The sequence below is a fragment of the Hibiscus syriacus genome, unplaced genomic scaffold (genome assembly GCF_006381635.1).
Source record: "Hibiscus syriacus cultivar Baekdansim isolate YM2019G1 unplaced genomic scaffold, ASM638163v2 tig00112925_pilon, whole genome shotgun sequence".
NCBI classification, from domain to species: Eukaryota; Viridiplantae; Streptophyta; class Magnoliopsida; order Malvales; family Malvaceae; genus Hibiscus; species Hibiscus syriacus.
The window spans coordinates 1025648-1095941 of NW_024063420.1; the positions used below are offsets into that span (position 1 = coordinate 1025648).

General features: G+C 31.9%; 3 protein-coding genes and 1 pseudogene across 4 annotated transcripts; 3 read left to right on the plus strand and 1 right to left on the minus strand.

Moving 5' to 3' along the window:
• The first annotated feature begins 22061 nt into the window (after nucleotides 1-22061).
• Nucleotides 22062-24501, plus strand: LOC120184613 (probable WRKY transcription factor 51). The gene is made up of 3 exons (XM_039189028.1): nucleotides 22062-22332; nucleotides 22420-22566; nucleotides 24279-24501. The coding sequence occupies exons 1-3, from the start codon at nucleotides 22124-22126 to the stop codon at nucleotides 24475-24477; spliced, it is 555 nt and encodes a 184-aa protein (XP_039044959.1). The 5' UTR covers nucleotides 22062-22123; the 3' UTR covers nucleotides 24478-24501.
• Nucleotides 24502-29121: 4620 nt separating this feature from the next.
• On the minus strand, nucleotides 29122-33466 carry LOC120184606 (annotated as a pseudogene).
• A 5477-nt stretch (nucleotides 33467-38943) lies between these two features.
• Nucleotides 38944-40990, plus strand: LOC120184607. Its single transcript, XM_039189025.1, has 3 exons — nucleotides 38944-39080; nucleotides 39914-40150; nucleotides 40672-40990. Exons 1-3 carry the CDS (start codon nucleotides 39063-39065, stop codon nucleotides 40717-40719), a joined length of 303 nt encoding a protein of 100 aa, XP_039044956.1. The 5' UTR covers nucleotides 38944-39062; the 3' UTR covers nucleotides 40720-40990.
• An 11059-nt stretch (nucleotides 40991-52049) lies between these two features.
• Nucleotides 52050-53148, plus strand: LOC120184628. Of its 2 annotated transcripts, XM_039189042.1 has the most exons (3): nucleotides 52050-52306; nucleotides 52339-52466; nucleotides 52554-53148. In XM_039189042.1, coding segments are annotated over exons 1-3 (366 nt in total). In that variant the 5' UTR covers nucleotides 52050-52305; the 3' UTR covers nucleotides 52791-53148. The 2 variants fall into 2 exon arrangements, with proteins under 2 accessions (XP_039044973.1, XP_039044972.1); XM_039189041.1 differs by lacking the exon at nucleotides 52050-52306 and having other exon boundaries at nucleotides 52314-52466.
• The last annotated feature ends 17146 nt before the right edge of the window (nucleotides 53149-70294 follow it).

Sequence of the window (70294 nt, forward strand, 5' to 3'; positions counted from 1 at the left end):
GTCCAACGTAAACGATCAAACGCTTTTTCCAAGTCCACCTTAATAGTCATCCATCCATCTTTATCTTTCTTGTGTTTCATGGAGTGAATGACCTTCTGGTTAATGATGATATTCTCTGAGATGCTACGACCTTGAATGAAACTTGTTTGGTTAGGAGCAACAAGTCTAGGCATAATATGCTGAAGGCGCCTGACAATGATCTTGGTGATCAGCTTATATAAAACAGTGCAAAGGGTGATGGGTCCAAAGTCTTTGAAACTGGAAGGGCTTGGTATTTTAGGAAAGAAAGCAAATATTGTTTTGTTCAAGGAAGGCTCAATGTTGTTTCCGGAGAAAATATCTTGGATTGTAGAGCAAATCAAAGTGCCAACAATGTCCCAATGTTTTTTTTATAGAAATGTGCATGTAACCCATCTGCTCCCGGGGATTTGAGAGGAGCCATAGAAAATAAGGCTTCCTTTATTTCCATGGGATTTGAAATAGAGTCTAGATTTTGCTTATCTTCAGGATGAAGGATTGGAAATAGACCAGAAATGGGAAAAGTGTCATTCACCTCATCATCAAGGGAAAATAGTTTCTGGAAGTAAGCATTGGCTTCTTGCCGAAGAACATTTGTGTCTAAACACCAATCACCAGTGGAAATTTGGAGAGAGTAAATCCGGTTAATCCTTCTATTAAGAATGGCTTTTTTATGGAAATAAGTTGTATTTCTATCGCCAAAGTTAATCCAATCCGATCGGGATTTTTGTTTCCACAGGATTTCTTCCTGGTTGAGGATTAATTCTAACTCAGTTTGAAGTTTAGTCTCGAGCCTAGACAGGTAGGAGCTTCGATTTTTATCGAGATAGCGTTGGATGCCCTTGAGCCGAGCCATAACATTGCGCTTGTGATGGGAGAGCTGACAAAAAATAGAGCGATTCCAATTATTTGCAGTGACACTAAACTTGGAGATAGAATTTGTTATTAAGAGAGAAGAGTCCCAATTATCAATCATAAACTTATGAAAGTCTTTGTAAAGGGTCCAACCAGCAAAGTAACGGAAGAGACGCTGTTGCGATTTATTAGGATTCTTACCAATAGCTAGCAAGAGAGGCCTGTGATCAGACTTCATCTGAAGAAGATGATAAACTAGTGTATCAGGATAGGATACAAGCCATTTATCATTGCATAAACAGCGATAAAGACAAACTGCACAGGTTCTTCAATACCAGGTGAAGTATGGTCCTTGGTATCCCATATCATGTAGTCCTGAGTTGAAAACTGCTTTACTGAAATCTTGATCCGAGGAATGGATGGTGGCACATCCTTTATGGTCATTTGGGGAAAAAACAGCGTTGAAATCACCTAAGACAACCCAAGGCTCATTAATATGACCAGAGAGTAGTTGAAGATACGACTAGAGCGCCTTTCTTTTAGCAGGATTCGGACTTAGATAAACAAAAGTAACAAGAGCAGAATGGTTGTTGGACTTACTTTGGATCCGGCAGTGAACGAATTGAAAATGGTTGAAGAGAACATCAACCTGAATATGATCATACCAACATACCCAAATACCTCCGGAAAATCCATCAGTTTCAACTCTGAAAGAGTTAGGAAAATTGAGCTTAGTAATAACTTTATCAGCAGTATGATTACTTATTCGGGTTTCAACAAAGCTCACAACGTCTGGAGAATGGTCGCATACGTACTGACGTGCAACGCGAATAAAATTTTGGTTACCATAGCCTTGGGTATTGCATATAAATATTTTGAGATACATAAATAAAATAATTTAAGAAAGATAGGCAGGACAACCCATTATTCGACCATAGCATCACTACCCTTTCTAGCTATAGAGGGAGCTAGAGCTTCAGCTGGAATACTTGGATTATCCCCATCTGTTAATTTCATAGCTTGGTGCTTGTTCGGATCAAGGTTTTCACCAAAGCACGATAATGGCATTTTGGAGGAAGAAGCTTCACTCACTGTGGTATGTAAACCATGTATGGGTTTTTTTACTAATACATGAGGTTTAGTTGCTTTGACTCCAATGTTGGCCTAATTCTTTGTAACATGTGGGATAACTGTCACCTTTTTTTAGTGGACTAAGGTCTTTCCCTTATAGTTGTTTTTTTTTCTGGAAGAGTATTCTTTGAGGCAGGCACTATAGAATATGACTGTAATTCCTTATTGTTAGGAACTGCTTCAAATATGGGATTGGATTTGGCAATAATGGGGCCAGAATCCTGAGTAGTTTGTTTTGCATATTTTTGGTTCCTGGAATTACGTTTTTTCCATTCCACCAGCATCCAAGGTCCGAACGCTTTATCCGAAGCTGGGTTTTCGTTAGCCAGGGGCGGGGCGGAGGAGCCTGATTCACTGATTGATCATTTCTCTACACTTGAAGCTTCAAACACAGATCTTTATGATGACCATATATGCCGCAGTGAAAGCAAACAGTAGGTAGCAATTCATATTCAATGATTTGGAGTCAACCATTGATGAGAAGTTTGGATACCAATGGCCGATGAAGATTGAGGCTAATAGCTAGTTGAGCAAAACGTCCCCTGTAACCATTATCCGTTTGGAAATCAATTTTAACAACAGAACCAACCTGGTTTCCAATAGCTTCGATGATACTTCTTTTATAAAGAGTGATGGGGAGTCCAAGTAATCAGATCCATGCCATTAAGAGACTAGGATAAGCTTGAGTCGGTTGAAAGTCTATAGACCATGGTTCCACAGTGATGTAGTGGCCAAAAATGGTCCAAGGTCCTTCTGTGAGCACCTTAAGATAATCTCCATGATCGCTAAATTTCACAAGGAAAAAAATCATTCTCAATATCAATTAATTTTAGAGGGTGAGAGGGTTTCCAAATACCGTATATGCGATTATGGAAGGTGTTATATCCAACTCTTCGTCCAAGGACTTTGAGGACGAGCGTTATATCCATGCTTTTGACAGCAAGAAATTGAACTCGATCTGAAAATTCTATGGTTGGAATGCCATTGGAGGAGCCAAGAGCGATGTCGTCTTCAAGAAGTTCGATATCATCATCCTCTAAGTCAATGGCTTTTGATTCAGATTGAGAATCAGTGGCCTTTGACACAATGTCCTTGTAGGATAAAGCGGGTGGGGAGCCATCAGAGAAGGAGGACCCTCACGAGCCATGGCAGATGGATAAGGCGGTTCTTCATCTCTTCTCCTTTGCTTTTTGGGTACTCTAGGATCTACACTCGAAATTTCATAGGGTTTTTCCATCGTGAAGATTAGTGTGTTTTAATAAAATATTGAATTACAATCGAAAGATTAAAATCAACACTTTAAAAAATATTCAAATATTACTTTAAGTTCGAGTATAATTATTCTCATACTATAAAATAGATGAAAATACTTACAATGTATAAAAAAATTAAACTATAGACGTATGTTTATATACATGTATTATGATATTGTACGGAGGGTGGGTGGGTGGGTGCAGTAACACAAATTCGAGGAAAGTTATTTCTTGGTGGGGGAGTCCAACAATCATTGTATTCCCACTTAAATAAATATGTTGTATGATAGGCTATTTTGATTCCATTACTGACTTTTCAATGACTTTCCTTTTGATGAAATTCCAAGCAATTCTTCCAAATCTATCTCTACTCATGCAACTATATACTTTTAAGCTTTTTAGTAGCTTTTCCCTGGGGGGGGGGGGGGGAAGGATCCATGGGATAAGATTGATAAGATAAAACAAAGGGTAAACTGTCTAAACATTTTTTATTTTTTGAAAAACCAAAAATTTAAATTTTTTATTTTTAAATTAAAGAGTGTGATTAAAAAAATCTCGTTTTGAAAATTTTGGGGTTTCTTTTTAAGAATAAAATAAAATATGGTTCGAGGAGTCGCCACCAATCTTTGATTAGGGTGTGATTAGGCACCAAAAAAATGTTTTGTTATTTTAATAAGATTTAATTCTTAAAAATTATTAAAACAACATTTTCAGGTCTGCGTACCAGAAAATTGAGTTCGGGAATCGATTACGCGTGGAAAATGATTAGCACACCCACAAAGCCCTAAATTAGTACCTAATCGATTAATTAATTATCTTTGCAATGAAATCTACAAGTTCAAATTTAATTTAATTTAAAATCTCTTAAAACAATATTCTTTGAATTTTAAAACGAAACCTAATAATATTTAATTATTTCCTATCGAGAAGAAATAACCTATCATACCTTGAGACAGTCAATTCTTACTACAATCAAAATAAATAAATATTATGATTCCATTGTAACGTTCGAATGCATGAAATGAAGTAAACAAATTAAATTAAAAATTACCAATTTTTTTAAAAAGAAGAAGGGTGTTCGATTATTTAAAGACATTGAGATCGAACCTTTTATAAGTTCTAACGAACTTTTCTATGTGAATTTAAATAGACGGACATTTTTTTCTTTTGGTCCCCAATTTTAGGCGTGGTCAGTTTTTTACGGTTCTCACTTAATAGGATACAATTTCATTTTTAAAATTGTCGAAAGTGACTTTATTATACCTTAAGACAGTCACTTCACAACAATCGTAAAATGAAATGGCATAGCCTTTATTCCAATTATTCGATCGGGTGAGGTTATGCTCATGAGGATATCATACATATTATGCAAAAGTGACGTCATGTGTTCCATAAATTGCCCACTTACATGCATATTAAACTGATTAATAATATTCTGATTTAGGTTAAGTAATATATATGTATGCATGTCACAACAGTTCGGGTGCAAAAATGGCCACAACAAAAATTAAACAGTTTAATGAGTAGGTGACCAAATCAGCATCAATCGAAATTAAACCACTTTAAGAAATAAAACATAGGATTAGTGACTAAACACTAAAACACGTTAAATTGGTGAGGACCATAACATAATATTCCATTTTTCAAAGTATACTAACACACAAATGGTTAAATCACTAAACCATATCATCAAACTTGAATAACAAAGCAAACAATCATTTACAGGTGACCATAACATAAATAAGCAGTAAAAATAGAGGGGCCAAATAATAGTTTTACCCTAAAGTTTCAGTGGCTAAAAGATAATTTGCCCAAACGAAGTGACCCTTTGTAATACCCCAAACATCGGGACAGTGACTATAGTGTAAGAATTTAATATTTGGTGGTTTAATTTAAATTAATTGTATAGTTCAAGGTCTGATTTTGAAAATTTTGTTTAGGATTTTTTTACCAAAGATGGAAGAATGAAAGGACATATTGGACTTTTTGCAAAAAAATGAATTTAAAACTAAAATTTTAAAGTATTTAAGGCATGTCGAAAATAGAGATAAGGAAGGAAAAATCTGGAGCATTGGATTTTTCTCTTTTTCTTCTTCCTTTTGCCCGTAAACCTCCATTTCCAAGGTGAGTTCCTTTCAGGTTGATTATTTCTTTTATTTTTAAAGTTGTTTTTTGGTCTTTGGGGGATATAAAAGATTAAGGAAAGCTTAAAGATGATTAAAAGCTAAGAGATTGAGAAATTATGATGATTTAGGAAAAGAGGTTTTTAAGGCAATTTATGATATCTGGTTAGTAATTGGATTCTAAAAGCATATTCGACTTGTCAAATGTCCAATTAAGGTGTTTGAAGCATTAGAACTGATTGAAAACATGTTTAAATATTTGGTGTGATTTTTAGTTTTATGTGTTCTTTGGAGAAATTTGGATGTTATAAGGGAATTAATGAATATAAGTTAGCTGGGATAAGTGGTATTGAGTTTGATGGCATGATTGGAGATACGAGTAAGAGATTTAGGTGAAATTTGGGTAAAATTCGAAGTTAAATAAGAAAAATCTGGGTAAGGGTATCGGTACTAGAATAACAGTAGTGATACTATAAAGTTAAATTGAAGGATAGTATATGAACCAGATGAACAATATCAATACTTATTAAAGAAGTATCGATACTGATGTGGAGGTATCAATACTAAGAGGAAGATATCGATACCATAATCGAAAATGGAATTCCAGAATACCAAAATGGTATCGATACCAAAATGGGTATCGGTACCATAGAAGAGAAGTATAAGTACTGTATGAGGGGTACCGATACTATTCAGGTTGAAATATTGAATTAGATATTTCATTTCGTTTATATAAGTGCAAATTGGTTATTCATTAATGGAAAGTTGGTATTGATCTTAGATATATTGATGTGTAGATTGGTAACGACAGTGTATTGATCGAAGCGATTTAACAAAGAGACTGAACAAAAGTTAAAAAAGATTTCGTTTAGAACTTACGTGAGGCAAAAGTGAGTGCAACTTATTTTTTTATATTAGAATTGAGGACGGCTTACGATAAGTCAACCTCGAAGTTTTCGATTAAAAATTACTTATTTATTTTATGTAATATTTTATGCAATATTTTACAATATTTTGTTATACTCCTATTTGTCTCACTAATTCAATGACTTAGCGTGTGATTGTTTCACACATAGGTTCAAAGAGATTAAGAGATTAAGGAAAAGAAGGAACATCATACACGGAAAGAATATCAGATCAGAACAATTTCAACTGTAGGTTTTCTTGTTATTTTGTAAATTGTTGGCATGTAGTACAATGTTTAAATTGCAATGCTCTGATCTTTTTTGTAATCATACTATTTTATATTTATGTAAATTATTAATTATTTACTTTTACTGTGAATTTAAATTTTTATTAGTAAATTTGAATTAAGGGTTCACCACTTTAATATAAATAAAAGTTTTGAATTTTTTTTCAACAAGTCAAAGTTTTATAAAGTTAATGTGACACCTCGGATTCGTATCCGGGTCGGGTATGGGTTGATGTGTTACATTTATTGGTATCAGATCTAAGATTTAACTAATTTTAAATTTGAATTGAAGTAGTTTTTGTTTTAAAAAGTGCACATGCCAACTAAAATTTAAAAATCTCTTATCTGATAAGTTAATTAGTATAATATCCTTACTTATAGAATAGTGATCTTATCTTAATAGATGTCGTACTACGAGGGCTCCCGAAATGAAGCGGGAGATGGTCAAGAGGGAAGTAGTATTTCACCTACCCCAGTTAGGCAATGTGAGGAACATGCGCCTCAAGGAGTACGTGTACAAGATCAGGGAGTCTTTTTTTGGACGTTGGATACTATTCTGACGCATTTTCAACTGTATTCTCCCTCGGCTCTTGAGATGAATGTGGTTAAGGAGCTAAGAAGTTTAGATGCACCTGAATTTAAGGGAGAAGCAGAGCAAGGTCCTATTTTTGTGGACCTTTGGTTGAACGATGTATAGATAATGCTAGACGAACTCCATTGTTCTGAAATGGAGAAGATGGATGGAGTAATCCCATTGCTATGAGGACAAGCATGAATATAGTGGACTAATGTGACAATGAGAGAATTTAGAGATCAAGTGATGTGGTAGTTCTTTCTGGAAGAATTCAAGAACAAGTATATCGATGATCAGTTCATTAGGAAAATGAAACAAGAATTCATGAGTTTGAAGCAAATGAATCACATTGTGTATAAGTACGAGTGCGAGTTTAAAAAATGAGTACATTTGAAGCTTAATTGGTTTCAACGGAAAAAGATTTATGTGATTGGTTCGTGGAGGGTTTACGCCCTAGATTAAATGAGTTGCTATTAGTGTTGAACCTTTCTACCTTTCAAGAGGTGGTAAATCGAGCTAAAGCCTTGGAGCGAGCTCATAATGAAAGATTTGGGGAGCAAAAGACCCAGTGGAACAAGAGAGCTGGTGCCTCGTCTAGTGCATCATAATCGAAGAAAACCTGAGGTTCAGGTTTTAAACCTCAGTGTAAATCGGAGTCAGCTGCATCCTCAAGTAGAGGTTTCAATCCTATAAGAGCTAATCAGACTCGATTAGCTAAATCAAGAGCGAGAAATTCAAGTAGATGTCAGTATTGTGGAAAACATCATAGTGGCATATGTCGGATGGTCTCTGCAGTATGTTTCAGATGTGGAGACACTGGACATTTTATCCGAGACTGCCCATTGATGACTGGAGAGACTGCACAATATAAGAGATCTAATATTGTACCTCAGAGAGGTAGAGGATGAGGCAGAGGAAGGAATCAATCTGAATTGGCCAGTTAACCTGAAATATGCTCGACTGCTCGGGTCTACAATCTTAAGACTAATGAAGATCGTGATGATCCGGAGATCATTGTAGGTACTTTCCGGTTATTCAATAAACTTGTTTTGGTTTTGATTGACCCATGATCAACCTATTCTTATATTAGTAGTAAATTGGTGAAATATTTTAGAATTCAACTATAAACTATTAGTAGTGAGGTGATTGTAACTAACCCTTTAGGGCATAATGCTCGGGTGAAACAGATTTGTTAAGGGTGTCTTATAAGGATTCGGGGAATTGAATTCCCTGCTAATCTAATGGAATTACCCTTTGACGAGTTTGAGGTTACCTTAGGAATGGATTGGTTGAATCATTATCATGCCAATGTAGATTGTCGATTGAAGTGAGTAGTTTTGATAAGTCCTGATGTATCAGAAGTAATTATGGTGAGTGAAAGATTTAACCCATTCACTAATGTAATATCGGTGATGTCAGATAGAAAGATAATGTTGCAAGGATGTCAAGCTTTCATAGCCAATGTGATCAATATTCGAGTTAATGATAGAAGACTCGAGGATATTCCGACGGTCATAGAATTTCCAGACGTATTTCCAGCTGAGTTGCCAGGATTACCTCCAGATAGGGAGGTCAAGTTTCAAATTGAGGTAATGACTGGAACGGCACCAATTTCGATGGCTTCTTACAGAATGGTCACAAAGGAACTAAGTGAGTTAAAGACTCAGTTGCAAGAATTATTAGATAAATGATTTATCAGACCTAGTGTGTCACCTTGGGGTGCTCCAGTACTATTTGTAAAGAAGAAAAGATGGTTCGATGTGTCTTTGTATTAATTATCGACAGCTTAACAAGGTGACACTAAAGAACAAGTATCATCTCCCAAGAATTGATGATTTGTTTGATCAACTCAATGGAGCTTTGGTGTTCTCCAAGATTGACTTGCGTTCTGGCTATCACCATTTGAATATTCAAGAAAGAGGCGTTCCAAAAATGGCTTTTAGGACTCGGTATGGTCATTTTGAATTCGTAGTAATGTTATTTGGGTTAACTAATGCACCGACATCATTTATGGACCTTATGAACCGAGTATTTCAACCGTACCTTGATCAATTTATGGTTGTATTCATTAATGATATTTTGGTTGACAATTGCGGAGCATGACTCCCATCTGTAGGTGATTCTTCAAACACTACGAGACAAGAAGCTTTATGCTAAGTTGTCTAAGTGCGAGTTTTGGTTAACCAAAGTGGCATTCATTAGACATGTCATTTATGCAGAAGGGATTTGGGTAGATCCTCAGAAGATAAAAACTATATTAGATTGGGAAGTACCAAGAAATGTTTATGAAGTACAGAGTTTCTTGGGATTGGCGAGATATTATTGAAGATTCGTAAAGGACTTTTTGATGATTTCCTCCCCTTTGATCAAACTACTTAAGAAAGATATGCCTTTTATATGGAAGGATAAATGTAAATATAGTTTTGAATCCTTAAATAAGGTATTAACGGAAACTCCAGTGTTAGTGCAACCAAAATCGGGCAAGGACTACATGATTTATAGTGACACTTCCCATAATGGTATGGGATGTGTCTTGATGCAAGATGGAAAAGTAGTAGCGTATAATTCTAGACAACTTAAGCCACATGAGAAGAACTATCCAACGCATGATCTTGAGTTAGCAGCGGTGGTGTTTGCACTAAAGATATGGCGCCACTATTTATATGGTGAGTGTTGTTACATTTATACGGATCACAAAAGTTTAAATTATTTATTGACTCAAAAGGAGCTAAACTTGAGGCAAAGGAGATGGATTGAGGTACTTAAATATTATGATGCAATCATAGATTATTACCCCGGAAAAGCCAATATGGTCGCTGATGTACTTAGTCAAAATACTTTTGCAGTTTTACGCATGTTAAATGCCCAACTTGCATTAAATGATAACGGTGCCTTGATGGTTGAATTAAAGTTAAAACCGCTATTTTTGGAGCGAATAAAGGAGTTTCACATGAGGGATGATAAGTGTTTAGCAAGGATAGAACAAGTAGAAAAAGGTGAAATCAAGGACTTTGAAGTAAAGTCAAATGGATGCTTATACTATATAGACAGAGTTTGTATTCCAAATGATGAGGAATTGACAGAGTTTGTATTCCAAATGATGAGGAATTGAAAAGAGATATACTTTTTGAAGCTCATTGTTGTCCGCTGACTATGCATCCTAGAGGGAACAAGATGTACCAAGACTTAAAAGGAAGATATTGGTAGCCATGTATGAAAAAATCCATTTCAGAGTTTGTTTCAAAGTGTCTAACTTGTTCACAAGTGAAAGCTGAACATCAAGTGCCTTCAAGACTTTTACAGTCGATCTCTATTCCTCAATGTAAATGGGAAAGAGTTACGATGGATTTCTAATTGGGTTACCTTTGATACCGAATAAAAATGATTCAATTTGGGTAATTGTGGATAGATTGATGAAAATCGCACACTTCATTCTTGTTCGAATTGATTTTTTAATGGGTATGCGGAACTATACGTCAAGGAGATAGTTCAACTACATGGAGTACCAGTTTCAATTGTATCTGACAGAGATCCCATATTCACTTCAAGGTTTTGAAACTTTTTACATAGAGCTTTGGGTACCCAATTGAACTTTAGTACGGTTTTTCACTCACAGACCGATGGTCAATCAGAGCGGACGATTCACGTTCTAGAAGATATGTTAAGAGCATGTGTTATTGATTTCCATGGATCGTGGGAAAAGTATCTGCCACTCGCAGAGTTTGCTTACAATAATAGTTATCAATCAAGTATCAAAATGGCGCCCTATGAAGCTTTATATGGAAGAAAGTGCATAACGCCATTGAATTGGTTTGAATTGAAATATCGAGACTTAATGGGGCTAGAGTTGATCAAAGATGTCGAAGACAAAGTGAAGATTATTCAAGATAATCTTAAGATAGTTGCTGATAGACAGAAGTCTTATGCGAATTTAAAAAAAAGGGAATTGAATTCCAAGTGGGAGATAAGGTATTTTTAAAAGTCTCTCATTGGAAGAAGGAGCTTCGTTTTGGTCGAAAAGGAAAGCTCGGTCCTAGGTTCATTGGACCCTATGAGATATTAAAAAGAGTTGGATCAGTGGCATATCAGTTGGCATTGCCAACAGAAATGGATAAGATCCACAATGTCTTTCACGTGCCTATGCTCAGGAGATATCGATCAAATCCTTCTTACATCATAGCACTGGAAGAAATAAAAGTTCAACATAACCTGACCTACGAGGAAGAACCAGTACATATTTTGGCATATGAAGTCAAACAACTAAGGAATAAGATGATTCCACTAGTTAAAGTTCTCTGTAGAAATCACAAAGTGGAAGAGGCGACTTGGGAACGTGAAGAGGATATGGGAAGATAATTTCCTCATCTCTTTGTACAGTTAAAATTTGAGGACGAATTTTCTTAAGGGGATAATTGTAATACCCCAAACATCGGATCAGTGACTATAATATAAGAATTTAATATTTGGTGGTTTAATTTGAATTAATTGAATAATTTAAGAACTGATTTTAGAAATTTTATTTAGGATTTTTTACCAAAGATGGAAGAATGTAAAGGCGTATTAGTTTTTTTTTTCAAGAAATGAATTTAAAACTAAATTTTTTAAGGATTTAAGGCATGTGGGAAATAGAGGTAAGGAATGAAAAATCTGGAACATTGGATATTTCCTCTTCTTCTTCTTCTTCTTCCTTTTTCCCGTAAACCTACATTTCCAAGGTAGGTTACTTTCAAGTTGATTGTTTCTTGAATTTTTAAGTTGATTTTTGGTCTTTGGGGGATATAAAAGCTTAAGGAAAGCTTAAAGATGATTAAAAGCTAAGAGATTGAGAAATTATGGTGATTTAGGAAAATGGGTTTTTAAGGGATTGTATGATATGTGGTTAGTAATTGAAGTCTAAATGCATATTCGACTTGTCAAATGTCCAATTAAGGTGTTTGAATCATTAGAAGTGATTGAAAACATGTTCAAATATTTGGTGTGATTTTTAGTTTTAAGTGTTCTTTGGACAAATTAGGATGTTATAAGGGAATTAACTAATATAAGTTAGCTAGGATAAGTGGTATTGAGTTTGATGGCATGATTGGATATACGAGTAAGAGATTTAGGTGAAATTTGGGTAAAATTCAAAGTTAAATAAGTAAAATCTGGGTAAGGGTGTCGGTACTAGAATAATAGTACCGATACTATAAGGTTAATTTGAAGGATATTATATGAACCAGATGAACAATATCAATATTTATTAAAGAAGTATCGATACTGATGTGGAGGTATCAATACCAAGATGAAGGTATCGATACCATAATCAAAAATGGAATTCATAATGCCAAAATGGTATCGATACCAAAATGGGTATCGGTACCATAGAATAGAAGTATTGGTACTGTAGGAGGGGTACTGATACTATTCAGGTTGAAATGTTGAATTAGATATTTCATTTCGTTTATATAATTGCAAATTGGTTATTCATTAATGGAAAGTTGGTATTGATCTTAGATATATTGATGTGTAGATTGGTAACGACAGTGTATTGATCAAAGCAATTTAGCAAAGAGACTGAACAAAAGTTAAAAAGAGTTTCGTTTAGAACTTACATGAAGCAAAAGTGAGTGCAACTTATTTGTTTTATATTAGAATTGAGGACGGCTTGCGATAAGCTAACCTCAAAGTTTTCGATCAAAATTTGTTTATTTATTTTATGCAATATTTTATTATGTGTTATACCAAGTGTATTTTCAGAGTAATGTTTTGATTTTATATGTATATGATTATTTTTTATATAAAAATGTTATGTGTTAACAAGTGTTAAGTAAAAGTGTTCTATGTGGAAGTGTCTATGTGAATGTACTCTTTGCAAATAAGACACATTTTAAATAATGAAATGAGAAATAATTATATGGTTAAAGCTCAAGGTATATGTATGAGAACTAGAGGTATAGTTGGCATCCCAAGAGTTGAGGGTTCTACACGGTCCTTCAAGACAATTCTACATGGTCCTTCGGGACAAATTCTATGCAGTCATTCGGGACAAATTCTACGTGGCACTTCGGTGCAATTTATATGAGCAGTGGTGACTACATTAGTGCACAACCTCAATGTACTCAAATATCTAGAGTTCTCAGTAATTTACATTGGGCTATTAAAACAAAGTGTTATAAACTGAACAATGTGTAAAAGTATAGCTTCTTTTCATAAAAGGTAAATTGAGTTTTGTATGAAATGTTTTCAATGAGATGAATAAGAAAATATTTTACAATGTTTTATTATACTCCTATTTGTCTCACTAATTCAACGACTTAGCGTGTGATTATTTCATACATAGGTTCACAGAGATTAAGAGATTAAGGCAAAGAAGTAACATCATACACGGAAAGAAGATCAGATCAAAACAATTTCAACTGTAGGTTTTCTTGTTATTTTGTAAATTGTTGGCATGTAGTACAATGTTTAAATTGCAATGCTCTGATCTTTTTTGTAATCGTACTATTTTATATTTATGTAAATTATTAATTATTTACTTTCACTGTGAATTTAAATTTTCATTAGTAAATTTGAATTAAGGGTTCACCACTTTAATATAAATAAAAGTTTTGAAATTTTTTTCAACAAGTCAAAGTTTTATAAAGTTAATGTGACACCTCGGATTCGTATTCGGGTCGGGTACGGGTTGATGTGTTACATTTATTGGTATCAGAGCTAAGGTTTAACTGATTTTAAATTCGAATTGAAGTAGTTTTTTTTTTAAAAAGTGCACATGCCAACTAAAATTTGAAAATCTCTTATCTGATAAAGTAATTAGTATAATGTCCTTACTGATAGAATAATTATCTAATCATAATAGATGTCGGACTACAAGAGCTCCCGAAATGAAGCGGGAGATGGTCAAGAGGGAAGTAGTATTTCACCTGCCCCGGTTAGGCAATGTGAGGAACATGCGCCTCAAGGTGTGCGTGTACAAGATCAGGGAGTCTTTTTCTGGATGTTGGACACTATTCTGACGCATTTCCAACTGTAATCTCCCTCAGCTCCTAAGATGAATGTGGATAAGGAGCTAAGAAGTTTAGATGCACCTGAATTTAAGGGAGAAGCAGAGCAAGGTCCTATTTTTCTGGACCTTTGATTGAACGATGTATAGATAATGCTAGACGATCTCCATTTTTCTGAAATAGAGAAGATGGATGGAGTAATCTCATTGCTATGAGGACAAGCACGAATATGGTGGACCAATGTGATAATGATAGCATTTAGAGATCAAGTGATATGGTCGTTCTTTCTAGAAGAATTCAAGAACAAGTATATATGGTTATTCAAAGTGATGTGGACCATTGTGACAATAAGAGAATTAATGAATATAAGTTACTTGGGATAAGTGGTATTGATTTTGATGGAATGATTGGAGATAAAAGTAAGAGATTTAGGTGAAATTTGGGTAAAATTCAAAGTTAAATAAGTAAACTCTGGGTAAGGGTATCGATACTGGAATAACAGTACTGATACTATAAGGTTAAACTGGAGGATAATATATGAACCAGATGAACAATATCGATACTTATTAAAGAAGTATCGATACTGATATAGAGGTATCGATACCAAGAGAAAGGTATTGATACTGTAATCGAAAATGGAATTTCGGAATGCTAAAATGGTATCGATACCAAAGTGGGTATTGGTACCATAGAAGAGAAGTATTGGTACTGTAGGAGGGGTACCGATACTATTCAGCCTGAAATTTTGAATTAGATATTTCATTTCGTTTATGTAAGTGCAAATTGGTTATTCATTAATGGAGAGTTGGTATTTTTCTTAGATATATTGATGTATAGATTGGGAATGACAGTGTACTGATCAAAGCGATTTAGCAAATAGACTGAACGAAAGTTAAAAAGGATTTCGTTTAGAACTTACGTGAGGCAAATATGAGTGCAACTTATTTGTTTTATATTAGAATTGAGGACAGCTTGCGATAAGCCAACCTAAAAGTTTTCAATCGAAAATTGTTTATTTATTTTATGCAATATTTTATTATGTTTTATACCAAGTGTATTTTCAAAGTAATGTTTTGATTTTATATGTATGTGATTATGTTTTATATGAAAATGTTATGTGTTAACAAGTGCTAAGTAAAAATGTTCTATGTGGAAGTGTCTATGTGAATGTACTCTATGTGAATAAAACACACTTTACATAATGAAATGAGAAATAATTATATGGTTAAAGCCCAAGGTATACTGTATGAGAATTAGAGGTATAGTTGGCGTGTCAAGAGTCGAGGGTTTTACGCGGTCCTTCGGGATAATTCTATGTGGTACTTTGGTGCAATTTATATGAGCATTGGTGACTGCATTAGTGCATAACCTCAATGTACTTAAATACCTAGAGTTCTTAGTAATATGCATTGGGCTATTAAAACAAAGTGTTATAAACTGAACAATGTGTAAAAGTATATATTCTTTTCATGAAAGGTAAATTGAGATTTGTATAAAATGTTTTCAATGAGATGAATAAGCAAATATTTTACAATGTTTGTTATACTCTTATTTGCCTCACTAAGTCAACGACTTAGCGTGTGATTGTTTCACACGTAAGTTCAAAGAGATCATGAGATTAAGGCTAGGAAGGAGAAACATACACGGAAAAAAGATCAGATCAGAACAATTTCAACTGTAGGTTTTCTTGTTATTATGTAAATTGTTGGCATGTAGTACAATGTTTAAATTGTAATTCTCTAATCTTTTTGTAATCATACTATATTATATTTATGTAAATTATTAAGTTTTTTCATTGTGAATTTAAATTTGAATTAAGGGTTTTACCACTTTAATATAAATAAATATTTTGGAAAAAACTTCAACAAGTCAAAGTTTTAAAAAGTTAATGTGACACCTCGGATTCGTATTCGGGTTGGGTACGGGTTAAGGTGTTACACCCTTCCCGAGAAAATAACCCCTTGTGAGAAAACATGAAACCCTAACCCATTTACCCCAAAACAATATTGTTTAGCACCCCCATATAAAACCCTCAATTAAACTTTATAAAAACCCTAGCCCCCTATTTGTGAAATCCTCTTCTCAGCCGCTTTCCCTATCAACTCTCTCTTTTTTCTTCAAACCCAGGCGAGAGAAAACCATGCAGGGCACCTCCTCTGCCTTTTTCCAGTTCTGACGAGCCCTTGAACAACCCTCTCACTCCTAAATCTCGATTTCAAACCTTAAAAACTCAAAACCCTCAAAATCAAAGCCCTCAACTCCCAAAAAAAATCTTTGCAAGCCTAGATCTAAGAAAAGGAGGGTTACCTCCGAGGGTTAGAAGGCCTACACGGTTCCGAAGAAGCAAACAATGACGCCTCTGATGCAAAGGTTCTGTTTTTGGTTATGGGTTGTTCTCTCTTTTTTTATTTTCAAAGCTCTCTGTATTTTTTGGTTGCTTTGTTACTGAGAGAGCCCCCCTTTCCTTTGAATGATTTTTCAAGTTCTCTTTCTCTGTTTTTTCCAGAACCCTCTTTCGAACTCCCTCTCTGACCGATCTCTTTTTCCTTTTTTCAGTCAAAACCCGAATGATTTTTTCTCCTCCATTTTATTTCTTTCCCCATCTTTTTATTACTTCTTTGTGTGCTTGGGGAGGCTTTGCAGAGGTTATCATAACGAGTTCGGCCGAGTCACGGGTGAGGGTTAACAGGTGAGAGAAATTGTTTTATTTTCTGTTATTTTGTTGTTTGTTTTTAGTTTCCCCTTATTGCGTGTTTGGTGAAGCTTGGCTGAGAGATGCTGATGTTGGTGGTTGAAACGGCAGCTGTCGGGTGGCCGGAGTGATGGCAGAAACGGTTGTGATAGGGGTATTCTCCTACTGGCGGCGGCGGATGGAAACCCTAGATGTTTAGTCGGACTTGGGTTTTGATTTTTCTGTTGGGCTTTGATATTGGTCCGGTTGTAAAGGGATTGGGTCAGTTAGGCCTTGAGCTGTAATTCGGGCCCATTTGGGTTTTGTTGTAACCTAAAAACAAAATAATAATAATAAAATAAATAAATAAATAAATAATAATCCGGACAAAATGGGTGTCTCCATAAACTCTATTGGTGGCACTGAAATTTTAAGACTTTTTAGTTTTAGTTATTTGGAATCTTTGTTGTTAAAAAAAATCATTTTAGTCGATAGATGGTTATATTATTAACGATAATTGACATGATATGTTTACATGTTATTAACACTTGAAATAATAGATTATTGGTGCATGTATCTTTTATCGAGTCTTGATTATTCTGGGTGGTTAGTTTTTCATTTGAAATAATAGAATATCGTAAATCTATTCTTTTGCTATCTTTTTAAAAAAAATCAATCTTACTTTCTGGGAAAAAAAAACTACATATATTTTGTCATTAAAGAGTGGTTTGTCCAAAGCAAAAGCCAAAAATCCTAATCTCAATTCTCGAAAGTAAAATCATTAAGCAACAACAAAATTGTAAAATCTTTTTTTAAATAATCCTATCAAATTGTGGTAGTGCTGTCAAATGAATCTTCCTTCTATCCTTCGTTGACAGTTCAAATCTCTCAATCGGTTCAAATACAAAAAAAACCTAATATTTTTGGAAAAAGACAAGATATAATAATATAAAGAATGAATCAAACGACACATAGAAGGTTAAAATGTTGCATTTCCTTGAACTTTCTCTCACCCCTTCACTTCCAATTAAATATATTCAAAGCCAAAAGGCATGCAAATTGAAAATGGTGGCATTAATTTAATTTCATAGTATTTCCTCGTTGCTGCCTCCTCATGTGATGGCTTGGTGTGACCCATGAGAAACTCATGCTCCATTAACCTTATAATCTGATTTTAACTTTTTTTTTAATAGTATGTGATGATTATAAGATAATATCTATTAAGAATCTTTTATAGTTATTGATAAAGTGCACACACCCTACAGATGCAGTTGCTTGAACTTAAAATCTTTAAGAAAAATAACATTCTCTTCTACCACTGAAACAACTCAATAAATTGCTATGTTTATTGTTTTATTGTTGTTTGATAGAAAAAGTTTTTGAATACTCTAAGATGATTACAATGTAGTATCTATTCAGAATCTTTCTTAATCATTAATAACATGCATACACTGCAGACGTAGCTGCTCGAACTCAATATCTTAAAAGAAAACAACACTCCATTTAACCACTGATATCACTTATTGGATTCTATTCTAACCACTAAAATCATTTAACGATTTTTTTTATTCAAGTGGTAAGCAACTTGATATCGCTTAAGCAGGTCTCGAGTTCGAGTTCTTGTGTATGCAAAAAATCCCCAGGGAGACTCACTCACCAAAGTCAAATGTTTGATCGAATCAATTCGGCTTAATCAGTATGAAGCCTTGAAAACTGGGAACACAACAAGAAAAATCACTTAATGAATTCAAGAATAGATTTATAGTATACTTACACATTTGTGATTTATGATATGCTTAAAATTACATACCACAACAAATGTACATATAATTTGATAGTGTTTTTTTTAACTGAAACGTGAACAATAGTAACTGAGATCACTCCGTCTAATCAATAAAGAAACAATTAAATGAGCAAATTTACTTTTTGATAACGAGATAGTGTAGAGTGAAAATGCCTTCATTATTATTATAATGGTAAAATGGTTAATACTCATATTTTTTTTAAAAACGGAATTTAATAAATTTGGTTATATATGATCTTCATTTGAATATAATTAATTAAGAATATATGATTTATAACTTAAAAGCTTTGTAACTTTAAAAGCTTGTAATATTAAATAAATATATAAGTTCTTACTGTGACCGTTATCTTAATAATGAAACTTAATGTATTATTGGAATTAAATAATCCAACAGTTGGTACTTTTCTAGACAAATTTTCATTGTCATGTGGGATCTGTAATGAATTGATTCAGCTCTAATTTTGTTCAGCGGTGATCCGTTTTAAATATTATTGACATGTCATTCATACATTCTACCGTTCAACTCTTAGACCAAAAAGTCACAATCATTAATATTTTTACATAAAAATTAGAAGTACAATAGATATAACAATAAAATTTAGAAATATTGTGGGTAGGGAACAAAATTTTTAAAATACATGTGTTGAAAAATTATTATAAGATATTAAACTATTTATTATAATATACATGAAACTCTTTATATCTATACGATAAGTTTTATAAAATATATTAAGAAAATATAATTGGTCATGTGGACTGGATAAAAATTACATGAAACTTCAATTATTTATTATATTTTATGAAACTCGTCATTTTCACATGCCTAGACATTGCAGTAAATATCCTAAATCTCAAATTAATTTTTTAACACTTACAGTTCCCAAAAATATAATTCCGTCTATATTATTTGACCAACGAAGTCATAAATATAAACTATATTTGATCATATTTGTTTACGTATGATATTTTTAAGTTTCTTTTTTTCTATATTTAGTCTGTATGAATATAAATATAAATATTTAAATGTATTAAAATTTTAAACATTAATTAAATTTAATTAGATCATGTTTATTATATTTGTTTATTAAATCTACTAATAGAATTGTCTATTTTCATATAAAAATATCAGTTTTGATATAAAATTATTATAACTATCTTCCATTTTTACAATTATATATTTTTTTTCACATGACCATTTTTCTATTGCTTTACACCTAAATATATATATTTATATATTAAATTATAAGAATTGACGTATTCCCATTTTACTTGGTAAAGTGGTCAAATAGCTTACCCACGTTCTGATTAGCATTTTCTTAATATCCATATCATTATTTCATATCTTCTTCTCGTATAATTTTATGTATTCCCATTTTACACCTAAAAATTATTTTAAATTATAAGGATTAACGTATTCTCATTCTACACTTAAAAAATTATAATTCATATCTTTATTTTATATAATTTAAAATGGGAATACGTCAATTCTTATAATTTAAAATAATTTCTCCACATATCCATGTTTGAATACAATTACTTACTGATTTTAATGCACATTTTAATATTCATATAATTACTTGTCAAGTACACATATGTACTTTAAAACATGATTCTAGATATTTCATCATGTCAAGTTCATTTTCATGTGTAAGAACCAACTAATCATCATATCATATCTTAATATAAAATGTCACAAATCATGTTATCAACTACTATATCAAAAAGTCTTCCTTATATAAATACATATATCTGCTCAAATACTTGACATTGTATGTAGGGGTGCTTATCGAGTGAATCGATTGTGAGTTGGACAGTATTTGATTCTTGCTCGTTAAAAGAACTTATTGTTCGACTCGATTAATTGCTCATTAAGTTTGTCAAAATTTTACTTAACTTGACTCATTGCTCGTTAAACTCACTAGAATTTTTACCATATTTTTTTAACTATAGGTAAAACCTACTTATACAATATAGAGCTTAATATAAACATATATTAATAAATTTAACTAAAAAATTATCAAACTAATGTATGAAGAATTAAAGTCTAAACTCTAAAGTAACAATCCACGAATACACCAAACTAGTAAATTAATATATTAATAAATTAATTTTAATTAGTGATTTATCATTTTTCTTATATCTATTAGCAAATTAGCAATTATTATTTAGACTGCCTTTTTTTAATAGAATAATTTTTAAGGTAACTACTAAGAAGATATATAAAAAAATTAACGAACAACTCGCAAACCTATTAAGTCAGGTTAGACCTTGCTCGACTCAATTTGCTTATGTCTCGAGTCAAGTTTGAGTCCAACCCGAATCAATCCGAGTCAAGCATTCACATAGTTTTGATCAAATCGAGTACGAATAACTCATGAGCTACTTAGGGATGGCAGAATGACCCGAACCCGACGGGGAAACCCGAAACCCGGTCAAGTTTTGGTCGGATCGGGTTTGAATGATATCGGGTCGGGTCGGGTATCGGGAATTTTTTCGAAGATTTTTTCGGGTCGGGTTAGGGGACGGGGCAAGGTATCCCCGCCCCGCCCCGATTATATATATATATATATATATATAATATTTTTTATTTTTTATATTAATTATATATATAATATTTTATATTTTTTATATTAATTATATATATAATATTTTTGGGTTCGGGTTTGAGTATAATATTTCGTGTCGGGGACGGGGGAAAAATTTTCGATGGGGATCAGGTCGGGGATGAGGATTCATTTCAGGTTCGAGGACGGGGCGAGCAAAACCCGCCCCGAACTCGCCCGGTTGCCATTCCTAGAGCTACTCAACCCATTAAACACCCCCTGATTGTATGAATGTCACTAAAAACTTGTAAATGAAACTATAATTTGCTACCGATTTAAAAAATTTATCATTATTAAGAGAAGAGATCTTTTTGGTGGATAAATCTGAGATAAATTCAAGATAATATTTATTTAAAAAATTTTAATTATTTAATAATGAATGTTCATACTCTTGTATATATAATATTTGAACTCGCAATTTTAAGAAATAACCACAAATTCCTTAATTACTTAATCGTTTAATTCATGCAAGAAAAAAAATTAAAATTTTTTATAATTCAATTAGCCAATTATTCAAACGAGATAAATGCTCATAAAATCTTGGGCTAAATTACCCCACTTCATTGCATTATAAGTGTAGTCAGGCCAAGATCAATTTAATCCAATCAAGAAGCGCCACGCAAAATGCAATACAGTACAAGTGGTTCCATATTGTAACGCAATAAAGTTAAGCTCAAAGTCACCCATATGACGCCATCATACCACGTGGCAGCACCGAATACCTTCTCTACATCGCTCCAGGAAATGTCCATGAAGCAGCAGCTCATAAAATTAAAAAATTGAAAAAAAGAAGGAAAAATAATTACTATTATTTAGGATATTTAAAATTAAATGTATAAAATGGTTCGCAGCTATGCCAAACAAGCTTCCCTTCCTACAACACTGTCAAAGACCAAAGTCCAGTTTTCCCTTAGAAATGGACTTTTCTCATCAAAACCCTAATTACACCTTCTTCCCTGAAAACCTCAATCCCATGCCCGATTTCCAGCTCTCCGATTATCTTATGCTCGATGACGGCATCCTCGACGACCACGATGCGTACTCGTCGAAAAGTATGGCTTCTTTGGAGAAAGTTACGACTGCCGCTACTGATCTCAGTGGTGCAACCTCAAAAAATAGTAACATGCAAGTTATATATATTATGAGCTCCTCAATGGATCTTCTTTCTTTCGTTTAAGGTATTTATTGATTTTTTGGGTTAAAAAATTGCAGAAAATACAAAAATGGAGTGGGGAAAAACAAATCGGAACTCGGAGTTCGAGTTGCGCTTAGAATGAAGTCAGAGATGGACGTGATCGATGATGGATACAAATGGAGGAAATATGGTAAAAAGTCCATCAAGAACAGCCCCAACCCAAGGTAATTTTCTGGCTTTATCTCTGTTTTTTTTAGTGATAGAATAGTTCTTAATTATTGACACATACTCAAATTCAAAACTTTTTGAGTGAACAATATTTTCTTAATCACTGAAGTTATTTAACGAAATATGAATTATTAAGTTTCATTGATCGATCTCATCATCTTGGCTTCAATATTAAGCGGACCCATAACTTTGTATACATCTATTTTAAAAATATAATAATACTTCCAAGTTGATAATTAACTTCTTATTCCTCGTGGTGAATTGGAAATAATTAAGTATGCAGAAAATCCATGTCTCAAAACAATGGATTTGGATTTTTTAAATAGTAAAATGAGGCAGCATGTGGGATTTTGATATTATTATAGTTTAAATCTTCAACAATTTGCGGCAATAGGCTAATTAGTAATTAGTAAGCATGATTTTTGTATTAACATACTCTATATAACAAAGAAGAGAAGTAGAAATAACTTTATTTCCCTTTCTATCACTTCCGATGCTCATGGTTGTGCACTCCATGTAATGTTGATCATAAATCCCATCACATCATATACGGAGTAGGATATGTATATTTCCAAAAAGTGGGGCAAAAGGGCTGATCCATCACTCACATACATACACTGTGGGCTGCTGCGTTATCATCACATGTCCACACCAAAACTAGTTGTTTCTTGTTTTGCTAATACCATTCATCGTCCATGTAGAAAACGCTTCGATCACTCCACATACATACACTACACTGGCCTGCTGCGTTTATCATCATCAACTAGCTACCTACTTAATTATCTACACCTTTTGCTGCAAATATCTTTGATTTTGGTTTCTAGATTCTTGGGTAGTCTAACATGAAATATGAATTATGAAATTGGATGGTCAACTTTTACTGATCCAATAATCCTAAAATATAAAATTTAAAAGTTTTATACAATATACACACGCATTAAATATAGAATTTGGATGCTAACATTTTAACAAAAACAAATGCAATATGGCAACTATTCAATTATTTATAGATTCAAACATGTATTAAATTATTCATCATGTGATTCACTTATATAATCAAATAACTTATAAACCATCACTACTACTTAAATATGTATACATATGAAAAAAAACTTAAATACATAAGACTAAAAACTATTGAAAAAAAAGTGCATATCTCGATTTTTATTTTAAAATTTGTTTAGACAATGGGGTTGAATAGCTTCACTTGTAAGCAATATCCAACTCTTAAATGAATCGTCTCTATTTCTGCAAACATGACTGGTCAAAGCTCAATACTTGGTCAAGTCTTTATATTTCAAATATGAGTCATAATTTTAGTTTTGTTAAGGCCAACCTGTTTCAGATAATTTTAAACAATTATTATACGTATTGTCTTCCAAGATGAAAGAATATATAGGATTGCAGAATTAGATGTTCATGATCATTAGCATATAGAGGCATGTAATTTTACTTGGTACTTCACCTTTACATACTCTTTCCTTTTAAATTAGAACTTATATTTTGAGATATTATATTTTATAATTTTCGAGATTGCGATTTATGAGATAACTCATAAAAGAATGTGCTCGTATATTTGTACATATATGTCCTCGGTTGTCTTCTTGGTTGATGATGATGTGAAATACATATTTGGTGTATGTGTACTTCTCATATTGTATTGTTGGTTGGTTGATGATGATGTGGGTTACATTGTTGGGTAATGCAGGAATTATTATAAATGTTCAAGTGGAGGGTGCAATGTGAAGAAGAGGATAGAAAGGGACATAAATGAAAAAAGTTATGTGATAACTACATACGATGGTGTTCACAACCATGACACCCCATCCCTGCTTTACTATAACCAAATGCCCCTCATGGCTCCTAATGCTTGGACCTTGCAACCTTCTTCTTCTTCTACTACATGAATGGATACTTACAACTTGCTTATCTTGTTGCCTAAAATGGTCAGCTACTTCAAAGACACAGGAAATGTTTCTAGTTGAGATTTTAGGCTTTTTTTTGGGAGCTGAACAGTTAAAAATCCAGCCCTTAAAGCTCACTTTAGACCCAATAGAATCGGGACTGGGCCAATCTGATGGATTAACTATCAGTCATCCTTGTTATATAAAATAATATGAATCCAAGAATGTTGAAAATACACATATTCTGATTTAGTTCAAACATAATTATTATAAGGATAACCGTTGATCACTTTCATTTAAGTTTTGTATACTTTTTCTTATTGAATTCAAAAAACGTAAGATCATTTATGTTTTTATTTAATTAAAATTTGGTCACTGAAACGTTGACTGCCGTTAGTTTAATGACATGACACGTTAGTAAAATTGTTTAATTTTAATTTTAACAGCTGAACTTTAGATAAAATTCTAATTGTGAAAGTAGTTTAAAGACAATTTTTCTGTTTACCCTTTTTCCTTCTCCTTCACGTTCCTTCTCTATTATTAAGGCTGTAAATGTCAACTATAAATGAGACAAGCTAGATTGCAAATTACTAGAGATTGACTTGATAAATACTCGATTTGAATGGACTCGAACTCGACTCGAGTTCTTAACGAACCGAAACGAGTTACTTTATACTCAATTTGAAAAGCTTGATAAAATGTTTTTTTTAAATATATAGTATAAATATATTTAAAATTCAGGTTCAAGTTTGAGTTTTAACTCGGTTAAGTTTAAGAATATTTTTTATTTCGAGCTTCAATTCATAGTTTCGAGTTTGAGTCGAACTTAAAAGTTTTACGCTCGAGAATTTTCAACCCAAATCAAGCTCCATTTCAGAATTTTCGGCCCTATTCTTTGTTGCCTGTTGGTTTCCTTCACCTGAAAAAATATTTACCATTTGAAGACCGACAACATCAACCCAATTTTCATTTCGAAAATAATAATGCAAATGAAAAAAATGGGTCCATGCAGGATTATTTTGATTTGTGTAAGAATCTCTATCAAATGCTTATTGGAGATGAAACCGATGGAGTTGATTCTGCTGAAAGGATACAATCCAAGAGCGACCCCGATGACTTGGGCCTTTGTGTCGGTGATGTTTCTTCTTGTAATGCTGGAAAGTATACTTCATATGAAGGGTTTAACAAAGAGTTTCAATCTTCTCCACAACAAGTTTTTATGCGTTCCGATGGTAATGAAGTCATGAGATCCACATTGCTTGGTGAAAACGAAAAGGCCAAAAGGGCGATTCATTGGGGTCTTATGGTATTGATTACAATCAGTCCAATGATTTGATTACGAAACCAAATTGGTATAATAACTGGAGAAACTATATTTTTCTGAAAAATATACAAAACTAAAGGAAAGTATCAATACTGTAGTTTACCCTTATTACAATCATACAAGTACATGACATAAATGCAAACACAAACACTCATCTAGAATAGGTTGCTGTGATTTTAGTTTACAGCTCATCCCGAGATTCTTGTGTACCGGAGTCAGGGCCACTCCCTTTGAGCTTCTCGGCGGTTCTGTGGATAGCTTCTGCAGCAGATTTCGCAGTTTCTTTAGCTATGGCTTCACTTGTTCTGATGCTGTCCATCACTGCTTCTTTCACCTTCTCTCCCGCACCAACAGCTTCTGATGGGCCTTTGCCTGTGCCTGTGCCTGTGCCCCTAAAACTAACAACCAAACATACTCAAATGGACTCATAATAGTATGTAATAAACAAAAGCAGGGAACATCATGCAGTGCAAATGATGTTCTTACTCGAGGCTTGGAGGGGTGAAGCGCAACTGAAGCTCGTGGAAGATGACTATGATCTTTTCCCAATAACTCTTATGGGATTTCTTCAACAACGGAAGGGTGTTTGACAGTAACTGGAACATAGATGGCTTGTCTTCATTGTTCTGTTTTTCTACGCAAACTACGGGTCGAATTTGATGAGATAGGATGATTAACCAGAGAAGAAACAGTAACAAGGTTGTTGCTCTAGATTTATTCATTCTTTAAAATTTGCAAAACTGAATATTGGAAATGAAAAAGGAAGTGGTGTTTGCAGGTTTGTAGTTAGCCTGGATGCTTTCATGTTTGGACACGTTCTACTGAAACGTGGTGTGATCACCTTTCTTCTAGGCCTCCGCTTCTAGACATTACCAGGTTAGGGTAAACAATCTATTTTGTTTTTTTTATTAATTTTATTTAATCATTAAATGATTATCAATTTAGATCATTAATAAAAATGATGTTGTCTATATTTTTTAATGGGGATAATAATAAGTCTATTCCATATTTATATATTTAATTAATTTAGCTTTACTTTAAAATAATTTAATAAATTTATTTTTTATTTATAAACTTAATTATTAAAATATATAATTTATCTTAAATTTTATATTTATATAAAATTTAAATCCTAAATCTAGTTTCAACAAACTTAAAGTTTTTATATTTTACAAATAAATCATTGAACTAGTATAATGTATGTAAATAATTTTTTAGAACTTTTTTCTTTAGCTAAATAAACCTTTACTTTTCTTACGCATATTATATCTTTGCATAAGGATTAAGTAGAGGCTCGTTTTCAAATAATAATAGTAATAATAAATTTAAGCTCAAATTGTTTTGGACTTGACAATACGTTTCAGTGTTTATAAATTAATAAAATATTTAAAAACATATCTTTACATTATTTTATTATTAAATTTAAATAAAAATATGTTAATTATTTAATTTGATTTAAAATAAAATCAGGTGATATATTAGAGTCGAAAGTCAAATCAAGAAAATCATGGGCTGAATTTCTCAAATAATGTAGTTGAAAAAAATTTGTTCGAATAGGGCACTCTCAAAATTATTTCGTGAAATAAAGTGAATGCTACATTAAATCCGAAGACGCATTGGAGTCCAAGCAACTTACTGGGAGAGATGCATGGAGTGCAATGCGTCTCTCATATTTTTTTCACGTAAATGTACAAAGGGTAAATTACACAATTAATCTTTCATATTTTTATGTTAGTCGTGTAAAAAAATATATAAGCTTTATATCTACTAAATATTCAATTTAAATTGGTATTACGAATATATTTGACATTAATTTAATTATAAAACTATTTTTATTTAAAATACACGAGATATTATCATAATGATACTATTTTGGACAACAATTTCAATTAGAAATTATGTAAGCTCGATGTTGATTTCTTTAGTACACAAATTCAATGTTTGGACTCCAAAAAAAATTACCCTTTGTATATTTATGAAAAAGTGAAAAAATTACCCTTTAGTACACAAGTTGAGTGATTAAATTGAAAAAATTAAAAGTACAATGAGTGAATTTGGAGAGAGAGTAAAGTTGAATGATTAATTGTGTAATTTACCCTTTGAAAGTATGGGAGATGCAAGGAGTGTAATGCGTCTCCCATATTTTTTTAGGCTAAATTATATAATTAATCATTCAACTTTACTCTATCTCCAAATTCACTTACTATACTTTTAATTTTTTCAATTTGATCACTCAACTTTTGTTTTACTCCTATTTTGATCACTCATCGACCATTGTTCAAGTTGTTATATGGAAGCCAATTTGATCCATCAACTCTAGCATTGAATTTGTGTACTAAAGAAACCAACATCGTGCTTACATAATTTCTAATTGAAATTGTTATCCAAAATAGTGCAGTTGTATTTAATTAATTTGGAGAAAGAATAAAGTTAATGATTAATTGTGTAATTTACACTTTGTACATTTACATAAGAATGAAATTTGTGAAAAATATGGGAGACGCATTGCACTCCATGCGTCTCCCCCAAATTTATTTATAAGTCGTTTGGACTTCAATGTGTCTTTGGATTTACTGTAGCATTCACTCTATTTCACGAAATAATTTTGAGAGTGCCCTATTCGAACAATTTTTTTTCAACTATATTATTTGAGAAATTCAGTACTTAATTTTAAAACATAATAGTAAAATTAATCTCTAATGTCTTAGAAAACGATTATTTTGTTCCTTGTTCATTTTTTATGCATTTTTACACCTAATGCATCAAATTTTTATTAAAAAAGTCTATGTTGGATGAAAATTGATAGTTGATTAATGTTTTAACACATATAGTTAATTGGACGTTTTCACACATGCTTAATTGATAATATGTATTTATTATGTCATTTAAAATGATAATCTAATATATATTATATCACTTAAAGTGATAATATCATGTCGTCCAAAATGACTATATAATTCATACAATTGATACTATGACAAACAATCTTTAAAACAAATAGTTAAATACACTTAGTTGATACCTCTCCTCCTTTTTAAGCCTTAAGTTCAATATCAGAACAAAATTTTCCTTAATTGTTATAAAAGAAATATTATTTGTTGACAGAATCACTCTGTCGATAAAGGTTTGTTTTGTTTTTTTCTCAAATTCCAGGCAGAAAGGACTTGCCATTTTGAAGTTTCAAAAATTAGATTTGAGCATGAATGAGGACCATCCTTTTACTTCACCAATGAAGTTCAGCATGCATTCATTCATGAATAGAGAAGCACCTCCAAATTAAACAAAGAAATGAAAACGGCTGCGAGCTTTCAAAATGCATATAGGAGCTTCAATTCTTACAACACTATTCCCATCAAATATTATATACAGATGGTGGCAGTGGTCATTCAATTCTTAGGCACTTCACACTGCATGAGTCACCTTCTTTGATCAATGTGTGGTTTAGATTTGGATATTTCAGTTCCATCTCTTGGAATTCTTCAGCCCTTTCGACTTTTGTTTAGCTGCTTGAAATGCCTGCCTTTTTTGTTTCTTTTGAGCTTCCTTCTCCGCCTGTTCAAACCACCAAGCTTCATGTTATCATCTGTAAACTCTCCAGTTAACAAACACCTAATCCCTTACCTTTGACATCTTCGATTTTGCTTTCACTTTTGGAGCTTTCTCTTCAAGTTCCGCCTCACGCTCAAGTTCCTTCTCCCTTGCCTCTATGTTCTTCTCCAGATAGTACTGTTCATTTCAGATTGGTTAATCAAATAAGAAACAACTCACTCAACACCATATTTCAGGTGAATACCATCAATAAACCTCTTAGCTGATGGAGAAAAATAGAAAACATGTATCTGAGTTACCTCATGGATTATAAAAATAATAATAATGATAATTTCAGTTTTTTTAAATCAAGCTAACACTTAACCAAGAAAACCATACATTGTAGTCGCCTGCATAGTCCTGCAAATGCCCGTCTTTTACTTCCACTACTCTGTTCACTATTTGCCGAATGAAGTATCGGTCATGAGATACTGTAATCACAGTGCCACTGTACTCTCTAATTGCCTCCTGATTGAATTCAAAGATTGCACAGAACATGAGTGATAAATCGAAATGCTATAATATCGGGATAAAAGGATGAAGGACTAAGACAAAACCAAACCTCTAGCATCTCTTTCGAGGGTATATCCAGATGATTAGTTGGTTCATCCAAAACTAGTAGGGTTGATGGTTTTACCATGAATTTGCAAAAGGCAAGACGTGCCTGAATGGAACAGGAAAAGACAACATTCAAATATATACCTTCAACACAATTATCTTAGGCATGAAAAACAATATGTAATAGGGCATTTATTCACCAAATACTGTGTGTGTGTTTGGGGGGGGGTGGAGCTTGGGAAACAGAACCATATTAGGTTAGTCATATCGAAATTCGTCAGCATGTATAATGTTAAACATTCGTTTCGAAAACACCCTCAACAACCTCTGACTAAATAAATTTGCCAAATTGTATAGGAGTGATAAATTAAACAATTTTCTTTAATGAAATCTATGAAATCATATGTGAAAAAAAAACAAATGTAGTATATTTACCTTCTCACCACCACTCAATAGGGAAACCTTCCTGTCCAGCATATCTGCTTTGAAGTTGCAACGACCAAGGAGCCCCTTAATATCATCAATTCTCCAGTCCTCTGCAACTTCTTCCACTGTCTGAAGCACTGTTTTATCCAAATCAAGAGCCTCAGCCTGAAAGAAAGTTGACTAAATTCAGCACTTTGTACTTTCTTAGCTTGAAAGAGGAGCTCAGGTACTACGCAGGAAGATCAAAGTCAACTCAGATACAGATAGTGAATTCTCAGAGGCCACCAACCTGATTCTGCTCAAAATAATTTGGTAGAACATTATGCTCCCCAAGGAGCACTTCACCACCACTTGATTTCTCTAAACCCATAATCAGTTTCAGTAAAGTACTCTTTCCACAACCATTTGGACCAATAATGGCAATTTTCTCTCCCCTTTCAATTGGAAGATTTGCCTTGTTAAAAAGCATCTGACACAGAAACCAAACATTTATCAAAAAAGGAGGGCTGCAAAAATTAATAAATAAAAATCTAAACCATCCTCCTCACGTAATCAAACATTTTAACTCACCTCATCCTCATAACCAAATTCCAGATTCTTAATAGTAACAACAGATCTTCCACTTCTTCCGCGCTCGGGGAACCTGATCTTTATTTGTTTCCGTTGAAATGGCTTCTCTATTTGATCCTCTTCTTGAAGTTTCTCCAGCTTCTGTTACCACACGGAAGGAGAAGCAGACATTAAATAGCCGGAAAAACGTTCAGAGTCTAAACAATTAATCTCATTAAACACTGGCACAAAGTGTGATGAACCAGTAACTATCAAGTGGCACACACCATCAAAATCAAAAGAGAACACAATACAAAAATTTCAAGCAGCAGCAACTTTAGTCCCCAAACAAAGTTTCAATGACATATTGTCTTGTGTCAAATAATGTTGAAATGGAAAATGTAGAGGGAAGACGAGAAAAGAGAACCAAGTAGTATGCCGCTATTCATAGGTAATACTGTTTATGCAAATTAACTCTGATCATTTCAAGAAAAATACACATCCTCATGTGATCCAAATTGTGCATCATTTGTGGTCCAGAATAGAAAACTAATCCATATGATAGAAGTGATTATAAAACTTGACAAAGAAAGAAGAAATTCTGGCACTCATTTGAAAGATTTCAGCCAGTCCAGAAGGTTGTCAATCTGGGAATAATTTCATTCCATCAATCGTACCTTTTCAAGTCTTTACCAGATAATGTTATGACATCATAAAACTTATCATCTTTACACAACAATGGCCAAAGCAGACAGCTTGCATTCCTAGAAAATAAAATGGAATATATTTCAGGAATAAATCCTCCTCAATCGTACCTTTTCAGCAGAAGAAGCACGACCAGAATTTGCCCCAGCACCTAACCGGCTTATCAAATCTTTTGTCTGCTCAATCTCCTTCTGTTGCTTCTCCCACGCAGCATATTGAGATTCAACCCATGCTGCCTTCGCCTCAACATACTGAGAATAATTACCCTCAAATGTCCTGGAAACACCCATATCAGTCTCCACAATCTTTGTACACAGCTGATCTAGAAAAGCTCTATCATGGGATATAATGACCATTGGAACATCTTGCTTGTTGAGATACCCTTCAAGCCACTCAATTGTATCGAGGTCAAGGTGATTTGTAGGCTCGTCCAAAAGCAATAAATCAGGTTCCTGCAAATTTACATCTATATCAACAAAACAGCTAGAATACCAATATACTCTACTACGTATCGTACGCATGACCCACGGATTAACAACCTACACATCATCAAAAGATATATAACAAGCTAACCTGTTAATAGTAAAAATTTGCAGCCCGAGTCCAATCATAGCTATAACTTATGCAAAAGTAAACAATGTTGTTTTGAACATTACTATTACTATGTAAATATACATTTAAAAACAATATATTTGTTAGCCATCAACGAATCAACCTCCTATGCAATTCTAGAAGTGAACTCCTATACCTCTTAACCTCTACAAATTAGGCTCAAGAAATTCATTGCCCCTACTTCATTTAACAAAGAAAAAAAGAAACCTTTGGTTAAACTAGGCAACTATCATGATATCAAATTAATAATTTTACCTGCAACAAGATCTTTCCAAGTGACATCCTCATCTGCCAGCCGCTACTAAAACTGGCAACCAACCTATCCGAATCCTCAGGAGAAAACCCGAGCTCCGGCATCAACTTGCTAACCTTAGCATCAACCTCATCCAAATCAACAGCCTGAGCTCTTCTTTGCAACAAATCAAACTCATCCAAAAGCCTTCCCATCAACTCCAAATCCTCGGTAGTCCCTTCTATCGCCTTTTGAACCCTCTCTAACCTCTCAGAAATCTCCATTTCCTCTTTAAAGGCACTCATAAACTCCTCCCTCACCGTCCTAGTCATCGAAACTTCGAATTCCTGGTTCAAGAACGCAACTTTCATGTAGGGCTTAGCCTTTATAACGTTCCCCGAATCGGGTTCTTCTAGCCCAGTTATAATTCTCATTTGAGTCGTTTTCCCTGCTCCGTTTACTCCAACCAATCCAACTTTCTCGCCTTTTTTCACTTCCCAACTCACATCTTTCAAAACCGTTACTCCTTTATAGCTCTTGCTAATGTTTCGAGCTTTACACCAGAGGAAATACCCGAAGCACCGGTGTTGGATTGCCTGTTGCCACGCTTCCGATCAATCTCTTCCACTGCGTCGGATGAAAACAATGATTCAATGTCGTTTTGAGGGTCCTTGACGGAGGTCTCAACACTGAGAGTGGAAACTTGGGAAGTTATCTTAGCGGGTCTAAATTTAAGGCATTTGGGGGAGGCAAGTGAGGAGGAACCCCTTGTAAAAGAGGGTCTCAGAGAAGGAAAGAACGATGAGTGAAGGTCTAAGCGGTGGAGTTTTGTGGAAAGGTCCATGTTTGGGTAGTGGGAAAGTGAAGGAAAATATGGGGAAATGAAAGGATAAGAAAAATATGATAATATCCGAAGAAAGGGCAACGGGGGAGTTCCTCTGAGAATCTGTGGAAGAGAACTAAGGAACTCTCAGCCCACAAATAAAACTGAAGAGTTACGAGAGAAAAAGATATTCCTTTAGGATTAAGATATTCTTTGGTTAAGAGTAATTATATTTTGGTCACCACTTGATAAAAAAATAAAATAAAATTGTGGCTGAAGAGAAGAGAGGGAGATAACGAAGAGATGGCCGTTGATATTGGAGAAAAGATTGTGTGGTTTTGGTTAGCTAAGGAAAGAGACTCCGCCTGCCGCTTGTTGGCACGTGAAATCTAATGCATGATCCTACTTATTCCACGTATACAATCGGATAACAAACGGAATCCTCGCTGTTGTCCCTTGTTGTTTATTCACTTAATCATTTTTTTTTCTCTTTTCTAGTAAATAAATGGCCGTTTTTAACTAAATATGTCTTTGAAAATATTACTTTAATAAAAAATCATTTTAATTATCGAGAGAAACGAACCTCCTCAACCCGAGAGAAATTAAAAGTAGTGTCGTGACATTAATTCCTGAATAAGCTTAAGTTGTAGCTATCCATTGCCGTTTTTTCCATCATCTTCCACTCTTGTTAGTTTAGTATTTTGCCTTGGACTTTATTATAGCTTTAGATTCCTTTGGATTTGTTAGTTTCCAAATTGTATCATACTCCGTATCTATATTTTTTCCACATTATTATTGTTATTGATTAGTGATAATTCACTCACTACTATATTATTTATCATCGAAGTATACATTTGCACAATTACACATCTTATGTATACATGAACATATGAAAAATTTTATGTTAGGAGGAACAAACTTATAAAATTTTAAATATGGTAGAACTTATAAAATTTTAGGAGAGTGAAAATATATTTTCAATAAAAAATAAAAAAATATATATATAAAATATATAAGAATTTTATTTTTAGGGGGCGACCGCCCTACTTGCTCCCCTCTAAGTCCATCCTTGTATGTACATACAACACTTAATAGATGGTAAGAGAATTTCGAGATACTTAAATAACACATTGAATCATGGGCTTGTGTTCAAATCTACTGTTAGTGGTCTCAATCTAATGACGTTTGTAGATGGTGATTGAGGAAGCAACCTAGATCAAAGGTCCATGTCTAGGAATTGTGTATATGTGAATAAAGATCTATTCATTTGGAATTTGAAGAAACAAGTCTATTTCTTAATGAACCATGAAGATAGAATATCATAGTATAAAATATGTTGCTTTTGAAATTGTTCGGATAAAGGGGTTAATTTTAGACATGAGAGTCACAATATAAGATTCTAGTGATATGGAGTGAGAATACAAGTATTATGACTATGAGTGTCAATCTAATTTTTTATAATCAGTCTAAACATGTCGATTTTGATGTTATTTTATATGAGAGAAGATAAATGAAAAGTGTTTCCAAGTTAAATATATTCAAACTCCTCACCAAGTTGATGGTTTAACCAAGTCGTTGACAAGTGTTTATTTTAATTCATTTCGAGCAAAACTGAACATATCCATATAAAATATTTGTAGTTAGAAGTAGAAAACATAGGGAGAATGTTGAGGATACAAATAGACAGTTAGTCCAGGTAGTTAGGCTGTTTACCCGAGTTGTAAGAAAAGTTAGAAATTATTTATAACTGAAATGTAGAATATAGACTATAAATGTTGTAATTAGATCTCAATAAACATTGTGTCTTTGGGCTTAGTAAACTAACCTTAAGTTGTTCTCTAATCTTTCTGCCGTTCTTCTTGTTGGAAGCGTAGGTGGGCTCTCGAGTAATTTATAAAACTCGCACTATTATTAATACGAGGCAAAATACGTTATAACAACATTACCCCAATATGACAACACTACAACACTAGCTGCGACTAGTTTACAAACACAACCTCAATATTCTAAGCTTTGATAAGCTTCACCCTCTCTCTAATAGCTTTGTTAAGCTATTATTCATTATGGCTTTTCTAAGCCTTCATTTTTCTCACTTGTGTTCATTTATATTAATGCTAAAGACATATATTTATAAGGGTAATTAACATCCTTAATGAAAGATCTAGACATTTCCAAATTCTTCTTGTATTGCCACATGGAGTTCCTTGTCTTAATGAAATTCCCTTCCATCATCAATTGTCACATGTTTATTTTTCATGCTTAGTTCTTAAGTAATTCAAGATCATGCTTCATTAATGAAGAATCTTCTAGCTTTTGCCACCTTTGCCAAGTGTATTGCCAACTTTGACAATTTCAAACTTCATGCAACTATATCATCTTGTTGCTTCTTTAATTTCTTTTCTTTTGCCAATATTGATTTCCATAATATTCAAGAATTATCCATGCCTTGCCAGCATAAGTAGTAAAATTAGATTTGAATTCTAACACTCCCCCTCAAATCTGATTTTTCATTCCGAGCTTTTCTTTGAGTCGATTGAATATATATGCTCTCAATGGCTTTGTGAAAATGTCTGCTAGTTGATCTTCAGTTCTGCAGTAAATTAGCTCCACAATTTTATTCTTCACCTGTTCTCGTATAAAGTGATACTTTATATCAATATGCTTGCTTCGGCTATGAGAGACTGGATTCTTGGCAAGTGCACGCTGCTGTGGCTATGTATTATTCTTTGCTTTTTCGGCACCTTGTAGGGATTTTTGCAAACTCTTCCACGCTTATTTTGTAGTCTTCGCATCATAAATTTTTTCAAAGGTAGATTCGTCTACTCCTTGAAAAATAAAGAACAATGCTCTTTTATCTTTTCTCCAGGATTCCTTCAATATCTTATTTTCTTCATTTGTCAGGGTTGCTTATGCTGTTGCATTTTCAGGCTCGGTGTAACCATCCTCGACGATATCCCAACAATCTTGGGAGCCTAGTAACGCATTCATTTGAATGCTCCAACTGCCGTAATTCATCTTTGTCAATATCAGGATTTGTGGTTGAATCATGTTGGTCATCTTCTCCACCACGTTAAACTCGAACCAGGATCTGATACCACTTGTTGGAAGCGTAGGTGGGCTCTTGAGTAATTTATAAAACTCGCACTATTATTAATACGAGGCAAAATACGTTACAACGACATTATCCCAATATGACAACACTACAACACTAGCTGCGGCTAGTTTACAAACACAACCTCAATATTTTAAACTTTGTTAAGCTTCACCCTCTCTCTAATAGCTTTGCTAAGCTATTATTCATTCTGGCTTTTCTAAGCCTTTATTTTTCTCACTTGTGTTCATTTATATTAATTCTAAAGACATATATTTATAAGGGTAATTAACCTCCTTAATGAAAGATCTAGACATTTCCAAATTCTTCTTGTATTGCCACATGGAGTTCATTGTCTTAATAAAATTCCATTCCATCATCAATTGTCACATGTTTATTTTCCATGCTTAGTTCTTAAGTAATTCAAGATCATGCTTCATTAATGAAGAATATTCTAGCTTTTTCCACCTTTTGTCAAGTGTGTTGCCAACTTTGACAATTTCAAACTTCATGCAACTATATTATCTTGTTGCTTCTTTAATTTCTTTTCTTTTGTCAACATTGATTTCCATAATGTTCAAGAATTATCCATGTCTTGTCAGCATAAGTAGTAAAATTAGATTTGAATTCTAACACTTCTCTATGTATTTAGTAAAAATGGCAACTCGTGTCTTTATTCTTCTTCTTCTTAATTCGTCTCAAGTTATCGACAGTAATTCTTCATGCTCACGGTGGTAATTCTTCACTCAGTGATGAACTTTAGTAAGTAGAAAAATCTCCAAGTATTTTCATGATGTCCAAGTCACCTTTGTTGATCTCATATAATTAACCCCTCCAAATCTCAACAAACAATGACGATTCATAAGAGCATGAAATGAAATAAAAAGAACCAACAAACCCATTTAAAACCCCAGAAAACCGTGTTGCGTATAAAAGATGGACGCTGAGACAGCTAGCATACCAACCTATGGAAAAGCAAAAACACTGAGTGCAAAAAGCTAAAAGACCACGTAGGTGAAGCGTGTGGTTTTCCATGTAATTTCAGCATTCATCACTCGAGTATTGGGTACCAAATTTTAAAAGTTTTCAATTTAATCACTTAAGTTTTGAATTACTCCTATTTTAATCTCTCTCACTTATTTTTATTAACTTTTTCTTATGATTTGACATATCATATTAATATTTTTCCACATAATATTATAATAAAATAATAAAACTAAAAACTCTATATCATCCCTTATACCCAAAATCAAACCCTAAAAACAACATATCATTCGATCCTGCAACAATATTGCATAAACTGTGTAAGGGCATCAAGTATGAGATGAAAGAAAGGGCAAAAAGGGCATTGTGGAAATAGAACTGATTGAAATTAACCCAAACCTTAATTAGATGCTTGGGGAACTTTGGGGGCATTGCGAGCAGTATGATATCCACGGCAACTCGAGCGCTGGTGCAGACTTTGCCTTTGACCGCATCATTCTACACCATTAATAAGGTTAATTGATTGTTACTTAGAATCATCTTATACATTCTCATAAGAATTCATCAAATGATCTCATGTCCACTTGGTATCGAAGGATGCCTCAAATACCCAAAAATCCACGACAAAACTGAGACCCCTCATGTAATTTGTTGATGATTCGGTGTAATACATGGGAGGTGTGACAAGGAGGTGTTGACTGGATGAGGGTGTGGTGGGGTTAGGGGTGTAAATGAATAAAGCGTTTGTTGAATTGTTCGTAAACCGTTTGTATAACATTCATTTATGTTCGTTTATTAAGTTAAATAAACGAGAATTAACAAAAAATTCATGCTCATTTAATAAACAAACGAACATGAATCGAGGTGTGTTCAATTCATTTATGTTCATGAACAAGCTCATTTACCCAGTTCTCCTTCTCATTTTTTTTACATTTTAAATATTGATAAAGGTAGGGACTAAATTGAACATATGGTAATAGTGAAATTCAAACTGTGAATTTTAAGGAGTTTAAGTACTAATAGTATAATTTTATCATATTTCTTTAGATTGTAAATAAAAGGGTAAAACTAAAAATTGACGAATGATAAACAAACACTAAATGAACACGTTCATGAATATATAAATGAACACGTTCGTGAACATTAAACGAACATGTTCGTGAATAATAAATAAACGAATATAAACACCTTAAAAAATAAACGAACAATAACTCAATATTAGAAATTTAAATAAACACAAATTGAACATGGACACCTTAAAAATAAACAAACCCAAGCTAAGTGATTAATTTGAAAATTCTTAAACTTTAGTGTCCAATAAAGGATGAGAAAATAGTTTATTGATGAATGGTCTAATTTACCATATATATATATATATATACACACACACATACGGTTTTAGGTAAACAAATATACATTCTTTTAAAATAGGGTAAGGCAGGTGACTGATTAATTTGATTACGCGCTTATTAGTGTTACAATCAAAGACCCCAAAATCGTTTCTGTCATTCTGCTGTAATTATATTTGAAAGAGCTCTATCAATCCCCATACATTCTCTCTCTCTCTCTCTCTCTCTCTCTCTAATAAACCCCCCTTTTCCCTTCTCTTTCATTTTAGCAGTTGACCTTTACATTAATATAATTGCTCTTTACAACTTTGAGAAGATCGCGCATTTTTGTTCTGTTGATATCAAGAATGGAAGATCGCAAGGAGGTGAGTTCTTTGTTTTTCGGTTGGACTTTTAACTTTCTTGATTATGTAGCTGCTCTTGTAGAAAGTTCAGTGGTTATAAACTTGTAGTAATCGTTTGAAGTTTATTTGCAGCCAAACCAATTTTTCATCTTTTTGCGGTGTTCAATACTTACAAGTCCATTGATTGATGAAAAGTACTTTGATTTTACAATTTCAAAGTGTATGAAGTAGTAAATTTACTTTTTTAAATATAGGTTTGCTGTTTTGTATTTGGAGGCTTCATTTCCTTTTTACTGAAGAAACATCGATAATCTTGAAAGGGTTGGAAAAGAACAAGGAAAACTTGTCTCTGGTCTTTTTTTAAATCGTGTACTATGTATTTTATCTGTGTTGGAATATGCATAGAACAAAGTAAGATAGGTGTTACTGTTCAGAATATGTTCAGTACTATAAAATAAAAAAAAATGTAGCAGTTGGTTATGAATTTGGAATTTCATCTATTGAATTGAACCAACAATGGTGTTTTATTATTAATTTTTGGGTTTAGTGAGTTGGCATCAAATTTGAGGCCAAAATTTATGATTGATTGCAGTTTGTCAGCTCACAAAGCCATGGACTTTGTGAAATAAAAACTCAAATGGCATCTTTATATTCCTGTCTTAAAAAATTCAGAAACAAAGAATTTCATATTCAAGAAATATTCCCTTTGAGCATTGTTCCAGTCGAATTCAAGAGGGAACAACTCGTTCTATTCTATTCTCGAATGGATTGTAGTTAATGAGACTGTTGGCTTACTCTGTTTCATTGAAAACAAGCATTGATATAGCTTTGTTTGGGTGTTAAAATTGATGTAGAAAAATGCTCCATGGCTGTCAGTACCACAATTTGGGGACTGGGACCAAAAGGGACAGCTGCCAGATTACTCTCTTGACTTCTCAAAAATCAGGGAAATGAGGAAGCAAAACAAGAGGGATGTTTCAAGAGCCAGTCTTGGAAATGAAGAAGACTTCATTAACCCAACCGCCAGCACTGTTAGCACTGCTCCTAGTGATGATCACCACAATTACCCGCAAAACCATCACTCTCCATCTGTAAGATTCCCCCTTCCGCTCTATTTTTCGAATTATTATATCAGATGATGTACTCTAAATATAGATTATTTAGTTTTGGTTGGTAGCTTTAAATAGCAGAGTATAAAGATATAAACTTTGGTGGCATGCATGTGCAAGGCTGGTGGGGAAGTTGCTTAGTTGGATCAGTTAATCTTTTCTTCGGTAAACCCCATATAGTTGTAGGAGTTATTTTCCAATTCTTCCATCTTTTTGGTCAATGAATTAAAGATAAGAGCGTTGAAGATTGTATATTTGATAATATTGTTTATTTGGTGTTGATTTCTGATGGTATACTTTTCTCACTTTGACAAATTCTGTGATGAGCCTATGGTTCTTGTTTCTCTTGTTAAAGGAATTATACGTTGTCTAGAAAAAATGTGTGAATGTTTTAATGGGTTTATATCTATGACTGCATGATAAAGATGTGTGAATAGATCGTAGAAATGTGCTTACTGTCTGGATAACTAATATATGGAAATATGTTTCGATTTTCTTGACAGACAAGGAGGAGAATCCTCAACTACTTCAGCTGTTGCGTCAAGGCCTAAGGTTTATGGTTTAAGGGTGGCTTGAAGATGATTTTAAAGCTAGAGTCCGAGCTATGTCAAAGTATTTAGAAAGCACCCTCGCTCTTAACCTTGTGTTTTTGTTTTCTCATCTGTCATCTCCATTATATTCTTCTGCTTCATCACCACGTGGGTTTTAAGATTAGAGAAGATAATTTATGCTTATCAAACCTGGTGATGGTTTCATGTATCTGAGCTTCCACTTTTCTTGAATTCTATGATGTATAATTTGAATGAATGTTTTTTTTTCCAAGTAAAATCTATCGATAGATTCATAAGCCGAGGAGATACATAAGCAAGAATCAGGTTGGTGCTTTTCAAATTATGAAAATGGAGTTATACGAGCAACAGGCATTCGTTGTAGGCTAGGCACATTCGGGTATCAATCCATTGAACCTATGATGTTTGCAGATACGTTGGCACCGTGGATGTCAGACATCTCAATTCTCAAGGGCAATGATTCCCATACATTTGTCTAGATGAAGATCTTGTTTGGAAATCTAATATCAGGACTCTAACTATGGTAAAATACTCAAAAAGAGAGTAGTTTCTAAAGTAGAAAACCTGCAGATAATCTAGCTCTTGCTGCATCTTTCACTTGTCAAGAAACCATTTGCAATTTGCGTAGGACAGTTTGCCTTCCTACAATATACTAATTCCAACACATCTTTGAAAAATAATAAGTTATGCTCCTATAAATATACTATTAGGTACAAATCTGCATTTTCTTTACTCTTTTTTTTTTTCATTTAAGGACTTAACTTTTAAACTAAGAACTAGCCCTTCAAAAATTATTTGAAGATGTTGGTTTTTACCTAAAATGCCAACTTTAATTTTTCTTCCCTACATGGTTCAATCAACCAAATCCAAAAACCAATCTTTTTGCAACAGAAAACCCAATTATAAATGTCTGCTTCTGGTACGGAAAATAGAAAGAAATAATTCACATTAGCTTGCCCACCAACCACCACTTCAAAATGTTGATTAATTACATTTAATGCTATAAATAAACAAAAATTCAAAAATTAATGATGATAAATACATTGTTATGGTTAAAAAAGGGGTTTTAAAGAAGGATCCAAGGTCCATAATATTCTTCTGATGGGGGTTGGGCAGCTCCCTTAGCCACCCAGCAAACCGTGTGGGCCAAAATCACACTAGTCACTCAACTACTTCTTTCCATATTACAAGAGTTCTCGCAGATGCAATACTATGAACAATTTTAAACAATTTTTTGGTCAACAATTTCAAGATTAAACTGTCTATTTGATTATCTACTCAAACTCCACACAATAGAAAGCCCTTAAAAAATCTCCCATAACTCCGCATCCAACTCCGAACAAGCATCAATGGCCTTAACAAAATCTTTAATCCAGCCACCCTTATGATCTCGCAGTCGTAGGACACCGTCGCAAGTAGCTGACCCTGTATGCACCCGACGACACTGTCCGCGTTTTAATATTTTAGACCTTTCAACAAAGCTCTCTTAGACCTGGCCTCAATGTCTTTATTACACTTTTTTAGGCTAAATATGTATATCGGTATCTAAGGTTTTTTTTAATCCAATTAGGTATTTGGATTTGGTCTTAATATTTAATTTGACACCTTAACTTTTTATTGATCTAATTAGGCATTTAAACTTGATTTTTATTCAAATTACTACTTGAACTTAGTTTTATGGTTCAAAAATAAATCATTTACTGTTAGTATCAATTTCGACAAAATAAATCAACTTCGAATACCTACTTAAAACAAAATAACTTAATATGCTAAATTGAAATTTAAACTCAAATTCTAATATTTAACAGGAAAAAGGAAAAATTAAATATCAAATTAAACGTTAAAGATAAATTTAAGTACCAAAATGTATATTTTCCCTTTGGTTACAACAATTTCAAATTGTTTAAAAGACATATGTAAATACTAATTTTTTCATTTCATTTTATTATAATTATTATTATTAAAATTATTATTATTATATATTATATTTTTTTATTAATAAATTTTTTTACATGATCAACCCAACTCAGAAGGCCCAACAGATCCAAAACCCAATTAGGGTTTACACGTTTCAATTAGGATTTTCTAACCCTAGCCCCAACCGCCTTTAATGCTTCCAGAAGGCCAGCCGCCGCCTCTGCCAGCTGCCTCCTCCAGCTACTGTCGACACTCCTCTAGCTGCTGCCGCCGTAGATTCCAGAAAACCAAAAAGTAGCCCCACGTCGAAGCCCTATGGTAAGTCACCACTATAGCTTGGTGACTCACCGAAGGACATTGTTTTTAACCAGACCGAAGGGAGCTCCGTCGAGCCTATAAAAGGCTATTCCTTGCAAAATAAAGAGGACATGGACATCAAGGAAGAAATACGAACAACGATAGAGGGGAAGACAACAAAAAAAAACTAACATGAAACGGAGCAAGAACTACAACCACCGAGAGTATATCAACACCAACACAGCAACATTCGACAACCATCAACCAACCGGAAAACAAAAACGAAGAAGATAAGAACTTACCAGAGCCCAAAAGTCGTATGAAATCACCGAATTTCAAAGGTAAAATTTTAGATCTACGAGGTTCAGGAAAATTTTAGAAAAATGGGAGGTCAGATTCGGGTTTAGGTTGGTGAGATATACAAATCAGGGTATTTTTGTAATTTTTGACCACCGTGGGTGGTGGTCGACGCTGGTGGTCTGCGGCAGAATAAGGCGGCCGGCCGGTGACTAAAATCATACCCGCAATACTCCAGGTTTTATAAAGTTCTATTTTAGTCAATGGAATTGAATTTTTTATGCATTTTGATTTCGTTTTCGAATTTTATTTACTTATAATTTAGTCATTATCAGTGTTTATATATCTTTAGGGTAAATACTTATTTTAGTCCCCTATAATTTTATTATTTATTATTTTAATCCCGTATTATTATTATGGTTAAATTACATTGTTAATTATTATATTACATAACATTTAGAATTAGGGCCTTTAACTTAGATATTTTATATTTTAATCACTAATATTCTAATTACTTTCATTTTGTCCATTCATTTTATATATTTTACTATTTAATTACACAGTTTTAGATTATTTCATTTTAGTCATTATTTAATACAATTTTATTCTATATTGTCATTTATTTTTCAATATGTTTAAATTAGTACTTTATTTATTTATTTGTTATTATTTATATTTTATTCACTAATATTTATATGAAATACCATATAATAATTTCATAATATTTATTTATTTTTAATATTAAGAAAGGACGGTCTTAAAGCAACTGGATGTCCATTTTCTAATATTTTTAAATGAATAAATATTTTACTTTTATAAATTATATATATATTATTTTTAAATAAATATTTTACTTTTATAAATTATATATATTATTTTTTAAATGTTATATTAATATTTTTTTTACTTTTTAATATTAAGAAATGAGATGTCTTAAAGCACCTAGAAGTCTTTTTCTGATATTTCTAAGTAAATAAATATCTTATTTATAAATATATATATATATATATATATATATTAATATATTTTTCTTAAAATTATATTAATAAAATTGAAATAACATGATTATGAATTAAATATATTTTTGAATTTTTAGAATTTCCAATAATAGAGAATTTATAATTAATGAGTACCAATTTTGGGCATTGTGGGGTGCTAATCATTCCTCAAACGTAATCGACCACGAATCCCTTTTTTATTATTAAAAAGAACGAATTTTTTGGTTAAAACGTAGACCAGTTTATCTTTTAACTGATGTTTTCTTAAAAACTCTTTTAAATGATAATTTTTAGGTATTCGACCTACCTGACCCAAAAGGTCGATGATGACTCCTTAAACATTTTAAAAACCATTTATTCACATCACTTTTCCCACCAAATAAAAAATTCATACCCGGGCAAAAACCGGTTACGACAGCTTCGCGACTCCGCTGGGGACTGGTCAAGCTTTGAAATTAATTATAAATTGTCTCTATCAGTTAGAAATTAAATATTCATATTTATTTAATTTTTAATTATTTTCTTTCAAAATTTTTATTACTTATGATTTTCATAATATTTATTATATTTTATTTTATTTTTTATTAATGTTTTATTTTCAGGTATTAAATTTTATTCTTTATTTGTTTATCAGAGGTTTGAATATTTCTTCTCACACACAACACTTGCATTGCATAACATAAGTTTTATAATCAAGCTTGTCCCTTTTAAGTGAGAGTGAAAGCGACGTCTTCGTGAGAATTTATTCTCCGTGTCAGACCTAGCAAGTAACTTCCGATTCACGTCGGGTTCACCAGCTATTCCCTGCAAAATAAAGAGGACATGGACAACAAGGAAGAAATACGAACAACTACAGAGGGGAAGACAACAAAAATAAAAACTAACATGAAACGGAGCAAGAACTACAACCATCGAGAGCAAATCAACACCAGCACAATAACATTCAACAACCATCAACCAACTGGAAAACAAAAACGAAGAAGATAAGAACTTACCAGAGCCCAAAAGTCGTCTGAAATCACCGAATTTCAAAGGTAAAATTTTAGATCTACGAGGTTCAGGAAAATTTTAGAAAAAGGGGAGGTCGGATTCGCGTTTAGGTTGGTGAGATCTACAAATCGGGGTATTTTTGTAATTTCTGACCATCGTGGGTGGTGGTCGGCGGTGGTGGTCTGCAGCGGAATAAGGCGGGCGGCCGGTGACTAGTCTCCCTCCGGCCGGAGACTTTTAGAGAGAGGGCAGAGCATTTGTTTATTCTCTCTCAGTTAGAGAGAGAATAAGAAGAGAGGAAATGAAGAGAATGGCCTGAAGGACCGGCCATTCAAGGTTTATATACCCCTCCTAAATAGTGTCGTTTTGGGTAGGGGTATATACGTAATTTTCCTATGGAAAAATCATACCCGCAATACTCCAGGTTTTATAAAGTTCTATTTTAGTCATTGGAATTGAATTTTTTATGCATTTTGATTTCGTTTCCGAATTTTATTTACTTATAATTTAGTCATTATCAATGTTTATATATCTTTAGGGTAAATACTTATTTTAGTCCCCTATAATTTTATTATTTATTATTTTAATCCCGTATTATTATTATGGTTAAATTACATTGTTAATTATTATATTACATAACATTTAGAATTACGGCCTTTAACTTAGATATTTTATATTTTAATCACTGATATTCTAATTACTTTCATTTTTGACCATTCATTTTATATATTTTACAATTTAATTCCACAGTTTTAAATTATTTCATTTTAGTCATTATTTAATACAATTTTATTCTATATTGTCATTTATTTTCAATATGTTTAAATTAGTACTTTATTTATTTATTTTTTATTATTTATATTTTATTCACTAATATTTATATGAAATACCATATAATAATTTCATAATATTTATTTATTTTTAATATTAAGAAAGGATGGTCTTAAAGCAACTGGATGTTCATTTTCTAATATTTTTAAATGAATAAATATTTTACTTTTATAAATTATATATATTATTTTTAAATAAATATTTTACTTTTATAAATTATATATATTATTTTTTAAATGTTATATTAATATTAAGAAATGAGCTGTCTTAAAGCACCTAGAAGTCATTTTCTGATATTTTTAAGTAAATAAATATCTTATTTATAATATATATATATATATTAATATATTTTTCTTAAAATTATATTAATAAAATTGAAATAACATGATTATGAATTAAATATATTTTTGAATTTTTAGAATTTCCAATAATAGAGACAATTTATAATTAATGAGTACCAATTTTGGGCGTTGTGGGGGTGCTAATCATTCCTCAAACGTAATCGACCACGAATCCCTTTTTTATTATTAAAAAGAACGAATTTTTGGTTAAAACGTAGACCAATTTATCTTTTAACTGATGTTTTCCTAAAAACTCTTTTAAAAGATAATTTTTAGGTATTCGACCTACCTGACCCAAAAAGTCGATGGTGACTCCTTAAACATTTTAAAAACCATTTATTCACATCACTTTTCCCACCAAATAAAAAATTCGTACCCGGGCAAAAACCGGTTACGACAGCTTCGCGACTCCGCTGGGGACTGGTCAAGCTTTGAAATTAATTATAAATTATCTCTATCAGTTAGAAATTAAAGATTCATATTTATTTAATTTTTAATTATTTTCTTTCAAAATTTTTATTACTTATGATTTTCATAATATTTATTATATTTTATTTTATTTTTTATTAATGTTTTATTTTCAGGTATTAAATTGTATTCTTTATTTGTTTATCAGAGGTTTGAATATTTCTTCTCACACACAACACTTACATTGCATAACATAAGTTTTATAATCAAGCTTGTCACTTTTAAGTGAGAGTGAAAGCGACGTTTTCGTGAGAATTTATTCTTCGTGTCAGACCTAGCAAGTAACTTCCGATTCACGTCGGGTTCACCAGCTATTCCCTGCAAAATAAAGAGGACATGGACAACAAGGAAGAAATACGAACAACTACAGAGGGGAAGACAACAAAAATAAAAACTAACATGAAACGGAGCAAGAACTACAACCATCGAGAGCAAATCAACACCAGCACAACAACATTCAACAACCATCAACCAGCTGAAAAACAAAAACGAAGAAGATAAGAACTTACCAGAGCCCAAAAGTCGTCTGAAATCACTGAATTTCAAAGGTAAAATTTTAGATCTACGAGGTTCAGGAAAATTTTAGAAAAAGGGGAGGTCGAATTCGCTTTTAGGTTGGTGAGATCTACAAATCGGGGTATTTTTGTAATTTTCGACCATCGTGGGTGGTGGTCGGCGGTGGTGGTCTGTAGCGGAATAAGACGGGCGGCCGGTGACTAGTCTCCCTCCGGCCGGAGACTTTTAGTGAGAGGGTAGAGCATTTGTTTATTCTCTCTCAGTTAGAGAGAGAATAAGAATAGAGGAAATGAGGAGAATGGCCTGAAGGATCGACCATTCATGGTTTATATACCCCTCCTAAATAGTGTCGTTTTGGGTAGGGGTATATACGTAATTTTCCTATGGAAAAATCATACCCGCAATACTCCAGGTTTTATAAAGTTCTATTTTAGTCATTGGAATTGAATTTTTTATGCATTTTGATTTCGTTTCCGAATTTTATTTACTTATAATTTAGTCATTATCAGTGTTTATATATCTTTAGGGTAAATACTTATTTTATCCCCTATAATTTTATTATTTATTATTTTAATCACGTATTATTATTATGGTTAAATTACATTGTTAATTATTATATTACATAACATTTAGAATTAGGGCCTTTAACTTAGATATTTTATATTTTAATCACTGATATTATAATTACTTTCATTTTTGACCATTCATTTTATATATTTTACAATTTAATTCCACAATTTTAAATTATTTCATTTTAGTCATTATTTAATACAATTTTATTCTATATTGTCATTTATTTTTCAATAAGTTTAAATTAGTACTTTATTTATTTATTTGTTATTATTTATATTTTATTCACTAATATTTATATGAAATACCATATAATAATTTCATAATATTTATTTATTTTTAATACTAAGAAATGACAGTCTTAAAGCAACTGGATGTCTATTTTCTAATATTTTTAAATAAATAAATAAATATTTTACTTTTATAAATTATATATATTATTTTTAAATAAATATTTTACTTTTATAAATTATATATATTATTTTTTAAATGTTTTATTAATATTTCTTTATTTTTTAATATTAAGAAATGAGCTATCTTAAAGCACCTAGAAGTTCTTTTCTGATATTTCTAAGTAAATAAATATCTTATTTATAAAAATAAAAATATATATTAATATATTTTCTTAAAATTATATTAATAAAATTGAAATAACATGATTATGAATTAAATATATTTTTGAATTTTTAGAATTTCCAATAATAGAGACAATTTATAATTAATGAGTACCAATATTGGGCTTTGTAGGGGTGCTAATCCTTCCTCAAACGTAATCGACCATGAATCTCTTTATTATTATTAAAAAGAACGAATTTTTGGTTAAAACGTAGACCAGTTTATCTTTTAACTGATGTTTTCTTAAAAACTCTTTTAAAAGATATTTTTTAGGTATTCGACATACCTGACCCAAAAGGCCGATGGTGACTCATTAAACATTTTAAAAACCATTTATTCACATCACTTTTCCCACCAAATAAAAAATTCGTACCCGGGCAAAAACCGGTTACGACAGCTTCGCGACTCCACTGGGATTGGTCAAGCTTTGAAATTAATTATAAATTGTCTCTATCAGTTAGAAATTAAAGATTCATATTTATTTAATTTTTAATTATTTTCTTTCAAAATTTTTATTACTTATGATTTTCATAATATTTATTTTATTTTATTTTATTTTTTATTAATGTTTTATTTTCAGGTATTAAATTTTATTATTTATTTGTTTATCAAAGGTTTGAATATTTTTCCTCACACACAACACTGACATTGCATAACATAAGTTTTATAATCAAGCTTGTCCCTTTTAAGTGGGAGTGAAAGCAACGTCTTCGTGAGAATTTATTCTCCGTATCAGACCTAGCAAGTAACTTCCGATTCACGTCGGGTTCACCAGCTATTCCCTGCAAAATAAAGAGGACATGGACAGCAAGGAAGAAATACGAACAACTACAGAGGGGAAGACAACAAAAATAAAAACTAACATGAAACGGAGCAAAAACTACAACCACCGAGAGCAAATCAACACCAACACAGCAACATTCGACAACCATTAACCAATTGGAAAACAAAAACGAAGAAGATAAGAACTTACCAGAGCCCAAAAGTCGTCTGAAATCACCGAATTTCAAAGGTAAAATTTTAGATCTACGAGGTTCAGGAAAATTTTAGAAAAAGGGGAGGTCGGATTCCCGTTTATGTTGGTGAGATATACAAATCGGGGTATTTTTGTAATTTTTGACCATCGTGGGTGGTGGTCAGCGGTGGTGGTCTGCAGTGGAATAAGGCGGGCGGCCGGTGACTAGTCTCCCTCCGGCCGGAGACTTTTAGAGAGAGGGCAGATCATTTGTTTATTCTCTCTCAGTTAGAGAGAGAATAAGAAGAGAGGAAATGAGGAGAATGGCTTGAAGGGCCGGCCATTCGAGGTTTATATACCCCTCCCAAACGGTGTCATTTTGGGTAGGGGGTATATACATAATTTTCCTATGGAAAAATCATACCCGCAATACTCCAGGTTTTATAAAGTTCTATTTTAGTCACTGGAATTGAATTTTTTATGCATTTTGATTTTGTTTCCGAATTTTATTTACTTATAATTTATTCATTATCAGTGTTTATATATCTTTAGGGTAAATACTTATTTTAGTCCCCTATAATTTTATTATTTATTATTTTAATCCTATATTATTATTATGGTTAAATTACATTGTTAATTATTATATTACATAACATTTAGAATTAGGGCCTTTAACTTAGATATTTTATATTTTAATCACTGATATTCTAATTACTTTCATTTTTGATCATTCATTTTATATATTTTACAATTTAATTCCACAGTTTTAAATTATTTCATTTTAGTCATTATTTAATACAATTTTATTCTATATTGTCATTCATTTTTCAATATGTTTAAATTAGTACTTTATTTTTTTATTATTTATATTTTATTCACTAATATTTATATGAAATACCATATAATAATTTCATAATATTTATTTATTTTTAATATTAAGAAAGGACAGTCTTAAAGCAACTGGATGTCCATTTTCTAATATTTTTAAATAAATAAATATTTTACTTTTATAAATTATATATATTATATTTTAAATGTTATATTAATATTATTTATTTTTTAATATTAAGAAATGAGTTGTCTTAAAGCACCTAGAAGTCCTTTTTTTGATATTTCTAAGTAAATAAATATCTTATTTATAAAAATAAAAATATATATTAATATATTTTCTTAAAATTATATTAATAAAATTGAAATAACATGATTATGAATTAAATATATTTTTGAATTTTTAGAATTTTCAATAATAGAGACAATTTATAATTAATGAGTACCAATTTTGGGCGTTGTGGGGGTGCTAATCCTTCCTCAAACGTAATCGACCACAAATCCCTTTTTTATTATTAAAAAGAACGAATTTTTGGTTAAAACGTAGACCATTTTATCTTTTAACTAATGTTTTCTTAAAAATTCTTTTAAAAGATAATTTTTAGGTATTCGACCTACCTGACCCAAAAGGCCGATGGTGACTCCTTAAACATTTTAAAAACTATTTATTCACATCACTTTTCCCACCAAATAAAAAATTCGCACCCGAACAAAAATCGATTACGACAACCTCGAACTATATTTTCTCACTACAACCGTTGAAGTTATGACCTAATTTCTTTTTAGATCAGCCTATGAAGTTACAATCAAATCAGTGGTAAGGGTGTAATCCCTATAAATAGAAAGTATGGATTAGAGTTTTAAGATTTAACATATGAATCAAATCTTTTATTTCTCAACATGGTGAAATTTTCTTCTCCTCTGTTTGTGGGTTTTTTCCTTTTGAATTTTCCACGTAAATTTTAGTATCTTTTATTATTTTTATTCCACCATATTCATTTTCCGTTAATCGTTTTGATAATTATAATAACAACAATGTCAGATTGTTTAAAAGTTAACCCATCATCTTCTTTTCAAATGATTCTATAATCGATTGACAAAAAAAATTCTGACGTTGGGATATGATTAATAGAGCTAATACATTCTGATAGAATGGGAATGCATGATTTGCAATTTTACAAATTATGTAAGTAAAGAAAACGAAGATGACAATGAAATGATCAATCAATGTCAAGACTATAAACACAATTTACTCGCAACTTGAATGATGAACCTATACATTACAACAAGCTAGTTGCATCGACACACGACCCTTCAAATTGTGTGGAGCTGGAAAAAACAACTCTCAACCCTCAAATTCTAAAGAAATTAAGGCTATATGCCCCACAAGAAGTTCTTAGATCCTCTGATTACCAAGTTTGACTGTCCTTTTGCTGAAGCCTGGACAAAAAGGACAGCAATATCTAGCTAGCTAGATACCAGCTGAGACCAGTTAAGTGTAAAAGGTTCATTCACTTGGGTTGCAAGTAGTGCATTTTGGGAGATTGGGGGACTATGAATCCTTATCCATACCTTTGAGATTTTAAAAAAGGATAGAGAAAGTGAGGCTGACCGTGTTACACCGAAGAATGGTCGGAGATGATTAGATATCTGGGTGTGGGATATTATCGCTTTGCTTTGCTTGCTGCTACTCCTTTATCTATTTCTTCCTACCGGATAACATCATAACATCGCTTCATGATTCTTGTGGGGACTTTAGCCAGATTGGCTAACTGCCATTTAAGACCCCATCATCCCACATGCATTTCTTCCCCTACTCAACCCCATCTCCTTTTCACTTTCTTATTTATATAACCCCTCCGTATCATGGCACGGAAGATGAGTCTCAATATTTAGAAACTAAATATTTCCTTTCTTGGAATCTTGCCTAAATAAACCTACTCCCAAAAACTACTCTTGCCCCAAGCTCGAATGGAGTTGGCTGTTGAGCTTGAAGATGATCTGTTTTTTGCAGACTTAAGCAAGCGGATCTCTCTGCTAATCATGGATGATGATGATGGTGGCGATGAAGACCCAGTTTCAAGATGTCCTTCAGTTTCTTTCCAGGTTTTTAAACCTTTCATTCACATCAAATAACATGTTATCTCCTGCAATTTCTGGTGTTTGAGTTTGTATTTGTCAAAAAAATTGCAGACATTCTCCGGAGCAAAGTATCCAGCAACACAATCTCCATATGTCTATGAGCAAATCTGCAGAAGAGAAAGCAAAGGCACTGGAGTTTTCATCCCAAAGGCATCACATCCCAGAAGGAAGAACAGGCAAGGCAAATACAGTTCATTCAGCAGAAAGTTTAGCAGGCAGCATGATGACACTACAAAAATGGCTTCTCAAGCATGTTACAATCACTCTTTTTACCCAGGAAAAGGCTAAGGATAAACATATTCATCTTCATCAAGTGTACTTAATGAAGGGAAGTCACCACTAATCCCCTTGTCAACAACTGCTTAAGTCAAGAACAGACTGGTTTAAGGATCTTAAAATTACATATACATATATAAATATATGCATATATAGATTTATCATGAATTATGTCTATGTACATTAAGAATAATTGATTCTGCTAGCTCCTAGTAAGTGAGTCTTGAAGAGGTGTCACCAAAGGGCCTGCCTCCATAAATCATGGAAATGTGTGGTGATTGTTAGGTGTGATATAGGAGTAAAATATGTGCTTGTTCACAATGTAATTGATTTTATTTATATTTATAATTGATGTTAGAGATTTTTTTTCTTCTTCTTTTCCTTTTCAATTGCCTGTTCGTTATCCATGAAACCATCCAAGCAACTAAATTAGACCATAGACTTGCAGACGGAACTTCAATAAAACGACTTCGATCAATAAAAATATGGTGTTATTCATTATGGGGCTGTTTAAAACCTTATCCCAAAGTTGTAAGATTGATTTTTTTAGTAGAATTGACATTACTGTCACACGTTAATAAAATCAAAGGGTCCCTCTTGTTAGTAGACCAAGAAAAATAAAAGATGATGAGAGAGTATTGGTCTGGTTTTTGTTTAAATTAAAAAGAGGTGATTTGTTAATGTTTTGGAATCTAGTACACACCCTTGACAACTTGTATAATATCAATCAACATATAAAAGAGCCCACACAAACATTCTAAATGAATTATTGAAGGCAAATAATGGAAGTTGAAATGTGGGTTCCCACACGTTAGTTCCCCGTATACATCTCCAACACCATAATGGCAATTATAAATGTAAAGAGCCTTTGCTTGGAAAATGAAAAGACCAGTGGGCTCAGTTTGCAAATGCTCGATAATGTACCCATCTCAACTGTCTCTAGGCTGGAACTCCAAGATTTCCATCTTTGAAAATTCTTTCAAACTAGCTAGGTGATGTTCTAATGTTATATGACTTAGACTTCATTCGAAATAGTTTAGAGGAATAGGTTAATTGGGTGTACATTCATGATGCATGTGTAATCCAAGTCTCACCTGAAGTATTTGATAATTGTGGACCAATGGATATTCGTTCTTGATACATATATGACTCAAACCTCATCCAAAGTACTAATGTTAATAGTTTAGAGGGATGTGAGTTTCCGATGCTATGTGATGATCGGACTACATCATGATGCTTGTTTGTGTGATTTGGATTGTATTGTATTGATGATATTACTTCTCTGACTATACTTGCCGACATGTTTATGTAGCATACTAAAATTATTTGGGTAAACTACACGGGAGACCACCAAACTATGGTCAAAAGTCAATGTGACCACCGAGCTATTTTTTATCTCAATCAAACCACCAAACTTTTTAATTGATTCAATAAGACCACCGCACCGTTAATTTTTAACAGATGTGGTGACGTGTCCGTTAATAATCGGTATAATTATATATTTGGTTATTAATATTTACATATTCTATCAATTTAGTCATTATTTTAATTCAATTAAATAAAAAAACTATCCAATTAGAATATGACACGTGTCAATACATGATTGGAAGATTTTATTTATGAATTTTAAATTATTTAATTAAATGATTTTTAACCAATCAGGTGGTGACACGTGTCACCACCCAATTGAAATGGAAAATAAAAATACAAAGATGCGCTTAGGGAGAATCAAACCTGTGTCTGTGGGGGGAGGATAACCAGGCACCCAAACCATTGGGCCAAAGCTCCCCAATGGTTTTAACTTACAACAATTTGTATTTGACTTGTAAAAGTTTGTTAATGATAAAAAAAATTAAACAAATTATTTGTTTAAATAAATTTCGATTCGATTAATGGTTAAAGAAAAAAAAATCGGTTAATTTGATTCGGTTAATAATTTTCAAATAAATTTTGGTTCAATTAACGGTTAAGGAAAAAATAATTTATTTTATTCGGTTAATAATTTTCAAATAAATTTCGATTCGATTAACGGTCAAATTATAACATCCTCCATACCGGGTTAGTGATTAAATTGTAAAGTTTCAGAATTTGGTGATTAAAGTAGAATGATGGAAAAGTTCAAGGACTTATTTGAGTTATTTTGTGTAGGATTGAATTATAAAGAAGGAGGATTAGAAGGACAAAATGGTCTTTTTATAGTAAGATAATTATTTGGGGTTAGTATTATATTTAACCACGTGGAAGTATATGAAATCAAAACAAGCTTTCAGAGTTCTCTTATTCTTTCTTCTTCTTCATACGTGAGACCCAAGCTAAAGGTAAGATCTATTGTTAGTGAATTTCTTGATGAATTTATGGTTGATTTATGACCATTAGGCAATAGTTAAGCTTAAAGGAAGTTTACTTTGTTTTAAAACCTCAAGATGAGAAGTATATGAAGAATTAAAGAAAAGAAGTAGAAAAGTGAAATCTTGGATTAGAGTTCATAATAAGAATTGGAAGTGAGATTTGACTTGTCATCAAGTTCATTAAGGGATAGGAAGTGTTAGAATAGGAATTTGAACATGTTGCAAAACTAGTATAATTTTTGCAATTACATAGGATTGACTAGATTTGGAGTTTAAAGAAGTGATTATAGAGTAGAAATGAGTTTAAGTATGTGTATTAAAGTTAGGAATATTAAAGGGAGTAAAATAGGAAGGTTTGAGCTGAAATAAGGTGATTTTCGAGCTCAAAATGGGATTTCTGGGCTAGGGGAATCGGTACCCATTCAAGGGGAATCGATTCCCCCTCAAACGAATATGAATTTCCAGAATGCTAGAGGGGAATCGATACCCCCACAGGGGGGGAACCGATTCCCCCATAAAAAAAACTATCAATTCCTTAAATTGTTTAGGCTATTAGAGGTTAATTTCAAGACTTAGTCATCTGATAATCATCTTGAAAATTATGCTTATGTAGATATTGAGCCTAATCGAGTTCTGGAACAATCGACAAGTAGGATCGATCGAGGGAAAGACAAAGAAATCTAGGTGAGTGCATATGCATAGCATGAATATAGTATTATAATCAGTTCTAGACTTATGATAAGTCTAGATTCAATATTTTGATACATGATTACATTCCATATTATGAAACATGATATGAGTTTATACCATATGCATTATGTGACATGAATATGCAGGAAATGATATGTCTATGTGATAAAGGTATGAAAATACTATGTCTACGTGATACAAATTATGTGAATTGTGAAAGCCCATGTTATGTAGGTAAGAACTATAGGTATAGTTGGCATGCCAAGGGTAGAGGGTCTACGCGGTCCTTTGGGATATATATATATTCTTTGGAACATGTGTGAAGTCTTGTGAGACACATACTTGATCCCTAGTATATGTATATGATTCTTAAAGAATGATATGTGGTCCTTATGGACATTATTATATGGCACTACGGTGCAATTCTACGCTACACTCCGGTGCAATTCTATGTGGCACTTCGGTGCAATTATACGAGCTGTGGTGACAGCATAGTGCACAACCTCACAATACTCACATACCTTAGGTTCTCAATATGGTATCATGGGCTAATGAACTTAATAATGTGAACTTATGAATGTGAAATTTGATAAGTCTATGTGAAAGAATATGTTTATGGTTATTGCATTGATTACATTCATATTATTATTGCAACCCATCTCATTTTGGCAATTTCTTTATATTTTATTGTTATTATTATATTGCCTCACTAAGTCGATGACTTAGCGTGTGAGTGTTGCACACGTAGGATTCGATAAAGTAGACGATCGAGAACATTACTCCTGCAACTATCAGATCAGAAGCAACTTAATAGTATGTTATTTTGTTATGTAAATCAGTGTCGGCATGTAATAGAAGGTTAAGTTGTGTATGCTCTGAGTATTTTGTAAACCTTGTATAAACCTATATATATATATATATGTAGATTATCGTATTTTCTTAATATAATTCAAATGTTTTGTTATTTTGTTAAGAATAATGCTTTAAAAAGGTAATGTGACATCTCAAACTCGTATCCGGGTCGGGTACGGGTTGGGGGTGTTACACAAATAATTTCGGTTCAATTAATGGTTAAAGAAAAAAATCGGTTGATTTGGTCCGGTTAATAATTTTCAAATAAATTTCGGTTTGATTAACGGTTAAAGAAAAATAATTTATTTTATTCATTTAATTCAGTTAATAATTTTCAAATAAATTTGAGTTCGATTAATGGTCAAATAATTTCGGTTCAATTAATGGTTAAAGAAAAAAATTCTGTTAATAATTTTCAAATAAATTTCGGTTCGATTAACGGTCAAATAATTTCGGTTCGATTAATGTTAAAGAAAAAATTTTGGTTAATTTGGTTCGGTTAATAATTTTCAAATAAATATTTGTCCCATTAACGGTCAAATAATTTCGGTTTGATTAATGTTAAAGAAAAAAATTCGGTTAATTTGGTTCGATTAATAATTTTCAAATAAATTTCGGTTCAATTAACGGTTAAAGAAAAAATAATTTATTTTATTCGGTTAATTCGGTAAATAATTTCCAAATAAATTTCGGTTCGATTAATGGTTAAAGAAAAAAATTCAATTAATTCGGTTCGGTTAATAATTTTCAAATAAATTTCGGTTCGATTAACGGTTAAAGAAAAAATTATTTATTTAAACAAATAATTTGTTTAATTTTTTATCATTAATAAACTTCTACAAGTCAAATATGAATTGTTGTAAGTTAAAACCATTGGGGAGCTTTGGCCTAATGGTTTGGTTGCCTGATTACTCCTCTCCCCCACAATCACATGTTTGATTCTCCCTGAACGCATCTTTGTTCTTCTATTTTCCATTTCAATTGATTGGTTAAAAAATCATTGAATTAAATAATTTAAAATTCATAAATAAAACCTTTCAATCATGTATTGACACGTGTCATGTTCTAATTGGATAGTTATTTTTATTTAATTGGATTAAAATAGTGACTAAACTGATAGAATATGTAAATATTAAGGACCAAATATATAATTATACAAATTTATTAACAGACAAGTCACCACATCTGTTAAAAATTAACGGTGCGGTGGTCTGATTGAATCAATTAAAAAGTTTAGTTGTCTGATTGAGAAAAAAATAATTCGGTGGTCACATTGACTTTTGACCATAGTTTGGTGGTCTCCCGTGTAGTTTACCCAAATTAGTTTTGTTGCCCTGAGCTCATTACAAAACATTTAAATTGTGTTTTTGTTTATATTTTCTTAGGTGGAGATTCATAGAGCATATTGTTGAGTCAGAGTTCCATTCACTCGTTGTTCAAAGTACATCTTCATTTATTGTAGTGAGAATGCATATTCATTAATCTTATGTCTTATTTCAGTCATAATTATATTTTGTTAAACTCATTACGGTTATTCAAGTTGTACTATTTGGAGCTCCATATTTTACAAATAAACTTATACTTTTTTTATCTTGATAGTATGATTATGCATTTATGATTTAGGTAAACGATTTTGAAAAAAAAAATTGATTAGTCAATTTGGTGACTATGTGGAAACTTGAATCTCTCTACTTTAGGTTGGGTCAGATTAGAGTGTTACACTTGACATATGTATTCTCAAAATCTTTACACGCTACTAATTATTAAAATTAATACACATAATTTTCAATAATTATGAAACTCATTTTATCTCACTCAATATATTAATCAATTATTTACGATTTTATTTCTTTCAAAAGAAAATTTTAACTTTTCCAAATACTTCAAAGAAACTAAAATATTAGTTAAAATATTAAAAATGTTATCTCAAGTAATTTATAATGAGGTTTAACACATCTCTTATGATAAATTGTCCTTTCATTTCCTCTGCTAAGTAGTAACACTCAGAGATTCTTAATAGATAAAAAAAATCTTCTTTAGTAGCGCTATCATTTATCATTTGCTCATTCATATTACTCAAAACATTAACTTTAAAGAGCACGAATCAAGTTGCCTCAATGCTCAAAGGAATGGTTGTTATTCTTAGAGTTTGCAGGTTCAAGCATCAGAGACTACATAATATTTGAGTGTTCAGTGTCAAATGATTGAAAGTCTTTAAAACATATAATACCACTTATAAATTTATAAATTAGAATATTGAACACGGTAATAAATAATTCCCTAAAATCAATCATAAACGCACAATTCCATACATCAAACCGATATTTGATCATCCCTTTGAAAAGTGCTTTTTGAATGAAAATTTTCGTTCTACATTATCGGTTCCATACTATCTTCATAAAAGTAAACTTCTCAAAGAGAGTGAAATTATTAATATGAAAAAGTTTAATATAAATAGTTGCTATACTATTATAATCACACAATTAGTTGACTCATAAAAGGAATGTGATATTACAAAATTTTAAAATATATAAAATTTAAGAATGTAACGCTTTAACACTCTCTTGATTTATCCTCAACATAATAAATTATGATATGTTATTAATAGATTATAATAATAAAAATTGTTACCATTTTGAAAAGAAAAAAAACCGTTACTATACTTGTTTAAACATTTAACATGTAATAACGGTTTCTTCAAAAAGAAAAAGAAAAAGAAAACATCTAATAACGGTTTCTTCAAAAAGAAAAAGAAACATCTAATACCGGTTAATATAATCATGAATGTAACAGTCGCTTTTACTATAACGTAAATAGCGTTTAAACATTATTCAGTTAAAGAGAAACATCACTTTAGTACCAAAAGGTTAGAATGAACATTTTAAAATTAAAATATTATTATGAAATATTGAAGACATGAGTTATACCCAACAGTGTAAAATAGTCTCCCTTAAGTAAGATCAGAGATTCGAATCTTGACATTTACGAATGAAGTAAATTAGATTAGAATGGTTACTCTCATCTTTGCAATACTTAATCCGAATTGATCGGTTAATAAATCTATTATCAATAATTATATATATAAAAAAAGACACGAGTTATACAAAGTGTAAAATATTGCATCATAAATTTCACCATCACTTAGAGACTCGTCTCCAAAGAATCATCGCAAATCCCCATGAAATTGACTATAATAAAAATTTTAAAGAAAATATTGTAAAATTTTCAATTGTTATATAGTTAACCATATAAGTAATAAACAGATAATCATATTGTTTCGGTAGTTAAATGACATTAATATCCTCTTAAAATTTGTATTTTATTTTCTTAGACTTAATGTAAAAATAAATGTCTAAACTATACCCTAAATTAATTTTATATGCCTAAAGTTTTTTTTGTTAAAATTAGGTAATTACGTTTCCGACGTTGTACTTTTAGGTGCTTATGTAGTAATGACCATTGAAAAAATTGTTAAGTGATACATATCATATTTATATTTTTTTTTGAAATTTTATATATTTTTTAAAAACTTAATAACATTATTAATTCTACCAAAAAACTAAAATTTTCTAAAATTACAAAAAAACTATGCCACCCTAAAATTTCTCATTTCAACTCCATTACTAGTTGGCATAGCCATCATCGACCTCCTTTGTCATCGTTAAAAAGCCACTCACGTGTCATTGGACCTCCATTGTCGACCATCGCTCTTGTTGTCGTCCAAATCCCCCTAAATCCATAAATTCAAACTTAAATTCCTAAACATAATACCTAAATTACTAACCTTAATCCCAAATTTATCATTCTCATCCTAAGTTAACTTTATGTATTTATCCGGACGATAGAGGGGATTCTGAATGCAACTGAAGAGGGGGGAAATTTCTGTGTAGGCGGGAGGTGAGAAATTTTTTCTAAAAAATATTTTTAAAATAATATTTTAACTTTTTTTAAAAATAATTTTAAATATATATATATATATATATATATAAATGAGAAACATATCAGATAACAGCCGAACTTAATAATCGTTACAGTATAGGCACCTAGAAGTGTAACGTCAGGAATGTTAGACACATATTCTTAGCAAAAATTTCTTTAAACACTTAAAGTTAACTTAAGATATAATTTGAACATTTATTTTTGCATTAAGCCTTTCTTTAATTATTAAAAAAATTATATAAGTATACATATAATTTATATGTACACAAATAGTGTTGTATACGAAAAAGAAAAGCAAAGGTAAAATGTTGAGACAAGAAGAGAAAGACGTCTTTATGAGATATGTATTATTAGTTTGACAGATTAAAATTTTTATTTATAAGGCGCAATTTCACTTTGAAATACACTTCTCATAAACTAGCAAGTTTAAATTTAAAATATGATATGCTTGTTTTAGAACTCAATAATAATAATAATAATAATAATAATAATAATAATAATAATAATAATAATAATAATAATAATAATAATAATAATAATTTGTTAATTTAAAACAGTTGCGGCCTGTATTTCTTCTAATCTCGTTTAGATTTGGTATTTTTTTGTTCTATGCTTAAGTTTCTCGTTAATTTTTAAGTTATAATGAGTTAATGATCATATGTTTTTTTAATAGTTTTAGGGGATTACAAGGGGTGATATTTGTTTAGAATTTTTTAACTAATTGACAAGGCACATACTCTACAGACTTATTCAAACCTAAAACCTCTATGGAGAATAACATTATATTTTACCAATGAAGCCCCTGATGGATTTATAAACAACTTTATACCATTTTTTTGGCATACCAAGTAATTTATAAGTAACTATTAAATTATAGTAAAGTGGTCATTGACTTAAATAAAGGAGATATAATTAATTGATGAAAATTTTAGAATTAAATTACATATTATTTTCCCACATTATACAAATTTAATTGGTCTCTTTGCTAGCTCAAATTATCTCATTAACTGATTATTGGTCGAATTATTATTTTATGAATAAAGAGCATAATGATTGAGAAAATGATTGTGAAATATTACTTGCATAAGCAATAGATTTTTTTCTCATGGACGTAAGAATTAAAATAATATGGAATCAATTTAATAACTTTAGATTGTTTCGAAATTAAAATATTAGATCAGTTAATCATTCAAATTAATTATATCTTATGATCCTTTCTAGAATAAAACAATATATAATTATATATGATTTGTGTTAATTGCATTATGATTGAGACATATTACTATTTATTTTTAAAAAAAATAAACTTATAACCTATACTTTCAAACATTTCATTATTAAAATGATTGGAATGTTAATAATTAATTTAGTTGAGAAAAAATAAAATAACATTTTAAACGATAATTAAGATTATAGGAATATTTATATGTTCTTTTATATCAAACACAATGATGACAGATTTATAAACGTAAACTTTACTATTCATTTAGAAACGTTCATTTAATAATTTTTTATAAGAGAAAAGTTTTTATCCTGAAAGGTTTTGTATATAATGCTAACCATTTTACTAATTCACCATTATGGTTTTGTAGAGGTATTTACCGTTTGTATTTAAAACAATTTTCTTTCGAACCAATTCTCTCTCATACAGAAGATCCCAGAAATTTAACTTCTCACCCATTGATCACCATCTATTCTCGTTTGTTAATTTTATTTGTTATTATATTCTCCATTTCCGTTTGTTAATATATAAACGAAAGAGGTTTTTATGTATATCATACGGTTATTTATTTTTTTGCTCTCATTTTCATATAAACCGCCGAACTCTTTCTTTTTCTCTACATATTTTAAGATCCTATCATCCCCTAAAAATATTGAAGAATGAGTGAGCAGATGAAGATGGAGAATCATTATGTCGTTTTCCATAGAATGAAAGCTGGCATTAATTGGTCATGGCAAGATTGTGCTCGTATAATTGTTGAAGTTCAGGGAAGTACATTCAAGTCATTCTAATCCGAGAGCGTTGCAGAGGAAGCCTTAAACAAGTATCAAGGAAAAGAAGTTGAAGTCAAAAGTAATATTGAACAAGTTTCTCCAAATATACTATTTGCTTTTATTTTAGGTTATATTATTGGCGTTAATACCTGTAAAAATTATTAATAAATCTTATGTATGTGATCAATAAAAATAAGATAGAGTCGAAACTAATATTGAACAAGTTTCTATGGATATCATATATGCTTTAATTTTAGGTTTCATTATTGGCGTTAAAAGATGTGAAAATGATATCTGAATCTATTATTTTAAATTAAATTTTAGATATCATGCAATCAGACAGAGTATGAATGATTAAAATAGAAGATTCTGCGATGTTTTGATTGTTTTAACAAATGCAAAAAGGTAAATTAAATAAAATTTCAACTTTATATTAATCTAAGGTGTTTAAAGTGATAATATCTATTCTAAATACTCTAAACCATTTAACATGACACTCAAATATCTTGTAGTTGTCATAACCATTTTCTTAAAAACAATTAAATATCATTTTAAAAATGATTATGACTTTAATTTGGAAAATTAGGGATTTTGGATTAATTTGAATTAAATTGAAAATGAGTCGCCATCGACCTTTGAGTTAGGTAGGTCGAATACCTAATAATGTCTTTTAAAAACAATTTTAAGAAAAATCATTTTTAATACAAAAATGGTATGCGTTTACGAAAGATTCAATTTAATGGGTCCGGGAGTCGGTTACGCGTGGGGAAGTATTAGCACCCCACAGCGTCCAAAATTGGTACTGTGTTGCTTACACGTTGTTGTAAATGGTGAAAATTACAAATCTATATAGTTAAAATATGATCCGTTTATCGAATATTGATTAATTTGCTTCTAATTAATTATTTAAAAGAAAATTCTTTTACTCGATAAGAAATCTTGAAATTCGCAATCCTCTGTCGGGAAAGCTATTTCAACTATTTCTCATTAGTAAAAGAATATTCCCTCATTGATTTAAAAATGAATCGAATATAAATTAAAATTGACGTTTTACATTTGCATAAAATAAATTTGTTTTAAAACAGTTCACATTGCAACATTTGAATAAATTATTAGTAAAATATACTCGACTTATTTCAAGTTCCTATGTCGTTAAAATATCGTACTAGATCGCACCACTTCGCCAAGTGGTACTTTCTTCGCTCATTTTACGCATATGTGTCCTTGGAAATAAAAATCAAATATTTCATCTATGGATAAAATGCAATGAAAATAAAGTATTTAAAATACAAAATAGAATGTTTACATTAAATGGAACTAAAAACATTATTTACATAATACAAATAACCACATAATATGTAAAATACATTCATATAATAACTAAAATAAAAATAAGTAAACATTACAAACCAAAATGAAATCACTAAAATACAAGTATTTACAGGACTAAAATAAAATTAACAGAAATTTAAAGGGTTGAATATAAATACATAAAGTTAAAGGACCAAAATGACAAAAAAAACTTAAAGGGCTAAAATAGTAAAAATCAAATTTAAGGGTCTAAATAGCAAAAATAGAAACTTAAAGGACTAAATAGCAAAACATAAACTTAAAGGACTAAAATAGTAAAAACATAACTTAAAGGGCTAACCAGTAATTATAGAAACTTAAGGGCTAAATAGTAAAAATCAAAACTTAAGGGTCTAAATAGTAATTACAAAACTTAAAGGGCTAAACAACAAATAAAAATAGAGCCAGAACAAAATATTAAGCAATACATGTACTAGAAATACAAATAACCCAAAAATAACATGGGGACTAAAAATTACATCATAAACATGTTGGATTAAATAATAATTAAACCAATGTAAAACAATGACTAAAATGAAAAAATGCTTAAATCACAAGGTCAAATTCACTATCAGCCAAAATAACACACAAAACCAGTGACTAAAATGCAACTATTATAAATACCATAGCCAAAGTCAACATTGACATAATAGCAAAATAAGTAAGAACATGACTAAATACAAATAATGAAACGATAGTGCTCAAAATAAATAAAATGAACTTCATAAATGGCTTAATAATAAGATTACAAAGCACGAGGACCTAAATCTATTATCCCCAAGCATGAAAACGGATGGGTGAAATGCCAAACGACAACGTTTTGGTTGGGTATTTAAACCTAAACCAAGGCCCCAATCTCATCCTCCCTCATTTCTCTCATTGCAGCAAACAAAGATAGAGAGAGAGAAAAACTCTCTCAACTTTCTGTCGGGGAGAGAAGGCAGTTGTCGCTAGCGTTAGCCACGGTGGCTCGCGAGGAACCTGCGGTGGCGCACGACGGCCGAAGAAGAGAAACTTCCCAGAATATCCCTCTCAACCCCCTCAGTTTCGATCTAAGCTCTCTTTCCCTAAAATGACCCTAGAAACCCAAATCTAGCGATATACCTTTCGGAGAAAAGAAATCCGTTGACTTTTGATGTTCCCGACGCTTCTCCACCAGGGTAAGAGTAATTTCCTTCTCTCTTTGCTTTCTTTCTTTTTTTTCTTTTTCTGGTTTTGATGTTTTTCTTTTTCCTTGTTTTTTTTTCCGATGCCTCTATTTTTTTCTTTTTTTCTCTTAGACCCCAATGGTTATTTCGATCTTCTTTTCTCCTTTTTTTGTTGCATTTTATGTTGTGATTGAGGCTGCTTGAGGATGATGTTACAGATGAGAGGATCATGGCTGAACTTAATCTGCCTTGGGATAGCATTTGTACTTTGCTTATTATTTTTTGTTGGGTTGTTTTTGCTTTTTTTATCTGACTGATGGTGGATGGATGTCACTGTGTGTAGGCGGAAACAGTCGGTGGTGGCAGCAGTCAACTCTCTAGGTTAGGGTTTTTAGATCCATAGGAGCCGAGTCGGATCTTATTCGGATCGGGTTTGGATCGTCCATAGGGCTCCAATTGGGTCAGGTCCCAGGTTTGTAATCTGCTGGGTTGCCTGAGTTGGGTCACTTGTAACTTGGGCTTTAGTATTGGGCTTGTAATGGTCTTGAGCTCCGATTGGTCTTGGGCTCCAATTGGGGCCTAAAAAAATTGTAAAATGTAAATTAATAATAATAATTAATAATATTAATAATTTTTTGTAGATTCGGACAAAAACGTGTCTACGATAGCCTCTGTGCTTGAACTTAGACCTCTAGGAATAACAATCATTCCTTTAACAACTGAATTAATTATTTCATGCAATTCTACTTCATTTTTATTGAGGAGATAAACAAAATGGAACATTAATAAAAAAAACAACCAATTTATAAACGAACAAATACATATAGTTTGAAAGTTTAATAAAGAAAGCAAAACATTTGTGTTGAAGGTATTGTTCCTGTCCAAAAGGAGAGTATTATTAACATAGAAGATTCTGCTGTTTCGATTGTGTTAACAAACGCAAAAGTAAATTAAATAAAATTTCACTTTTTTTATATTAATATATCACTTGTAACTTGGGCTTTAGTATTGGGCTTGTAATGGTCTTGAGCTCCAGATTGGTCTTGGGCTCCATATTGGGGCCTAAAAAAATTGTAAAATGTAAATTAATAATAAATTAATATATTAATAATATTTTTTGTAGATCGGACAAAAAACGGGTGTCTACGATAGCCTCTGGTGCTTGAACTTAGACCTCTAGGAATAACAATCATTCCTTTAAACCACTGAATTAATTTATTTCATGCAATTTCTACTTCATTTTTATGAGGAGATAAACAAAATGGAACATTAAGATAAAAAAACACAATATTTATAAAATCGAACAAAATACAATATAGTTTGAAAGTTTAATAAAAAGCAAAACATTTGTGAAGGTATTGTTCCTATGTCCAAAAGAGAGTGAATTATTAACATAGAAGATTCTGCGATGTTTCGATTGTGTTAACAAACGCAAAAGTAAATTAAATAAAATTTTCACTTTTTTTATATTAATATAAGGTGCTTAGAAGTGATAATATCTATTCTAAATATTCTAAACCATTTAACAATAAACGTTCAAATATCTTGTAGTCTCTAGTGCTCGACTTGGAACCTCTAGGATTAATAATTATTCCTTTAACAATGAGGTAACTTAATTCATACAATTTCTACTTCATTTTTATCAAGGAGATAAAAGAATTGGAACATTAAGAAAAAAAAACCAATATTTATAAATGGAACAAAATACTGATGTTGGAAAGTTTAAATAAAGAAAGCAAAACACTTGTGCTGAAGGTATTGTCCCTATTTCCAAAATACTTGCATTAGAAACAATCTCCCTCCCTCCCTCATCTCACCCACTAATAGCCGCTTATTCTCATTTGTTAATTTATTAGTTTTATATTCTTCATTTTTTTTGTTAATATATAACAAAAGAGTTTCTATGTATATCATATATATATATATTTTGCTTTTGTTTCCATATAAGCCTCTAAACTCTCTTTTTCTCTACATTTTTAAGATCCTGCCATCCCCTAGAGATATTGAAGAATGAGTGAGCAGAAAAAGATGGAGAATTATTCTGTCGTTTTTCATAGAAAGAAAGCTGGCATCTATCGTTCACGGCAAGAGTTTGCTCGTATAATGTTGAAGTTCAAGGAAGTACGTTCAAGTCATTCAAATCAGAGAGTGATGCAAAGGAAGCCTTAAACAAGCATCAAGGAAAAGAAGTTGAAGTTTAAAACTGATTTTGAATAAGTTTCTACGAATATATATGTTTTTATTTTAGGTTATATTATTGGTGTAAGAGTTGTGAAAATTATTAATAAATCTTGTATATGTGATCAAGAAAATATGATGGAGCCAAAATTAATATTGAACAAGTTTGTATGGATATATCATATGTCTTGATTTAGGTTTCATTATTGGCGTTAAAGATGTAGAAAATAATATATATATTTATTATTTTAAATTATATTTTAGAAATCATGCAAGCAGAAGATTATGAATGATTAAAATAGAGGGTTCTTTAAATTAAGAATTATTTAGTATATTTTCGTAATTCCAAGTAGAGAGAACGAAATCAAAGTAAGTTTTGTAAGCGATGTTTTGATTGTTTAAATAAATACAAAAAGCAAATTAAACAATTTGCACTTCATTTTTATTGAGGAGATAAACGAAACATGAGAGAAGAAATAATCAATATTAGTAAAAAGTACAAAATACCATATGAAGTTCGACGATTTAATAAAGAAAACAGTACACTTATGTTGAAGGTATTGTCCACATCTCCAAAATACTTCCAGTAAAGGTAATATCCTCATCTCCATATATATGAAAGTTCTTGAATTATCCTATGGACATAAAACTAGACACTAGGATTATATATCCCCATCATCAAACCTTAAAATAAAGTATTCATTATTAATTGTTGAAATTTAAGGCTTGAGAGAATGTTATATTCAACTTCTTGCAGAAGTTATTTGTGTGATTTCAACCTTGTTAGCATGAATGAGATGTGATTGTAGAATTGTATTTAAAGATCCTTGAGAAGAGGTATTTGAAAGAACATTGGAGATTTTGAATTCGAGATGAAATGGATGAATATATTGATGATATACTTCTTCATGCCAAAAATTTATTATGTTAAAATTCACAGAGACTCACGTGAGGAAGAAAAAATGTAAATTCTTTTGCGTAACACATCTGAAATGCTTCCAAACCTGTTGAAATGGTATCTAGACGAATGTATAATCATAAGATCAATTTCCTCTATTCATTATTTAACCCTTTTGTTCTTTTTATGTAATTTGTGTATACGCCGTTTTTGTCCAGGTTTAAAAATATTATTTATTTATTTATTATTATTATTATTAATTTTGCAGGCCCCATGTCAACCCCCACCATTCCACAAAACCCCTAAAAACAAGAACATAATTTACTTACCACTATCATCATCTCACCACTATCCCACCACTAAAAAACCTACCTACCACTAATCCTACTCCACACACTACCACATGCATACAACCATAAATAAATCAGGGAAAAGCAAAAACGGAGGGATGACCACTGCCACAAAGAGGCAGAAAGCTTTGCTGCAAGAATTGATGGCTACTGCGAAAGATATGCTAAGGAACACAGGTTGTTCATTCTTTAATGATGCTTTGGCCACAGTTTCTTCACTCAAACCGGAGGTGCTTCAAATACGACAGCACCATCCCAGGCTCTAGGAGCAACAACGACACCAGGTTCCAGGCTCAACCAACTATTGCAACCATAGTACCCGTTTTTGATTTTTACCATGGGCTTCCCAAAGCCAACTCCATTTCTACATATACCATTTCTATATTTGAGAAGTATTTGTGTGAGTGCTGCTAGTGGATTGAAGAGTTGGAATAACTTCTCCTTTGAATTCTGAAAGAAACTCTATCAATCAATCATCATCGTTATTACAATCTCTTCCAAAGTCATGACCAATGTGCAGACTTTTTTGTTCATGTGGCTGCCAAGCTGATCAGAGAGAAACTGCCAAGCAAGAACTGTTGGTATTGTCGGCGGCACTAGCGTTATGCCTGGAGGGATACTTTCAACCAATGAAAGATCAGTAATTGAATCGGGTTTTAAATTTTAATTTTAATTTTAATTTTTGCAATTAAGACAATCGATAATTAAATGGTATCGAAAGGACAGTTCAAGGGTGCTAATCATTCATTGACTGTAACTGACTCCCGAACCCGACACATTTCTGGTAAAGCGCATATCAAGTAATGGTTCCGATCACCTAAAATTGTTACTAAATGATCGGTGACGACTCTAACCATTTCATTCAAGTTGAATCCCAATTCCAGGCCCCCCGAAAAATGCTACAACAGCTTGGCGACTCCGCTGGGGACAGGTAAGTGAGTCAGGCCAGAATTATTTTGGTTGCTTTTTTGAGAGAAAATACAAATTTAAGTTTTAATTTATTTCGATTCTAATTTTTATCTTTGATTATTTTTTCAATAAATAGTTGTACTGACGTTTTTTTCAATGATTTTATATTTCAAAATTTTCATCTCAGGCTCTATACCCGAACTCCAAACCCTTTTTAAGTGGGGGTAAAAGCGACGCCTTCGTGAGAATTTATTCTCCGTGCGGCCTAGCAAGTAACCTTCGGGATTCATATACCTTATTTCTTCGGTGAATTATTCTCCGTAGGCATAAGGGAATGTATCATCTCGAGTTTAACTTAGTCCATACAAGCTTGTAATGGGCTTAGACTAAGGTCTGGTAAGCCCAAGGAGGCACCAGCAAGGAGAACTCGGGTACCTTTCTTTAGAACCTAAACCAGGAGACTACGGGAATTAGAGTCTACCCCAAAACCTCATTTCAAACCTTAGGCTACTTTGAGATTATTTATTGCTTTATTTTCTGTTCAAAGCATGTGAACTAGAAAATTATACGGTTAGGACTGGTTCAAAATTAACATGTGGGGTAGATATCATGTGGGGTAGGACTTTTTATTTTCATTATTGATTTTGATTATTATCCCTGTCTCACTAACTTTTTCCTTTCATTTTATTTTTATCGTTTACATCATTCAAAAGAGGTGTTGATCCACAAAAACGTGTCTGTTAAATGTAAATAGTTGCATTAATGGACAAATGGGTTATAATACAAGAGATGAAAAACGCAGGGGTCTGGCTATGGTTAAAAAAGACTCAGAAATAAAAGAGGACAATCTGCAAGGCAT

Bases quoted from the DNA above. Each gene is read 5' to 3' on its own strand.
- LOC120184628 (XM_039189041.1), top strand. From the start codon at position 52,332: ATGGAGTTGGCTGTTGAGCTTGAAGATGATCTGTTTTTTGCAGACTTA. The intron at 52,467-52,553 runs GTTTTTAAACCT...AAAAAATTGCAG, and splicing joins GTCCTTCAGTTTCTTTCCAG to ACATTCTCCGGAGCAAAGTA.
- LOC120184607 (XM_039189025.1), top strand. The intron at 40,151-40,671 runs GTAAGATTCCCC...TTTTCTTGACAG, and splicing joins AAAACCATCACTCTCCATCT to ACAAGGAGGAGAATCCTCAA.
- LOC120184613 (XM_039189028.1), top strand. From the start codon at position 22,124: ATGGACTTTTCTCATCAAAACCCTAATTACACCTTCTTCCCTGAAAAC. The intron at 22,333-22,419 runs GCAAGTTATATA...AAAAAATTGCAG, and splicing joins ACCTCAAAAAATAGTAACAT to AAAATACAAAAATGGAGTGG. The intron at 22,567-24,278 runs GTAATTTTCTGG...TGGGTAATGCAG, and splicing joins AAGAACAGCCCCAACCCAAG to GAATTATTATAAATGTTCAA.